The sequence below is a fragment of the Megascapheus bottae genome, chromosome 4 (assembly GCF_031878675.1).
Source record: "Megascapheus bottae isolate mThoBot1 chromosome 4, mThoBot2.hap1, whole genome shotgun sequence".
In the NCBI taxonomy this organism is placed as follows: domain Eukaryota; kingdom Metazoa; phylum Chordata; class Mammalia; order Rodentia; family Geomyidae; genus Megascapheus; species Megascapheus bottae.
Window position 1 is genome coordinate 26926066 of NC_143512.1, and position 72089 is coordinate 26998154.

General features: G+C 38.3%; 1 protein-coding gene across 1 annotated transcript; it reads left to right on the forward strand.

Annotated features, from left to right (window-relative positions):
* The first annotated feature begins 7789 nt into the window (after positions 1 to 7789).
* Pcsk1 (proprotein convertase subtilisin/kexin type 1) lies at positions 7790 to 49274 on the forward strand. Its single transcript, XM_090331601.1, has 14 exons — positions 7790 to 8128; positions 11597 to 11701; positions 15671 to 15781; positions 17081 to 17227; positions 18524 to 18600; positions 23083 to 23171; positions 26326 to 26498; positions 28123 to 28335; positions 30614 to 30714; positions 37016 to 37249; positions 38712 to 38869; positions 40412 to 40545; positions 42808 to 42969; positions 44740 to 49274. The coding sequence occupies exons 1-14, from the start codon at positions 7949 to 7951 to the stop codon at positions 45109 to 45111; spliced, it is 2256 nt and encodes a 751-aa protein (XP_090187727.1). The 5' UTR covers positions 7790 to 7948; the 3' UTR covers positions 45112 to 49274.
* The last annotated feature ends 22815 nt before the right edge of the window (positions 49275 to 72089 follow it).

Below are 72089 nucleotides of genomic sequence, written 5' to 3' on the forward strand. Positions count from 1 at the left end.
ATATGTCTATTTGTTTATTTGAAATAGGGAAGGGAGGGGGAAAAACAAGATGATTGGGAGGGTGGGAGGGAGGGAAAGGGGGACAAAAACATGAGAAGGGGTATCAAAGTTAGAGAAGTAATGTACCTATTACCTGACAAATGTAACTGTAACCCCTCTGTACATTATCCTGACAATAAACTACAATAAAAGGGCCGGAAGTTTGGCCTAGTGGTAGAGTGCTTGCCTATCATGCTAGAAGACCTGGGTTCAATTCCTCAGTACCACATACGTAGAAAAAAGCTGGAAGTGGTGCTGAGGCTCAAGTGGTAGAGCTCTAGCCTTGAGAAAGCCCAAGGACAGGGTTCATGCGCTGAGCTCAAACCCAGGACTGGCAAATAAAATAAAATAAAATAAAAATAAATATATCAAAAATGCCAATCTGCTGTTATTTTTAATGTACGGTATGAAGTAGTTTTTCCCTCTGTCCCCTGCTGCCCCCCGCTTTGGTTTTTCCCTTTTAGTCACTGCTTTTATTCTAGTATCCTGTGCTTTGTATATATGCTTTTCTAATTTGCAGAAGGGGGATGGAATAACAAGATGGTGAAATAAAGGAGAAAGGATGAACCAATGCAACAGCAGCACTCAAAAGATGGTAGGCTGGAAATGAAGTTTACAATGTGAGGTGGGGAGAAATGTGGGGAGAAAAACGAAGTAACAATGTTCGACAAGAAATGTACTTATTACCTTACTTATGTAATTGTAACACCTCTGTACATCACCTCAACCACAAAATATAATTAAATTTAAAATACACCAGAAGTCATGTACTCCATCCTGTAAAAGCATCGAAACAATGAGAGGAACAAAAGTATAGACATTGTGAAAGAGATGAAAGAAAGAAAGGAGAGAGAGAGAGAGAGAGAGAGAGAGAGAGAGAGAGAGAGAGAGAGAGAGAGAGAGAGAGAGAGAGAGAGAGAGAGAGAGAGAGAGCAAAGAGGGGTAAAGAATTCATTAATGTTACTGAAGTCTGTGACTTCAGTCTCCTTGGTTAGATCTATATTTCTTTGATCACAGGATAATTTCCACAATGCAATTATGTGAGCAAATGCATTCTCCTTCTCTTGCTTAAGTAGGTTTAGTTAGGATTTAGATTTAGGTCTTTGGCAATCAAAACTATTTTGACTCAACAAAGATGATTTTGTTTTGATAGATGAAAACGTTGTATATCAGACAATACTATTTATACTGGCTCTTATGCCTGATTCCAAGGGAGGAGGAAGGCAATGTGGGTACATTTTAATGTAAGAATAAATTTATTCTAAAAGCCAGACACCTACAACAGCAACTGAGAACAATAAAGACTATTAAAAGATAGAATAAGGGGGGAAATTATTGAATAAGGATCAGTGCTCAAACTAGAGATGGTAAAATATTTTTACTTCCAAGAACAAAAGGAAGGTAAGTTCCATGAGCATCAGTAGATTGCTACCAATTACAGTGCCAATTACTTAAAAATTCAAATTGTATTGCTCACAGAACAAATATTGATATTTGGCACCCAGTATAATATAGCCAATTTAATGTCAGCCACTGTCAGTCCTGTATCCACTACATACCCAAACTCTTTATATCATGTGCAGGGATCTTTCTGTCAGCTGCTAAGGTAAATTAGTAACTATTTCAAAAGAATACTGATTATTAGATCAATTTTGACTTGTAGAAGATTTCCTGATAGCAACTTTTTCTCTTCTATTTTAATTTTTTATTAGTATCATAAAAGAAAACACAAGTGGGTAACTGACATTTATATATACCAACAAAAATAAGAGAAGCATCACCAGATAACAAAATCAAGATTCCTAACATCTGGAGAAGCTGACTTTCAGTAGGAAAAATATCTAATTTCACTTGAATACCTTCTCCTCATATATACATATCAAAACCATAGAATCTATGCAAGTCAGGATGGAAATGTAACTTAGTAGCATCACATATACGAATTGAGATTCTAGTGGACTATTCATTTAAGAAAAAATAAAATTATTTTAGGCTTTTGTGGCAGATAAAAAGTTTGTAAGACAGATAAAATTTCTGTTTTGATCAGCACATATTTGTTAAGCTATAAAACTACATTTTTATAGATGCCAAGGGGAAGAAACTATGTTTATTTTTTAATATTTTTATACATTTTAATTGTAATTAATAGAAGGGTTACATGATATTTTCCAGATAGAAGGTGCATTAATTCACATACATTGATACCCTTCCACCTGTTTAAAAAATCATATTCAGGCATGAGTAACCCGGCTGTAAAAGTATTAAAAAGATTATGAATGTTTAACCAAGTATAGAAAAGAGCAAGAAATAATAACCTGTGTGCAAAGTATGGAGAGCTACAGCTGTCATATAGGAAAAAGACTAAGACTTTTTGAGTGGAACTATAAGGCAATATTAGCCCACTTGATAGGTGGTAGGTAATGAGAGAAGATTTATGTCATTGCAAGGAAGGACTTTGTGACTATCTGTGCCAAGCTAAACCAAATAGTAGGTTGCTTTGTGAGAGCATGAATTACTTAACAACCTGATCGAAAAATCACACAGGAGTGCAATATCTATATCTATGTATGTCTATATGTGTGTTAGTTATATTCACCCGCATTGGGTTCTCAGCACTCCCACTGCATTTCCCAGGGAACTCCACTCTGGCCTGGAGCAGGTGGACTCACCATCTCTTTCTGCCCATCTGGTCCCTTCTCCCATCTAACCTCCTCTCCCATCTGGCTTCCCATCACTATTTCCTACCTACCCTCATGTGCACAAATGAAATCCCTTCCCCTCTATCCTGCTCTCCCTCTCCTGGAGGCAAGATGGCCCCCTTCTTAATAAACCTTTTAATTCTCCTTCTGGCCTGCCTGTGCATGGTCCTATGTGATGGTTTGGTTACAATATGTACATATATGTGTGTGTGTGTGTGTGTGTGTGTGTGTGTGTGTGTGTGTGTGTTAACTAGATCAGTGTTTCTCGAACTTTAACTGCATATCCTCCACCAGGACTCATTAACAATGCAGGGTCTAATTCAGTATTGTAGGTTGGGGATGAGAGCCTTAATTTCTAATAAGCTCCCAGAGTCATTTTTTCAATTTTCAGACCCTGTAATTCTAATAATAGAAAAATATACTTTATGAGAAAAGAAAGCAGATATGTATGAAGGTTTGTATTTTACATGAAACTGGCGGTGTGTAAGGGGCAAAGGAAAGCAAAATCAGAGTATCAACAGAGATATCCTAAAGTTCATTCTGTACATGCAAGCTCTGAAAACATTAGCCTAAAAGTTGTTAGTGAATACTTGTATATAACTAGGTATAGTGATCCATGTTCATTAGAAAAGGCAAATCAGTTCCAACAATTGGAATTCGTAGAACCTATAGTTTTCAGCTTTAATAATTCAATTCTATATTAAATTCAGAATTTTAATTACTTGTCTAGTTTATTCAGCCAAAAATCCTTCATTATTTGTTTGCTTCAGTGTCATTTTGTCTGCAAACTTTTTGTTTTGTTATTTGCTTATTTCCATTTCTATAAGCTAGAGCTTTACAACTTGGCAGTTTCTTTGCTGAACCTATTATATCTTTGTATCACTAGAGAAGTCCATGCAAGCAGCTTGATGGTGAGCTCCTGGAGCTCCTGAGTTCCTGCTTTAGCAGTCTGCTGTGAGCATGATCAATTCCACCAAGTAAGACACATCTGTGGATGGATGTAATATTTAAATGCCTAATACTAGAATTCACTTACACTTCGGTTATGGGAGATACCATAAGATGGCAAGTCAGGCACTCCTTGCAGGTATATCTTTGTGTGATGCTCTCAATAATCAGTCTTTCTAATGGACTTTCATCTACTAGTGGTAAAGTTGTATGTTACCTTCTCTACAAGAGAATGAGAGCTATGGCTCAAGTGGTAAGAGAACAGGGCCTGAGCACTATCCTTGGACTTTTTCAAGGCTAGAGCTCTACCAGTTGAGCCTCAGCACCACTTCTGGCCTTTTTCGGTGTATGTGGTACCGAGGAATCTAACCTGGGTCTTTGTGCATGCCAGGCAAGCACTCTACCACTAGGCCAAACTTCCAGCCCCTGTTATTCCTATTTCTTAATTTACCTCAAATATGTTGTTTGCTTTTGTACAACCATCATATAAAGAATATGTAGCATGGGGATGCAAGATCAAGCACTGGCAAGAAAGCCCTGAGTTCAAGCCCCAGGTACAAAGAAAGAGAGAGAGAGAGTGACAGAGACAGAGAGAGACACAGACAGACAGACAGACATACAGACAGAGAGACAGACAGACAGAGACAAAGACAAAATAAGGGGGGATGTGGAAGAGGAGAGAGAGGGGAGGGGAGTGGGAATGGAAAAGGAAGAGGAAAAGGAAGTTGGAGAGAGAGGAAAGGAGAAGAAAATAGAAACAGGAAAAGAAAGGGAACAGAAGGGGAAGAGGAGGGGGAAAGTGAGGGGAAGGAGGAGGAAGAGAGGGAAGGGGATGGGAGAGAAAGAAAATAGATTCAACAAGTCCCATACACCAAGTACAAGGTTCCCAAATTTCTTCCAATTTATCTCAGTGTTTCATACATTTTTTTATTTTGACAGGCATTTTGTGAAATTACTGTTAAAGGTAATTTTGTTACTGTAATATGTTACCAAATACCTTCTAGTTACTCTGATTACACAATAGTAGGTAAGTCTACCTTAGAACTAGGAAATGACACACCTTTTTGCTAATACTTTCCTTTTATTTTGATATGGATTCTAATATGTTGTTCAAGCTGAGCTACCTACCATCTGGTACTTGAACATACTACATGTCTACTTCTTGACTCTTCTTTGAAAATCTTAAAACCTCATTATGTATGTCAGGATATGTCCTTTTCCTTAACCTAAAGGTTGACATGTTCATTTTCCAAAAAAATCATTAAGAATATTGTTTAGTGGCTCAACCTGTAATCCTAACTACTCAGAAGACTGAGATCTGAGGATTGAGTTTCAGAGCCAGTTCAGGCACTAAAAAGCCCGTGAGATTCTTATCTCCAATCAATCACCAGAAAACAGGACGAAGCACTGTGGCTCAAGGAGTAGGGCAGTAGCCTTGAGCTGAAGAGCTCAGGGACAAGGCCCTGGCCCAGAGTTCAAGTCCCACAAAAAAGTCCCATGACCCCCACAAAAAAAATGTACCTACTACCTTGTGAATGTAACTGTAAACTCTCTATACATTATCCCCAACAATAAAAAAGAATATTGTTTAGTGTACGTGGAGGTTCTTATTACATTTTACAATAACAAAAGGCTTAAACATTTGCTAAGCCTAAAGGGAATGGTGATCTATAAGAACATATTCTTGCTTTGTTTTCATAGTAGCCTTGCTCTTGCTTCTTTCCAAGTAAATGATTAACTGCCTCACTGTGATGCCAGAACAAATTATAAAAGGCCTACTGCTCAATAATTCATAATACATACAAGTTTTTTTGTTTCTGAATTGTATTATTTATTATATAAATTTATAAAATCAAAGAAATCTTGTGAAAAGCAACTTAAAATTTATCATCGGTTTTTCTAATTCCTGATGTAAAATATAAATTGGAAGGGCCTTGAATCTGCAAATCTGAACAGAATTAGCCATTGCTATGAATAAACTAATATGGATCCTAAATACGTTGATACCCCAAGCCTTGAAAAAAAATCCATCTCTTCTCTATCTTATAGAAATGATTTTAAGGTCTATTGGCAAAAATCCAAACAATTTCAGAACAAACTATGAATAATATTGTGTAAAGGAATATTATCTTTTTCTCTAACAATTAATATCCAGTAAATAGATCAACTGTTTATTGTAGGCTTGTATGGCACTTCACTTAAGAAAATGTCTCATTAATGAGACACTGACCTCATGGTCAACGCTCTGCTAATCTGATTTCCTTGAACAAGCAATAAGAAAAGAATAAACATTCCTGCTCTGACGATATTTTCCCTTCATTCAATATTTGCCACAGGCTTCTTTTGCTTTGCTAGTGCACTGCTAATATCTATCTGCTGTCAAAATGTAACACCCTCCAGAGTCTGAGGCTACAACTCAGGTAAGACATAGAGAAAAAGAAAACAGCTCACTGGATTATTAACACTCACCTATGTGGACTTACAGAGCAGAGGGTACAGCTATCCATCTGGGCCCATTCCACAGCATCACATTTGAGAATTACATTACTGTAAAACACTCACACCAAGTGTCTTATAAATCTGGCATTTGTTTTTGTAAAGATGTCTTTAAAGTGTCAGAATATTTCTTGTTCTCTCCCTCTCCCCCCCTCCCCACCCTAGTTTAGATTACTGCCCAGGCACTTGGAACTACAAAAATAAAGACATTTCCCCCAGTCAGAGGAAATTCTCCTCCCTGCAATTTTACTTTTCAGCTGCATCCAACTCATTCCAGAGAACAAGATACGAATAGTCACAATCATGAAACTAACTGCACACCCCCTTCCAGCCAGTTTCCCATTTTGCTGTTCAAAGGAGAGGATCTACACAGGTCAAATGTGAAAGAGCTTGAAGTTGGCCAGCTGCTGAAGAGCCCAGCTTTTTGGTGCTCAAAAGAGAGAGCAAACACACAGCAGCAGTGGCGCTCGTGGCGCTGTCCACACGCCGGTGCTGAATCTTACAGGCTGAGGGTGTCTCCTGCCAGGTTCAAGCCCTTTCAGCTTTGGAAGATGTTTGGGTCATGGTAGAGAGAATGCAATTCTCCTCGGGAATAGGGACGGACGGGGTAAGGAATTCACTTGTTTTCTTTTCATCAGGACAGTCCTCTACTATGGTATGGCATGGCAGTGGCACAGTTTCTATTAAGCACAAAAATGAAAAGCCCTAAGGGATAAACATTGGAAAGTTCAGGGCTAATGGAACCTGATGTGTGTTCCCTCAATACAATAGACTTTAGGACCCTAGATCCTACTGTCAATTAAACATAATATCCTGTTTTGAACAACCATGGGATTAATCATTGTTCTGATGAAGCACAATAATGGTGGTGATACTGGGTTCTTTGCTCTTTGGAACAGATTTTTTTAAGGTTTTATTAGGGTTTAGAAACAGGAGAGAAGGACTTGTGAACTAAGGTAACTTGAGTTGTAAAAGATGCATTCTAAGAAGTATTGTGTTCACATTGTTCACATTGTCTTGGAGAAAGGCTCATTTTCTTGCGTGATTTCAAGCCGAATTGGGGTAGTAACCTCTCTTTGCCCGTCCGCACTCTCTCCCATCTGAAAGCCCTAACAGCCTTCTTATTTTTTAAGAGCAGTTGCTGATCCGTACCTAAAGGGACATGAGAACAATCCTACACCCATGCCTCGCCCCCCTACGCTGGAGATAGCGTGAAGAAAATGGATGGGAAACACAGAAAGTGCTTCCCTTCCAGCCTTTCGTTCTTAATAGTTGCATTCACATGCAAGCACTAGTCTTTGAGAAGTGAAGATGTTTCTCATAGCGACAGTATTCATGGGCAGACAGCAGCTTTCACTGATCCCAGCAAACAGTTCCTTGCTTTTCTTAATCCCTCGCTGCTTATTTTAGCCGCTTCTCCTCCCCGCTGGGAATGCCATCCAGATCTTAGTCCAGGTAGATCTGACGTCAAGAGATGGCTTTCGTCGATTTGACGTGTAAACACTCATTTCCATTCCGGCTGGGAAGGGCTGGGGCTCCACTCAGCCGCGAGACCGCAGCGCTCCAGCGAGCGCTCGCCGCCGCCCAGCCTCGCCTCGCCTCGCCTCTCCTCGCGCGCCTCCTAGCTCTTCTCCGAGCAATCAATCAGGGAGCTAGGAGTGGTTCCCAGCCCCGGGCTGGCTGACAAGGTCCGGTCTGCCTGGCTTCTCTCCTCTGGTTGCTTCTTTTCCTTCTCTCTTCCTGACTTGGGCGCGAGAGGCTGAGCCATGGAGGGCAGAGCCTGGTCGCTGCAGTGCGCGGCTCTCGCCTTCTTTTGCGCTGGCTGTGCCCTGAGCGGTGTCACAGCCCGGCGGCAGTTTGTGAATGAATGGGCGGCGGAGGTCCCTGGGGGGCCTGATGCCGCCGCAGCCATCGCCGAGGAACTGGGCTATGACCTTTTGGGTCAGGTAAGAGTTTTCACTTGCGAGAAACTTTCTGGGGCCGGAAGGAACGGGCGAGATGGGTCCACGGTGTGGCCAGCGGAGTCCGAGGTCATGCTGTCCTGCACCATGTGGCAGTGTGGCCGGGTAGCTTTTTTGAACGGGAGAGGGCTGGCGAGATGTGCTGGTGTCTGTGTAAGCCAGGCAGAGGGAAGCGGCTGCAGCTGGGGAGAGCTTATGCTTACTAGTTATTGTCCGCTCCACCATTGCAATTCATTCTGGCGCGGCTGAGAAGAAGAAAGAAGAGGAAAACATCCATCCAGGCTGTTTCGGGGAACTTGAGAAGCGTGGGGCTCCAGGCGCCTCTGGATGAGGCGGGGAGCCCAGGACTCGGTGCGCTGCGTCAGGAGCGGGTCGTTCCATTCTTTTCAATATGGCAGCATCCGATGCAAGTCCTGATGTGAGGGGCCAGGCAGGCTTGGGGTTGCCCGCCCTCACTGTGTGTGTGTGTGTGTGTGTGTGTGTGTGTGTGTGTGTGTGTGTGTGTGTGTGTGTGTGTGTGTGTGGCGTGGAGGGGGATCTCCCAGAGCCTGGGGAGAGTCCCAGCTGCTGGAACTCGCGAGTGGGAAATTGGAAGGCAGAGGAGTGTCTGAGGAAGCTGGCGGGAAACGAGGGGGGACTGGAAGACGCGGGAGCCTCTCCTTTGCCTCTCAGGGAGCCCAGGATTTTCCCTGTGAACTTGTGAAGTCGCAGCTTCCTAACTTTGTGTGGCCAGTGTCCCTGCAAGGGTGAGCTGTGAAGTGACCAGGGTAGGGAGAGTGGGGGGGGGGGGGGGGTCGCAGGATCTGTGTGCTTCTTGTTCCTAGGTTTGTGCGTAATCGTTTCCTTTGAGGGTCCAGATTCAGAGAGAAACTGTTGCCAGTCCAAGTGGGGCCGCGTTAATAGCTGTCGTGGGGAGTCGGAGGGTGTTTGATGAGCGAGCCTGCTTGTTGGAGCGATTCTTCGGGGATTCCAGGGAGGGTGAATTCTAATCTGGATCTTTCCTTTTCCTTCATGCTTAATCAAGGACCCCCCCCCAACCTCCCCCTCCTCCTTCCCCCACCCCGTCTTGAAAGTTGGTCTTCCTTGAAGCTGGGGAGGAGGGAGTTGTAAAACATTTTGGCGCGTTTTCTTTTCTGGAGGTGGTGATTTTGCTGCTGAAGTCATGGATGAGTAATCTGCAGAGGCGGAGGCGATTCCGCAGATCGAATCCGCCGGGAATACGCCTTCTCTTGCTAGCGGCTTAGTTCTCCAACTTTGTGAGCCAAGCTGTCTTTAAAAAGCCAGGCAGGAAAGTCAATACCCAGACTGATTTTTTTTTTTCCAGCGCCTCAGTAGCAGACCTGGCCCTTGCTCTATGCACTTCCCTGTGTTAGGAAGAAAAGAAACTCTTTCAAGGAATCCAAACATCTTGAAGAGACTGGCTTAGACATCATTACTTATAACTAAATGTCATTTGTGTTGTAAAAGAAGCTGTGCTTGGAATCTCAATGCAGAATTTTTTTTTTTTTTGACGGAAGGAAAGAAGGTAGAAGGGAATTTGAGAGCAATGAAAGAAGGATGCCCAAAGAGGAGACATCTGTACGGTGTTAGGAAAAAAGAAGCAGAGGTTGCCAGGAGAGAATGATGAGATTGGAGGAGGCACTCTAGTTATAATAGAAAGCAGAAGGGGGTGGGGTAGGTGAGAAAGAACAGAGATACCTATGATAGATACCTGATACCCCAGGTTCTGAGTTTGGTGGCTATGCAATTACTGGAAGTTTGGGGTCCAAAAGACAAAGTGAGTAGTAGACAGAACTCTATTAGTGGTAGGACAAGCATCATGGATAGCCTGTATATCTTATAAGGATAAAAATGTAAAATTTAGCCCTTGTACAGCTTAGTAAATTTAGAGAAGGAGATTGGGAGAGAAAGATAAAATAAATCTCTTTCTCACTTATTAGCCACAGACACATGTTCAAATCCAGACCATTCGATATGAGAATTCCTTTTCAAAATAAATAAGCCTGAATCCAGTAATAAAATTAGTAAGTCAGCTTTGCCGATATAATCTTTGAGATAGAATGGCATAGTCGTGATAATAGTTTAAAATCATTCACCATCTATGCGTAGCATATGATTTGCAAGGCTGCTGTCTTTGTAGTTATTTCAAGTAAAATAGTATTATTAACAAAGATTTTAAAAATATAATTATATGCAAAAGACTGAATTTATGTTTCTGTTTTCCCTTTTGGTTTAGCAGTGCTAAAATGATACTAGTTTAGTCTTGCTATCCTAAAATATTTGATCTCAAGATAAAACTAATATTAAGATAGTGACAAGAAGCAAAATCAACTGGCAAATGAAACAGAGCTAAGCAATCTTTACCTTCAGTGATGGCTTTTGATCTCTCTCCTCAGCTCCATTTACAGCTCATGTCAGGTTCACTGCCTAAGGTCAGTCTTAGAGCTGGGCCTACTCATCCCTATCAAAAAATTCTCCAGGTGATGCAAACCAGGAATCTAAAGACCATACTTCTTTAGAAATGAAGTGCCAGGTTTTCCTTTTTCTCTTAATTTGAAATATGCAGGGCATCTATAGCATGTGGCAGCTTCAAATTTAGTACTGTTTTGTGTAAAGGGACATTAGCTTAAAAGAATAATTATCACATTTATACATGAACTATAGGTGTTAATGGCCATCCAGAGAAATACTTGCAATCTAAGGTAGAATACCTTTCCTAAACATAGCATTCTGTTTTGTGAAATCCTTGAACTACAGGAAAATCAAAAGAAAACCAATAGACTAGGACTGTGGCCTAATGGTAGAGTACTTGCCTAGCCCTGGGTTTGATTCCTTAGTACACACACACACACACACACACACACACACACACACACAGAAAAGTTGGAAGTGATGCTGTGGCTCAAGTAGTAGAGCACTAGTCTTGAGAAAGCTCAAAGACAGTGACCAGGCCCTGAATTCAAGCCCCAGGATAGGCAAAAAAATAAATAAATAAAAACACCATAATAGCCGATAATATTTATTTTGATGGATTCAATAACTTTAATTTGTACAATGATTGTTTTAGCTAAATGATTGTTTAGTTAGCTGTAGTAAAGCCAACTACAGATAGTATCAAAGGAGTTTGCTTGCTTTTCACAAATGTATGGACAAAATACAGTTGATTTCATATATATTTTTGGGAAAATGTGTTTAAATAGAATGATTTCACAGACACGCGTATTTATCAAAGTTAGTTCTAAAATGTGTGAATCAGATACATCATCAGTTTCCATATATACTGTGAGCCCAAGCAATAATATCTTTAAGGTCATGTCAAAACTTATAACACTGTTGAATTTAAGAAACTGAGAATGGGCTGAATAACAGTTTCCTGTCTCTGTTACTTGGTTTTGAAATTGTCTGCATATAGTTGTTTGGAAAAACAGGTTTTGATTTTGATTGTTTTCATAGATTGGATCACTTGAAAATCACTACTTATTCAAACATAAAAACCATCCCCGAAGGTCTCGAAGAAGTGCTGTTCATATCACAAAGAGATTAGCTGATGATGATCGTGTAAGTGTTGCGCATTTTCCTCAACCCAATAACTTAATAATAACATGCTTTCTTTATGATTTCCAGTATGACAAAAAATCATGTCGAAAACAAATGGGATTCTTTTTATTGTAATCATAATTCTTCATCTATACTGTTTCTAGTTTCTTTCCATAGGTTATAATTGCATATTAGTAATAAGTTAGATTGAGCCAACCAAAGTTAATATGTATGAACTTTACATACAATCTGTCATGTACTTTTATAAACTTTTAGTTTTTGAATACTGAAAATCAAGTAGCAGTACTAGTGGAAATTTTTGACAATTTACAACAAATCAACAGCCTTTTATTGCATACATGGTAAGTATAAGGAACTTGAAACCAATGCAATGCTTGTAAAGAAACACATGACCTTTGTTTTCAACACTTCAGTGTAGAAATTCACAAGTAGAAAAATAGGTGGAAATGTTGAGAATAAATGAAAATCAGTAGAGTGGAGAAAATTTGAATTCATTTTTGATACACTTTTGTTACATTTTTGATTTTGGAAGTCTAACTTCTTTTTTTGCCAGTCCTGGGCTTGAGCTCAGGGCCTGAGCACTGTCGTTGGACTTTCTCAAGGCTAGAGCTCTACCACTTGAGCCTCAGCACCATTTCCAGCTTTTTTCTATGTATGTGGCACCAAGGAATTGAACCTGGGTCTTCGTGCATGCTAGGCAAGCACTCTACCACTAGGCCAAACTCCCAGCTCTGGAAGTCTATCTATAAATAGAAAATGTTGACTCTATTAGGAATGTTGAAACTTATTTACACTAAGTTGTCATTTCTCAAGATTGTGCCATATTGGAAGAAATTTTGTCTTGATAAAATTATACATTATTTCTGTTGCCTAGGTCACATTAGCAAATTATGGCAAGAGAAACAATATATTCTCTTGACTTCCTGCTTGGGGAAAAAAAGATCTGATAGAAAGGTGATAGATTAGTTGATACCATACGGAATTCATGAGGCCTGTAAAATAAAATTTCTGCTTTATTTGTCCCCAAACCAATTGATTTTAGATAATAAAAAGATAAAATATAATGATAGCAAATTATTGGACTGTGATCACCAGAATTCAAATTTCCAAGAACTACCACCAAGCTCATTACAATGGACAGCAAACCTGTAGCTCTTATACACCTATTGCTAGTTTTCTTATTTGATTTAAAAACAAAACAAAACAAAAATTGTATTATAAAGGTGATGTACAGACAGGTTGCAGTTGCATAAGTCAGGAATGAGAACATTTCTTTATGAACAATGTCACTCCTTCTCTTTCTCTCCCCCAGTTTTTCCCTCCCACCCCCACCCACAAATTGTATAGTTCATTTTCAACATAATATCTAGTAAGTACCACTGCTGCATTTGTTCCCTCTTTGGCCCACCATTTCTGCATGCCCTTTTACTCACTCCAAACAGATAAACTTGCATACAAAGTAAAAAGAAAAGAAAAGAAACGTGACAAAGGAGAAAAAAATATGACAAAAAATCTCATTTTCATTTCGATAAACATTATTTTATATGATCCTATGAACATAACTATTGAGCCTTCGTGATCCTCTCAATTCCACTCTTGGGCATTTATACAATAGAAAACAAACAAGGCCTCACTAAAGCTACTAGCACAACTACGTTCATTGCTCTATTGTTTATCATCGCCAAGATATGGAATCAACCCAGGTGCCCCTCAGTAGATGATTGGATCAAGAAGATGTGGTATTTATACACAATGGAATTCTATGCAGCCATGAGAAAGAATGACATCACCCCATTCATAAGGAAATGGAAAAAGTTGGGAAAAAGCCAGGCATAAAGGAGCATAAGCTCCATGGTGTCCCTCACTTGTAATAACTAGTACACCTCAAGGATTCTCCTAGCAAAGGATCACAATACCTCAAGACCTATGTACATAAGGTCATACAGGATGAGACTAAATGAAATGAACTCTAGGATATGGAAACAAGAGGTTTATCTTTGTGATTGCTGTTCTTAATGTACTATGTGAAGTTATTTCTTTTCTCTTTTTTCTCCACTTATGGTTAATCTCATGTAGTTACTGTATCTGACTTTGTTACCTGGTATACTGTATATACACTTATTTGTTTATTTGAAATAGGGAAGGGAAGGGGGAAAGCAAGATGACTGGGAGCTGGAGGGTGGGAAAGGGGGACAAAAACATGAGAAGGGGTATCAATTTTCGAGAACTAATGTGCCCACTACCTGATGAATGTAACTGTAACCTCTCTATACACTATCCTGACAACAAAATACAAAAAAGTATTATTTACAATTAAGTGCCCAATACCTTTTATACTCCTAATAACAAAGCACTGGGATTTTTTTCCCATTCAATTTAGTCTTCTCTTCTCATGATTAATATGCAATTCCAGGTTAATGACATTAATCACAATTGTAAGAAATCTTACAATTGAATGTTTACCAGATCAGATAACAGAGTGCCTCTTCTCATATTCTATTTTTAAAAATTGCTCTTGGTTTTCATTGATTGCTCTTTTTTTAAATTTATTTATTTATTTTTTATTGTAGTTAGTAAAAGGAAAGACTTAGAAAAAATCATATTAAATGAAGTAAGCCAGACTCAAAGGAACTTAGGCTCAATGGTTTCCCTCATTCGTCATAATCAGTAGAAACCTTGGGCTCTACTAGCAGAGATCTGCAATAGAGCAAAATCTTGATTGCTCTTTTTAATGGGGCAATAATATTCTTTTAGATCACCCCTTTGAAAGACTGTCTTCATAGACTAATAGATCTCCTACACTAAATGATCTTCAAGCACAAAGATGAGTACTTGTTCCCTAGCAGCAAGCTTCCAAAGACCAACTTAGATAGCAGGCAGTGAATTCCAAGCACTGTGATATTTTAAGCTAAAACAATTAAGCCTGAAAACACAAGCACTTTAAAAATAAATTATAGTGACTAATTTCTAGCTCTCAAGTCTCTTACTGTGTTTCTAATGTGCATGCAGTTTACTTTCTAAATGACAATTTAGGACAGAATTAGTGGATAGCTTTATCCTTAAGCTGTAAATTATTTTTCATTTTTATTTGTGGATATGACTCATGAACACTTTAACATTAACAGTATCTCAACTTACACTGGATTATCACCATGTATACATAAAAAAGCCATGTTTAGGGTAGGAATAGTAATCTTGCTCAGCAGATTAAGAATATAACACTAATATAATGATTACAACTACAAAAAATCCCCACATTCTCTCACAGCTTTGACTAGAATATAATTATGCTATAAGTGAGGGCTAGGTAATTTTTATAATGTCATATCTCTCTGCATAATATGTGAGACTAAATTAATGCTGTGTGCCTAGTCAAAATGTTCACTCATCACCTCTGTCTGTCTGTCTGTCTGTCTGTCTGTCTGTCTGTCTGTCTGTCTCTCTCTAACATATTCAATGCTCTAAGGCAAGAGAGGTTCAAGCACAAGGAAGCCAGAGTTTCAAATTTGCTTCTGTAATTTCTACCTTTCATATGTGTAGTGGAATTACGATGCAAGAGCACTGTAACAACAGTCTCTGTAGGCTCTTGTTGAGTCATTCCATGAAAATGGTCAAATTTTCAGCTATCCTGCAACTTAGTATAAAGATGGATATTAAGTCCCATTTTCTGATGAAAGCAGGAAGCAGGTGAAACTTTTACTTCCGCTACAATTGCAGTGTAAATAATTTGTGGGAATCATCCCTTCACTGACTGCTTCTCCTCCCCTTAGAGATATACTTTACTGTAATAGAATGTTTGCCTTCTCAGTGGGCAATCTCTTCATCTCACCAGGCTACCCATTTGATATGTGGTCAAGCAAAACCACTGTGGAATTGCCTGAATCTTGACTGGAAGAATTCTAGAGACAGAGGTGATTGCACAGAGTGGTTGATTTCCCTTTGATTTTCTTGGCATAAAAATCCTTGCAGGTGATATGGGCCGAACAACAGTATGAAAAAGAGAGAAGCAAACGTTCAACTTTAAGAGACTCTGCTCTGAATCTTTTCAATGACCCAATGTGGAATCAGCAGTGGTATTTGGTAAGTATTCACACAAAAATTGTGTGAGACTTGAGCTCTTTATGTTGTTAAATCATCTACAGTCATCTATTTGACCTATCTACCTATCCATCTGTGTATATGTATCTTATCTATCTATGCATTTATCCATGTATCATATCAATCTTTTTTATCATCTCTATCCTCTATTCTACTTTGATCTCTTAATTCAGTAGTGGTCTAACTTATATAGACATAAATGCTGATGGGACTTTCCTTACATATTTCTTCCAGTTTGCTTGGTGAGATGTCTAAAACAAACATTTCTTTCATTATGATTTGTCTTAAGTTTATCTGGGACTTGTGAGGAAGAATCATGTATTACTTGGTTAGAGGTTTCAAAAACAATATTTATCTTAAAATCACCTTTACCTAAATTTATTCTTAAGCACTCCCAGTCACTCACTGAATACAGTTAACACAATTGTGTGTGTATTGTGTGTGTGTGTGTGTGTGTGTGTGTATAAACACACCCACCTTATTGATTTAGGTGAGAGTCTTGCTAACTTTTTTCTTAGGCAGGCCTCAAACTATGATCCTTCCTAACGCTACCTCTTGAGTGTCTGGGATCTGATAGGTACTAACACACCTGTCCCAATATTTTTTTAATCAACTCACTCACTGGGTACCTGGTACTGTTTAATTGCATCTCTCATGTACTTTGAAATTTGCTTATTTCTGTGTCATCTTGTTGTCTAGCTTTTCTCCCATTGAGGCACATATTTTGAGCATCAGGAAAATGACTATAAAGGAAATAGTAACGATAAAGGAAAACTTACTCCTGAGTTACCCACTCTTGGAAACTGACAATTCATTTGCAATTCCTAATGGACTCACCATCTGTTGAGCATGCCAGATTCTGATATTCTTTTGAAAGCAAAGTGCTATATCATGCACGAATGGTGTGTATCTTATAATATGATGAGAATTCATTGTGGTAATGAAGGCTCAGAACTTCGGGAAAGAAGGAAATCTCAAATAAAGCCTCAGTGGATGAAAAGCTGAGTATGTGCTTACAAATGAAAGCAAATTCTTTAAATCATGGAGTTCAAAGAGAAGGGGGTCTAAGACAAGTCATTCATTGAAATGATTTTCCACTGGGGCAACTGGGAGAAGGACTACATTCTGACGATTCATTTTGTCTCTTCATTCTACCTAGTCATTCACAAATAGAGTGACCTATGGAAATGGAAAGATGTTTCCAGATCAGAGCCTATGTTCTCATTCTGTGGCAAGTAAGTTATGATTTTTTAATGCTTTTCTTTCTTTTTTTTAAATCAGCAAGATACCAGGATGACTGCGGCCCTGCCCAAACTCGATCTTCATGTGATACCTGTTTGGCAAAAGGGCATTACAGGCAAAGGAGTTGTTATCACTGTATTGGATGATGGCTTGGAGTGGAATCATACAGACATTTATCCCAATTACGTAAGTCTGGGACATTCTGTAACCATGATTTAGGTGCTATCTATGCATGCATACAGTGCTTTCCTTCCTTTCAGAGGACTGCTGCTCGGGTATCAGCTCCTGGGATGGTGAACCAAGCTTTTACTCCTTCCTTCATTCTTCTATAAGACCACCACATGAGCTTGTTAACTTTTTTTTTTATCAGTAGACATTGGAAGAATGCAGTGGTGTGAGGGCCATGTATGTTGGGAAAAATTAAATGACACCAATTAAATTATTAAGAGCAACTCAACTGTGAACCACTCAAAATTTAGAGCAATGAAGCAATCAACTCAAACTTCATGTCTGAGATCATTCCTCTTACATCCCTCATGGCTCAGTACACATGACAGTGAAGTTACGTGAGTGTGAGTCTTTCCATGCAAGTTCACTGAATACTACATAGGGAAAAAGTGCCACAGTGAGAAAGGAACAGTTAATTAGAGAAGAGAAAACATATACAGTTGAGAATGGTGTGCTTAATTGTTTATGGAGTTCATAACATAACACGAATTCTTACTATGTCATCAATCCTTATATTAGGGTGGTATGTGTTTCATCTGTAAGATGGCCCGTTGTCTTTTTCTTATTCCTTTTGCTCACCTAGAATTTCACAGCGATAACTCAAAGCTAAAGAGAAAAGGCAAAGGCAAGGATGAAAAGAGGTAAAAAAACGATTAGTACATGAGAACATATGGAGAAATTAAGGATTATTAGAGAAACAGAAAATACTGAGAAATATAGTGATGATACATTTCTAATTGGAAAAGTGGGTCAGATGTGGAAACATCTCTTCATTTGAAGCAATTAAACTGCATGAATTTTAAGCTATATCTGGCAAGTCTGAAGGAAACACTGACCTGAGTAGACCTGAGCCCTATCCTATAGCCATTTCTGCATCTGTGATCATAGTGGAGATCAGTGCAAAAACAACACTTATTCATTCTACAGTCTTAGTAAAGTTATTCAGCTTCTCTGGGCCTCTCTAGTCTCAGAAGAACAGAAAGCCATTGAAATTATTAAACTCTGACTTCTTCCAGCTCTGTGAGCATCTATGAGTAATGGAATTTGGCCAAACTCACTTATAATTAGATGCATGCTCACTTTGCTCATCATTGCTGCTTGATTTGTAGGCATAATAAATGCTCAGAGTATAAATGAGAAACTGGAATGTAGGCTCTTGAGAGATCTTTCAGGATGCAAAGAGGCAGTGGTAGAAAGCTCAGGAAGTGGTGCCTTAAAAATTGTACTGCAGTATTGTTTTTGTTGTCTTTTTAGGATCCAGAGGCTAGTTATGATTTTAACGATAATGATCATGATCCATTTCCTCGATATGATCCCACAAATGAGAACAAGTGAGTAAATGTGCATTTGGGAAGGGGATGGAATTAAAGGGCTTCAAAAATGCTTTTGGCTGGGTGCCTGTAATCCTAACTACTCAGGAGGCTGAGATCTGCGGATTACAATGCAAAGCCAGCCCAGAAGGGAAAGTCCTTGGGACTCTTGTCTCCAATTAACCACCAAAAATGCCAGAAGTGGAGTTGTGGCTCCAGTGGTAGAGTACTAGCCTGAAGCAAAAAAAGCTCAGGGACACTACTCAGGCACTGAATTCAAGCCCCAGGAATAGCACCTGCACCTGCACATTCGCACGTCCGCTAACACACACACACACACACACACACACACACACACACACAAACACACACACAAATGGTTTCAATTTGTTAGGGAAATATAAATTTTTCCAAACTTCAGCTCTCAAAAATATATCGATGCCAGACACTCGTGCTGCAATGTGCTGGTACTTTTAATGCAGAAAATGAAAATTCTGCTGGTTTAAAGAACTGTATTTAAATACGTATCTTACTATTAAATTCTCCCTATATTATGAAAGTATTCCACGGAGTGTTACTGAATACTTTATGTAGTTGCAAAAACATGTTTAGGGGATTGTGATAAAAAATACTTTGAGGCCTAGCCTATCCTCTTCTTACTACCATCTCCCCCCCCCCAAATTCTCCATGAATCATTGACTATTAGCAAGACTGTCAATATTAGTCATTTTAAAAATATTAAGAAATACCCATGAAAAAATTCCCACAATTTTCTAAAGTGGTTGCAGTCACAAACCAGTACCTCTAACAAAACAATCCAGACAACAGTCAAGATAGGGCAACTGGGCTAAGCCTCTGAGTCCAACCCATTCTGCATGATGTTGAAGCAGTCAGTAAGTTTTTTTTCAGTTCTTACTGGATACAAAGACAAGAAAAGGAAAAAGAAGACATTATCTTACTACCAGATTATCACGATTCCATTGTAGTCTTAGGGATGCCAGAACACATGGTTTTTGTGCTGACATTTTGCATGGACTTCAATCACACACTTAAACATTCCTCTTTATTTTTTTCCACCCAGAAGACATTTGTGCCAAAACAGATTAAATCCAAGACAAAATTATGCCTTGTTTATTGTAAGTAGGGATGGAAAGAACAAAACAGACAAAAAAACTCTTCGTACATGAAACATGAAATGCTTCTCTAATAATCTCTTGCACCATCAACTAAATTGAGTCAGTCACATTTCTTCCCCTAGCGGCCAGTCTCTGGAATCTCAGACTTTTGGGGAATAATAAATATTATCTGACGTTTTAGGAACTTTCTGAACTTGAAAAAATGTAGCTATTATAATGGTGCTATAAATTTCTTCCCTATTTGGAGGTTTATTCGAAATATCCTCTAAAGACCCATGTCGTCCTCAGCTTGGCACTACCGTGAAGAAGTAGACCCTAATGAGAACTTTTAGGTTATTGGTGGCCTGCCAGTCCCTTCTAAGAGTCCTAGTGGGACCTGGGTCTTTTCTGTCTTTGCCACATAAGATACACACTTCCTGTCATGCTGTACTGTCAAAAGTCAAAAAGCAACATGACTCATTGGCTATAGACTAAAATATTCCAAACCATGTCATTTAGCATGGAGGCTATACCTCAAAAGATAAGGACAGACTTTCAAGGCAAACTTGGATGGAATCTTAGACCTTCTACTTATTTTAAAGTGACTTTGAACAATTTATTTAAGAATCATGTGCTATTGTTTTAATAGTTCATAAAGGAAAGTCAACAGCATGTTTATTATGGGGATTACATGCGTTTTCATACACATGTGTCATTTGTAATGGACACTGCTTGATACATTAAAAGGTTAAATGTATACTGGGGAGATAATGATTATGATAATGAGAATAACCAGGGTGATAATGAAGATCAACTGAGTAGCAACCAGAGACCTTATTTCAGTGAGAAATCGGCATAACAAGAACAGTAGCTTTTGAGAGGAGAAGAAGGAACAAGGAACAAATCCATTTTCTCAGTTCATTCATAGTCCTCTGTACGATCAGCCTTAAAGATAGCGCCCCTATCATTTATCAGAAGATACAATAATGAAGAGTTGCTCAGACACAAATCCCCTAAGTCTGGCAAAAGAATGGTCCCATTTTGTTTATAGCAATTTGAGCCCTATTACCTCCCAATTCCAAGTACATTATCTCCCCAAATTATCTCTATTTCCACTGTCCTTTATTACTATGTAAATGAAACTAATAGGAGCCACATTTGAGTGTTTCTCTGCAAATCAAGAGAAGAATCATTAAATAATAAGATCATAGAACTTACTACTAAACAAGCATGAGTCTTTATTCAAAATTTTAACGCCAATTACTGATTACTTTATGCTCAATAACATGTGTGATAAGGAGATTTTAAACCAGGATAATAGTAGTCTTTAAACTGTACTATGCACTAGCATTTTAAAAACTGATTTATTTAAATGCCAGTTGCCACCTTTGTTCTAAGTTAATAGAGGGCTGTTTTATTTCAGTGCCTGATGTAGGAAAGAAAAGGATCTGTGAGTCTATGAAGGATGACATCGAAACACTTTGATAAAGTCTCCCCTTTTTTTCAGTGCATGACTGTGGGAAGTGAGGATAACAGGAGGGAGAAATCAAGCTGTGTTTATAGTATGTTCTGATTATACTTTTCACTAGGAAAGTCAATCCCCAGTGTATAAACACAGATATGTAATATGTGGTGTCAATCACATATTTTGGGGGTTGACAGGAGCAGTAGTGAAGATGGTTGTCCAGGCTGTTTGTTTAAGCTGGAGATTTGAACTGGATTCTTTTGCTATCCTAGGCCCTGTTCCCATCCTGTACAAATAGAAGTACATTTCAGGGAGAGCTTGAGACGGAATTATTTGGGATAGTCCAGACAATATTATATTCTGAGCCAGATTGAATTAATAGAAGATTCTAGTAGCTAGCTGATGTTGTTAGGGAGGCAACCCTTCCTTTCTTTTTGTCTATGTCTGAATATCAAGTGAATGGATCATTTAAGTCGCTAACTGCCTTCACATCACCTGTAGGTGCTTCTATATTAGAATTAGTTCATGAAATTGATTCATATTAATATATCCTCAGCTTATTAGTTTTTCTGAGTGATGCTGGTATTGGAAAAGACAAATATTGTCCCTAGAATTGTAGAATTGATACATTAGTAATGGGATCTTGTATATTTTAGAGATAGAATTCCTCCACCAAATACTCTAATCACTCGGGCTCTTTTTGCAGTTGCAAACCAATCTCATTCAGATTTCCATGCCTTAGCCAGAGTATCAGAGTGCTCTATTTTCCAATTAGTCTACAACGTCTGGAAAAAATCTCATGCTCCTCTTGTGATCAAAGCATTCTGATAAGATTTAGTGTGATGTTTCATTAGAACAGATAACAGGGGCTTACAAGGGATTCTGTTATTCCATTTTCTGATAGGGCTGGTCAAGTGATTGTTCAAGACAGTCATTAGGGAGGAATCACTTCATATCCAATCCATAGAGTAAGAAGCATTAGTCATGTCTGTGACATGAATCATGAGAATCAATAGCTAACACTTACTGGGTAAAGTGCTCTATACAAGTATCTCATATGCAGGGTCATACCTGTAATTAGTGGCAGAAGCCAGTATTTGAAGTCACATATTCTGGCCTCAATTTATGTTTCCTTTGTCTACACAAATGTTGACCAGGCATGGTGGCTCAAAGCTGTAATCGTAGCAACTTGAAAGGTAGACACAGAAGGCTCATGATTTGTGGTGAGCCTGGACATAAAAGTTCAAAGACTCCATGTCACTCAATGGCTGTGTGAGGGGACATGTGCCTGGTACCTCAAGTACAGGAGGAGTGTGATGGCTGGGCCTGGGAGTCTATACCTATCATCATCAGCACAAGCAGGGGGCTTTCAGCCCAGGCTTAGTTGGGCATAAATTGAGAACCTATCTCCCAAAAGGCCAAGTCAACAAAAAGAGCTGGAAGTGTGCAAGGTCTTGACTTTAATCATCAGTACATACATTTTGTTTAAATCTAGTGGAATCTATTAATTTTTCATCATCCTTATTTATCAGCAATAAACAGGTGAATGGAGCCAGGCGTGGTGGCTCACACCTGTAATCCTAGCTATTCAGGAGGCTGAGATCTGAGGATCAAGGTTCAAAGCCAGCCTGGGCACAAAAGAACCTGAGACTCTTATCTCCAATTAATCACTAGAAAAATGGGAAGTGGGGCTTGGCTCAAGGGTAGGATGATAGCCTTGAGCTGAAGAGCTCAGGGATAACACCCAGGCCCAGGGGTAGGGTGGTAGCCTTGAGCTGAAAAGCTCAGGGACAGTGCCCAGGCCTAGTTCGAGCTCCATGGCCCACAAAAAAAGTGAATGGATTCACATGTAAAACTCAGGGACTCATACATACAATAAACATATATCCTCATTTATGTTCTATAATTGTTTTTAATTCTCAGACACGGGACCAGATGTGCAGGAGAAATTGCCATGCAAGCAAATAATCACAAATGTGGAGTTGGTATTGCATACAATTCCAAAGTTGGAGGTAAAGTAGAGGGTTGTGGCTGTAGTTTGCTAGTTAACTAGAAGCTGCCATCCCTGCTGTGTGTGGACCAGGGAAGAAGAAGACTTTTCTATAACCTAAGGAATAAAAGATTCCCATGTGAGTTTTGCCACAAGATTTAAAAGTGGTTTGTAAGCAAATCAGTAGCTCTGGATTCCAAGAAAATGGATAGCTGAATGTAGCCTACACATCTTTACATGGGAAATAATGGAAATGTTGACTAGCATTTGAATGAAATCTAATTTTCTATATGTTCTGATTTGTGAAGAAAAGTTTCTGAATGCTTGCTAAGAGACCAGAAGGAGGAGGTAAATTTAGACAAGACTTTCCTAGCCTCTCTTCAATAGCAGCTTTTTATTTTAATTTTTTAGTAAAGAATAACTTCACTGAGAGATTTTACATATATACCTATTATATTAAGTAGTTAAAGGTTACCTTTAATGGCCTGGATGTAGAATTTATAGTTTTATTTGTCACTATTCTTGGAGGGAAAGCCCAAATGGGTTAATTGAGAATATTTAATAAGGAAACTTTGCATGAGTTAGAGGAAACCAACAAGGAACTAATGATATTGGAAAATGTTATCACTGTTTAGGCTCAAAGGATTAAAGAGGGAAGTGGGTGGAAAGTAGAGAGATAGTTGTTGCCATAGAAAGAGCTAATGGATAGTAGTTATGGTTTTGAATAAAACAGCAGAATTGCCTCAGGACAAGAAGGACTCAGGGAAATTAAAATTCATCTGCCTCTCATCCCTTCCATCTTTCTGGTGTCTCAAGCAAGCTAAATCCAATACAAAGGCAAGAATGCCCATGGATACAGTTCATGCTCCAATGTTTAAGGATAGAGAGTAAGGAAGAGTGGAGAGTGGTTTGAAGCATGAATGGAAAAGATGAAAATGTCTCTCTTCTTTCTTGCCTCTACTTCAAGCTTTTACATTGTTCATTTTGAACTTTGATTTTTAAAATCTATATCCACAAAAGTGCATTTGTACAGCAAGTTATTACAGTAAAACTCCATTAAAGTCTATTCAGAACTAATCTGAATTTGGTTATAGATTCCTTTTCAGAAACCAAATAAATAAACCTCCTTATATATAGGTAGACGGACAGACAGGGATGGTACATAGGTTGATAGGTAGACGATAGATAGATAGACAGATAAATACATACATAAGTACATACACACATACATATATAGAAGATAACATACATCTCAGCAACATAAAAGGCTCTTAGATTTTCAGTATCATTCCTAATTTCTTTCACATTGCCATTTTCAAAGTACTGTGATAATTTAAAGAAAGTAAAAGCAGAAGCAAAATTATGTAATTGGTTAGATAAACAATTCACTTCTTAAGTTTTATGGTTTTGGTTTGTGAAGAACAGAGCAAAAAATTAAAGTAATAGAACCTACTGAGTGTAGAATTGAAGCACAAGACTTGTGATTCTAAGCCTCCTGTTTTTTTCTTTTTCTTTTATCCTTTGATGATCTGGCACCAATATAAACAACTACTTTTTTCTATTTGATACTTATTACCAACAACATATTATTGGCAGTGTAATGCAGCAGTAAGTTAGAGTGAGGTGCCAAAGTTTTAGGGTTCAAATCGGGTTTCCTGTTCCAAATAAAGTGGTCTTAGGCAAATCACAGTGAATTCCTGGCTGAGTAAAATAGAGAATTATAGCATCCATATCAAGTGTTGTAAGGATAGATAAGTTCGTATGTGTCATGCTTGTGGCATAATAGCTCTATGTAAAGTAGCTTAAATGTGTGTGCTGTTATCTACATTTATGGTTGAAGAAGCTGAGGCACAGATAAGTTAAGAGTCTTGGCCTAGATTACAAACCTATAAGGAGAGCTAGTTTTTTTCTACTCAAATGCAATTCTTTAAAAAAAAAATACAACTTTCACTAATCATGTCAAGTACAAATTCTTTCCCATTTTCTCCATAGTAAATAGTAGCATGAAAGCCTAAGGCTGTACATGCTATTTCTCTAATAGCCTGAAGCTAGGTCTAACCAGGTATCAGCCTATCCTGTCCAAATTGCTTTTCCCTTTTTGGCACTTGAATCCATGAGTCTGATATTGGGTGGCAGCATGTTGGAAAGCACAAACAGCTACCTTGTCTACCTTCTCCTGATGAAATCTGATTCCCCTTCCTGAGTGAAATCTGTGGCAATGATTTCATCTTTGAACTTATATAGAAGAAAAGGAAGCATGCTCCTTGAAAGTGTTTCTTAGCAAACACATAAAAGAATGGCCTCGGGTTCTTTTTAATCAGAGCTTAGAAACAAGAGTTCTTTCCCTATTTGTTAGTTTCCTATTATGGAATGGATCTTTTCAAGCTGCACAGTTTCCTGTCAGGGGCCTTTGTGTGCCACAGACTGGGCCATAGCCATTTATGTCATGAGCAGGTGCATTGAGGGAGGGCTGTTTGATTTTTTTCCTCTGCAAGCTTTTCTCTCATTGAGTGGGGGAGGGACGATATTTATAATTGATTGGCAAACATAGCCACTTCCTCTGACTCAAGGATACTAGTCCCTTTCAACCTCAGGGTTTTACTGAGAACAGAGCCTTGACAAACAACACACAAATGAATAAAAATAGCACAGCTGGTCCACAATGGGTGGTATCATCTCAAAAGGGCAGGTAAAGATGTTTACAAGGGTGGTGGTTTCCCTTCCCTTCTGTGCTGGGTAGCTGGGTCACAGCCATTGGAAATATCCAGAGGTTATCTTAATTTTTTTCTTTTAGTTCTCAGCATGTACTTGCTTATAAACATGTTTATCAATATCAGCTCATTGTACAATAATATTTCATCTTGACACATCCATAGATGTGTGCACTGTGTCTTGCTCAGAGTCAACTTCTCATCATTTTCCTCCCTTCCCTTCTTTCCTTTTCCAAAACCACCATCCACAAGCTTTACTGTTTTGTTTTCACCAGGTATAAGAATGTCCACCATACTCACCCTCCTTTGCCTTCTCCATTCACCTTTGCCTCTTGCCTTGCTGCCTTCATTCTGGACAGCAACTGATTTTGACTCTTTTGAGAGTTCTTTTTAAAAAGAGAGTAAGAGCAATTTTCTTTTGTGTAAGTCCACACTGATATCAACCTTTGTGTTTGTTTTGCTCAGGCATAAGAATGCTGGATGGCATTGTGACCGATGCTATTGAGGCCAGTTCAATTGGATTCAATCCTGGACATGTGGACATTTATAGTGCAAGCTGGGGCCCTAATGATGATGGGAAGACTGTAGAGGGGCCTGGTAGACTAGCCCAAAAGGCTTTTGAATACGGTGTCAAACAGGTAAAATACTTAATTCGCGTAAGAAGAAGGGGGGAAACAAAGTCAGGTTATGTTTGAAAGAAATACTGAGATCTTTTCCTTCTTTTTCATTTGAAGACTTTTGTTAGATTTCAATTAACATCAATATGCTATTCTCCCCACCAAGAGGGAAAACTCTGCATCTCTTTTCATAGTAACTTACACATAGTTCTCAGTGTTTAGTAAGTGCACAAAGGCTGGAGCATAATTCATGATAGAACTGGTTTGCCTAGTAGGCTTGAGGCTCTGACTTCAATACTCAACATTGCAAAGAGAAAGGGGGGAGGGAGGGAGACAAGAGCGGAAGGAAAGGGGAGGGAGGGAATATATTTACAGAAAAGTCTACAAAGTGTGACAATCCCCAAAGGATATATTTATCATTTGTATATTTATTTATATTTATGTTTTATACACACACATACATAGCACACAGGATTAAGCCTAGGGCTTCACAAATGCTAAGCAGCCATTGAACCATTGAGCATCAAGCTGATGAATATCTTGGCAAAATCTTCCCAATTTTAAATGCCACTGGAAAGCCAAATCATTCTTCAGAGGGATGGAAGCTCAGGGATAGAGACCTTCCTTGTTTGGGTTTCACATGGAACAGAGATTCATGGCTCTTAAGATACTTTAAGAAGACATCTATTTATGTCTTCCACCTTTCTTATTTTTCTGCTGTTTTAGGGTGTTTTGTTTTTTTTTCAGTCCTGTGGCTTAAACTCAGAGCCTTGATACTGTTCCTGAGCTTCTTTTGCTCAAGTGTTCTGTCAATTGAGCCACAGTGCCACTTCCAGCTTTTTTGGTAACTTATTGGAGATAAGTATCATGGACTGTCTTGCCTGAGCTGGCTTTGAACCTCAATCCTCAAATCTCAGCCTCCTGATTAGCTAGGATTATAGGTGGTGTCAACCATGGGTGCCCAGTTTGCTTTAGGGTTTTTATAGTAAGTGAGCCACTACCCAGACTTCTCCCCACTGTTCTAAAAGCACATTCTTTAATACAACAACGTGTCACCTTCCTCTACATGTGTCTATGGAGGACTTGGGCTCATTTTTCATTCTGTCACTTGGCTCTGCTTCATTGCTGCACAGATTCTAAGTCCTTGCATTGTGCAAGCGAAGACAAAGGTACTAACTTTGGAGGACATAAATTGAAAAATCATAGAAAGCGTGGCCTTGACGAGTTCCATTCAGTTGAAGGGTTCCTTTAATGCAGCTGCAAAGCAGTTCTGAATAATGCCTGATTTTGTCATTCTATCAGTCAGGCAGAAGACTGGAGCAGAAAGAAAAGACAGGGAGTTCAAACATTCAAGTAGAGTGTCAGAAGCCAAGGAAAGAGTGACAAAATTGTGAACAAATGCTAGAGGCTAGATTTTGAATCTGCATAATGAAAGAGCAAGTGCTTGCTCTGCCCCACCCAAGAGAGAGGAACCAGATATTCTGCCAGTTTATAATGTTCAGTATAGTGTGTTTTCTGACATGTATGTTAGAAGACCCAGGTGAAAGCTAAAGTCCTCATAATTGCAAACTTTATGTATTTAAGGGAAACTTCCTTGGATATAAAAGATGATAATAGATGTCACACATTCTGGCTTTTCCTTTAGGGGAGACAAGGGAAGGGTTCTATCTTTGTCTGGGCTTCTGGAAATGGAGGTCGCCAGGGAGATAACTGTGACTGTGATGGTTATACAGACAGCATCTATACAATCTCCATCAGCAGTGCCTCCCAGCAAGGCCTATCACCCTGGTATGCTGAGAAGTGCTCTTCTACACTGGCCACCTCCTACAGCAGCGGGGATTACACTGACCAGAGAATCGTACGTTGCTTTTGTCTAAGTTTCTCTGCCTACGTAGGAAAACATGGTTGCTTTTGTCTGTTTCTCTGCCTAAGTAGGAAAACATGGTTGGTGTTCAGAACAATCAGCAAACTAAGCTTTAGTAGAATTGATGTGCTTCAACGTGATGTCTCAGTCAGGGAGGCTCATGCTCACTGGAAAGGCTGGCGTGTATTGGGACATTTTCTCTCCAGGGATAATGACACTTCTGCCAAGATGCTCTTGCCTCTCATTTTTTAACTCAGCCCTGAAAAACCACCAAACCTGTCATTATATACAGCAGTCTTCAAATGGCTTCTCTGCTTGTCTGCTGATGCTTCTCTGGAATCAGGCTGAAAGGAGATTTCAGGGTTGGAGGGGATTTTTCACCCTTGTACTTACTGATCCTTTAATAGCAGGGACAGAAGTTGACTTGCTCTTCAGAAAATGATAAAAATACAGTATCGTCACCCGTGATGTTTTCTAAGAACAGATGAATTGAAGGGAAATAGCAGTCTCAATTTCCCCTGAGGTGAGCTTCTCAGCGTCTGGGTAGGCAGGCTCAGAGAGTGCCTGCAGCCCTCGTTGGCACTGGCCTGTGCCTGTGCCTCACTTCCGAGAGTCAGAATGCCCATGGAAATGATTAGATTTCCTTTCAAGGATATGATGATGAAAGGCCTTTCAGAGGCTCTGAGAACAAAGAGAAACGCTTCTAATTAAAAGATTCCAAAGCCTCAAAATTAACCTTAGACACAGAAAGAACCAAGTAGCTAAACTATATAGATCCTAATCTCAATAAAATAGCGGGTTCCAATCCAATTAGAAGTGCAGAAAACCCCATAATAAGTACCTTGGAACATATACACGATTCCCATTAATGGCATCTCACCATAATGCTGAGCACTAATATCTTCTTCACACAGAATCTCTGCTTTGTAACTGTGTGTGTGTTGCTGTAACTGGGTAAGTCGGCAATGCTGGCTCTCCACTTAGAAGTGCCGAGCTCCTCACAGACATACTCTATATTCAGTTACCTGAATAATCCACAGTGACATTCCACCCAAGGCTTCTTTAGAGCAGGCAGTGGCCTTTGAAAGGGGCATATCACACATCTGCCCCACTTGCGTTTGGAGCCTCTGGCTCTTTCCATTTCCCTGGGTGACCAGAGCTGCCTTCAGAAAATGGCCTGTCAAGCCTTCCAGAATCATCTTTCCACAGCTTGCCACTTACCTGCGCCACCTGACACCAGAGCAGGAGGAAGATTTTCTGCCTTTGTAAAGATCCCTTCGGAGGTAAAGCTGCTCTGAAAGAGACAGCTGGTGGATTCTATTTGAGATGGTGGCAGTCAAATCACTTTTTTTTTCTTACGCAAACGTGTTCCTAAGTACAGTCATCTCTGGGGGTTTATTTGCGTCAACAGGTAAAAAAGGCTTTGCTTCTGCAGTTCTCGGAGGAGCAAAGCCACCATAACCCGAGAAATCCAGTGACTTTAAGTGGAAAGCCAAAGGAGGTGCTAATAGAATATTTTTTTTAACGCCTTCCTCCTACACACCAAATTCCCTAGCTAAAAATGATAACAGTGGAGCCTGGGTGGATACTTGTAGACTAATGAGAAATCTTTTTTGGTTTCATTACTTCATCTCAGTAACTTCTTCCTTACCTCAGAGTTAGTCTACATAGTTCTTTATTTTCAGTAATACTGTGCAAAAATGCTTTCACACCATTTCCATCAAACTGAAAACGTGGACAACTACTAGTCCAATCTAGTGAACAGGGAATGCAAACTCTACACTAAGCAACATCTGTGTATTTCATGTGGCAAAGATCAATTTGATTCACACCTCTGTGCCACTGAGGCAGACAAATATCCATCGGAAGGCCAATGGGAATTTTGTATGAGGCAGAATTTCTAAATTTGCCAGACCAAACACAATGGACCTGATGATTAATGGGCCAGTATGATTCACAGTGATTTTGAAATAGTTCCTTTTTTTTTATAGACAGCATTTCATTTGGGAATCACAGAGGAGAAAATATTCATAGTGGGAGTATTTCATCCCCAGAAAAGGCATCTTGCTGCCAGAATTGCAGACAAGTTGCATATAGAAGAAAGTGAACTAAAATATCAGCAGATGGCAAACATCCGCTCGTGGTTTAGAGGAGGAAGTAGAGAATCGAATCAGCTTAGGTGCCTGTTCACAGCAGATGCAGGTCTTGGTATAGTTATCCTGTCACCCTCCTCACATGTCCCCACCTTTCTCTCCTACCTGATGCCATCCAGACAAGTGCTGACCTGCACAATGACTGCACTGAGACCCACACGGGCACCTCCGCCTCTGCACCCCTGGCTGCTGGCATTTTTGCTTTGGCTTTGGAAGCAAAGTAAGTCCCCGAAAGCTTGTAATAACCTTTGTACTGACACTGTTTCTTCTTTCTAGTAGCAAGCATTGCTTCCCAAATAGGTGGTTACTGGAGAATATTTGGAAAACTGCACAAAACTACACATGCTCTTTCTGCATCTTGGCAATAACCATCATTAACCTATCAATGTAGATTCAATAAATAAAAATGTGGGACCTGAATGTATATATATGTATATCATACATACATATATTTTGTAATCTTCTATTCATCTGCCTTATAAATTTTTAAAGTACTGTGTCATGTCTAAGTGAATGTTCCTTAGGCTTTAAATTTTTAGTTTCTCCCCCAGTCCTCTCCCCACTTAGTTACAAGACATCCTTCCTATCTGGCAGAAATTTGTCCAAAATAATTTCCGCTGAGTAGTATTTGCAAACATTCAGGAGAATCTAGTGTAATTCGGAGGGTTCTGGGGCTCCCTGTGGAGATGTTCAGTGTTCTGAGGCACATCAAGATGAGATGCAACACTGTGGTATTTATCATCACAGACTAGAGCCACAGAGAGATGTGAAAGGAAAGCTGTCCTTACAATTTAAAGTCTAGAGCCTTTCTTCTCTGCTCAACACCTGTGAGATGCATGAGGAGATAATGAGTCAGGGCTTGACCATCTTTGACTAGTGACAAATATCATGTAATATCTACCTGCTAGCCGAACAGTTGTAAGGTGAATTTCACATGAGAATGGAACATTTGCTGGCCATGATGCCTGAAGCCTGTAATCCTAGCTATTTGCAAAGGATTAGAGTATTGTGGTTTGAGGACAGTCTCAGCATACATGTTTATGAGTCTCCATCTCTTTCATTGGCTTGTTCCTTGGCACATACCTGTTTCTCCAGCTTCCAAGGGAAGCACAGTGGCTGATTGCAATGGTGTGTACCTATCATGCACAGTCACATGGGAGGTTCACACCCCAGGTTGACCGTGAATATCAAGTGAGACCCTATCTTGAAAGTAATCAATACAAAAAAATGGGGGCTGGAATTATGGCTCAAGTGTTAAAATGTCTACCTGAGCCTAGTATTACACACACACACACACACACACACACACACACACACACACACACACACGAATTACTCCTCTGCTTCTAAAGCTATAACCCTTTTTTTTCTATATAAGGAGAAAGTTATCAAAGCATGATATAGCTTCATTAATCTCATTATTCTCTGATGGAATCTTCCTAAAAACTGGGGCTGTGCTGCTATAAAAATATGAGTGTTATCAATGAATGGGTATTATCACTATTACCAAACGTATATACAGTCCTTTAAGATTATGGAATAGCTTGTGGGTTCTAATAGATTCATCTAGTACACATAATTTAAAAGACATTAATAATAAATGTTCAATGTATATACCATAAGAATTTAATTTTCCTCATTTTGATTTCATTCATCAGTAAGGCACAAACGATCTTTACATTTCTATCTCCCCTGACATTGTGCATAAAATTATTGAGATATCTGTTCTCAATTGTTTGCTTCTCTGAACTCTATTCAATTACCTATTCTATGACAATCATGTCAGAAAACAAAAATGACAGATTCAAGCCTTTATCCTTAGAAACTTGAGACTATGTACAAATGTGTACAGTCACTCAAAGCATAAATATGGAGATAGACTAAACTTGTCAAAAATAATGTCATTCAGTACTCACTACGTTCTTTCTGTCCACCAGACACACTGCTAATCTTTTATGTACATGGCATGTATGTAATTTTGTCCACATTCTTAAGTTATAGAAATTATTCATTGTATTTTACAAATGAAGCAATTGGGTCTTCAAGAGGGTGAGAAATGTAACCCAGGTCCCACAACTTAGTCTGTCTAACCCCACAGCTAGCGAAGCTGTACTACTAGCAGCTACGCTATACTGCCTCCTACAGTCCTAATAGGAAAAGGAAAGATGAGTGAAAACCCACCAAGATTAAAGCTGATATAAATGAACATGATCTATGAGTTCCGTTACTGTGCTTCACTGAATGTGATATAGTCAGAGGAAAGAAAGGAGGAAAGGGAAGAAGGAAGGAAAGTTTCTAGCTGAAATATGTACAGAGGAATGCTTTCTTTTATTTTTAATTTACTTTTATTGGCAAGGTGATATATAGAAGGGCTACAGTTACATGCATAAAGTAGTAAGTACATAGTTTGTTCAACACTGTTATTTCTTCCTCATTTTTCATTTTACAGTGACAGCAGGGTATAAACCAAAGTGGGAAAATGGAAAACAAAGAAATAGCTTCACACAGTGTATTAAAAACAATAACTAATCGGTGGGCTTTTTATTTATCTTGCTAGCTATGTCCTTTGCCATGCAGACGCTCAGCAGTTCAGTACAATCCCATTTGTCTAAACTTCCTATGATTTGTTGTGTTTCTGGGTCTTTATTAAGAAATTTTTGACCTGTGCCTAGGAACCTTTCTCTTATTCCTTCTTGTAATATTTTCAGGTATCTACTTTTACCGCGACATCTTTGATCCATTTGGAATTGATTCTGGTGCAGGGTGATATTAAAGGATCTAATTCTGTCAGCATCGTTTGTTGAGGGAGCTGTATTTCTTTTACCCCACAGGTCTGTGGGTTCATTTCTGGGTCTTCAGTTCTATTTCATTGGTCCTCAGGCCTGTTCTTGTGCCAGTGCCAAGCTGTTTCTATTACTATAGCTTTGTAATAGAGTTTGAGGTGTGGTATTGGTATTCCTCTAGCATTGTTCTTTCTGCTAAGGACACCTTGAATATTAGTGCATATAATTAACACTGGAGAAGTTTTGTTTTGTTTTATCATGCTTCTTCCAGTTTCTACTGCTATCAACTCAGATCCTGAAGTTTCTGGTATGTGTCCCAGGGACCCCCGTTATTCAGCCATTATCTTAGGTAGTTTAATGCCAGTATCTTTAATCAAAACTTTGAGAACGGCTATAAAATAGTACATTTTCTACAATTGTATCCAGCTGTGATTGTGAAGATAGCCATTAGTTCACTTAACAGGCAATTCCTGGAGAGAAATAAAACTAAGAGAAAGAAATTCTTTTCAGAAATGCCTGTGGCACCATCATTAGTATGTAGTGAATACATCTAAGAAAGCTGGCAGACAATAGCTTCAGTCTTCAGAGGCAAGATCAAAAGCATCAGAATAATTTTTAATAAAGGAGAAAAATTCTGAAGTGAACCATAGAATCCCTTCATATCTTTAGAGCTGTTAAGCAAACAGATGACCCTAGCTTAGATTTTTATTAAAGTCTGGAGAATAAGAAATGAACTTTCAATGTTTCATGAAGCCTTTTGGGGAAAATTACAACAAAAATTCATACAGGTTATGAAATGTGGAAAAGACAAAAGTTAGTTCATCTTCCACCTTTGCACTTACCTAAATGGAATTAAACACCAAACTAGAACATTCCCAAGAACTTCCACTGTAGAATTTTGTCTCCAGACTACTTACATCACTTCTAATTATAAACAAAACTTACCTTCCATGTTTAATTCCACTAAACTGATTTTCTATGAACATATTTTTGATTAGCAGTGTAACACAGTTGAACATTTTTTTAATTATTATGGATGCAATGGCACACTAATGAACGAGGGAAGGCTGTCAGAAATGAGTTGAAACATTGCAAGCAGTGCCGTCACATCTCTGTGATGCAAGAACATAAATGAAAAAAAACCCAGCTAGGAAAGTAATTTAATTTTCCTCATTGTGTGACAATGGTGCTCCTTAAATATTATTCCAAGACTAGATAAAAAATTAACTTTATAGGAACTGCATCTAAATATAAAATAAAGTGTCTACTATAGAAATAGAGAAAGCCAATATGTTGCACACAATTACTATAATTAGAAGCATCCAAGCATGTGTCCTCTGAGTACCCTTCCTCACCTCCAGCCTTCGTATACATTTCTACCCACGCTGGTGATTCCAATGGAAAACTTGATTGTTGATCACATTGAGAGGAAATTTCTATTCAGAACACCTCTAAAAAAATTTGGATAGAAACATGCATTTCAATAAAAATGCTTCATGGACAGAATTAGTGTCTACCTTGAGAAAAAAAACATCAATTTTGCTCAACTAGCTAACGATCACTGAAGGTGGAATCCTTGACAAAGGAACTAGAACTACAAAGAGGTATTTGTATTATTGGACAGATAGAAGATACTGGAATCTTAGGAATTCTGGGAATTTTCATATTCAACACAAGGCTTTCACCTGAAAGGGCTAGAGATGTATATACAAAGAGCACTACAGGCCTGAGGGCATGTGATCTTGAATTAAACTCCCTTCAAAGACTGGGCTACTAAATCTGGTACTAGCTGGCAGCTTTAGTCACTAGTCAAGTGGCAGGCCACGTGACTAGTAGTAAGATAGAAACCAAAAGGAATAAGCTCTAGGGCATTATAGTTAAATAATGCTTGAGGGAAATAATGTAGGTCTCAAAACGAAGGAGAAGCTTAAGATCTGGAAACAATCCAGTTTCTTGTAGTAATAACATTTGAAATTATATCAGGCAGTTTAATGTAGACATGTTCCTTTGATCATTCAAACTAACCAAGTTTTACTGAGTATACACTCTTGTGCCTAGCATTTCTTCTGAGTACCTGGCACATATCAGAGAACATAAGAGATACACATCTCACACCTTTTCACATTAAATTCTAGGGAAAGTAATGCAGACTGTATACAAAACAAGGGGAATTGCCCAGTCCATGATTATGCAGTAGAAAAGTCTACAGAGAAATTGAGATCAGTCTATAAAAAAATCCAACAATCTTTTGCATTTCCAATTTATTTACATCATTTCCCAACCAATCTTCTGATTTTACCATATCCTTGCTCAGATAGCCTCAAACACTCTCTGTACCCATTTGGGGGCATTTCCTCTTGTGGTCCTCATTGCTCTGGTTCAGTATGGATTCCTTATTGCCTCTTTCCTGCTCCAGCCAAGCAGACTGTGGTCCAGCCTCACCCTCTTCTGTTCCACTTTGGGCATTTGGGATTCTGCTATAGTTGCCTCCTTTCTTCCTCTGGATGTTCTACTAACCTTTATAAAGTTCAGCTCAACCATTCACCCTCTCCTCCCACAAAAGCCTTCCTGGGCCATTTCATTCTGCATGTTCTCTTTCCCTACACTCTCACATTATCTCAAGTTATGAACACAAAATTCCACAAATATAATCACTAAAATATGTTTTAGCTGGATTGTAATCATCTCTAGTAGAAGGAAGGAACAATACGTAGCATAGTGCCTTGTAAACAAATTCATGTAGTCCCTTTGTGTGCACCCTCCTGCATTGCATCTGTGCTTGTACTCAGGACCTGGGTGCTAGCCTTTACCTGTTTTGCTTAACTCTGTTGCTGTACCAGTGCCACTTCCAGCATCTTGCTACTTAATTGGAGATAAGAGGTCCACAGACTTTACTCTTTATTTTGGCTTCAAACAACAAACCTCAAATCTCACTCCACTGATAGTTAGATTACAGGTGTGAACTACCAGCACCCAACTTCTTATTTTGTTGTTGTTTTTAATATATGATCAGCCTTCAACATCTTCCAAGACTCAATTCCAGGACATTCTGAAGGAATAAAAATCTGTGGATGTTGAAATCTCATATAATGGAGTAGTTTTTGTAAACAATTTCTGTGCATCCTCCCAGCATTTAAATTATTTGTAGACAACTTATAATAGCTAAGACAATGTGAATGCTATGTTATATTGTGTTGTTTAGGGAATCATGACATGAAAAATGTTCGGTATAGATGCAATACTTTGTTTTCCAATATTTTTGACCCATAGTGGATGTGGGACACATGTATGTAAATAGTTGAGATTACAGAGAAAGAAGATGAAATGTGCAGTTTGCTAGCCTCTTCCTTTCAAATCTGATTATGAAAAAGTCAAGGAATCATCTTGTGAGTGTATAACATTGAATGTACTAAGCCAAGGATAGCGTAAGTCTGAGAGATGCCATAATAAAGTAAATGATACCATTTTTTCCAATTAAATGTAAATACTTAAAAATCATATGCAAAGGGTTATGCTTCTACAAAGCTAATAATTGGGTTGCACTGATAGTTTATTTACATATTATGAGTGGGCATTTATCATGTTGTATTTTGATTTCTAAATTTTTTTAAAAATGTACCAGTAGGCATTAGAACAAGCACAGTTACAAGAAAGCATTTCATAATCCCTGAGTTGAAATGCTTAATTTTAGTGCTTGCTTTTAGAAGGAAATGACATGTTGTTCTTTTCCCCCTGCAGCCCAAACCTCACCTGGCGAGATATGCAGCACTTGGTTGTCTGGACCTCTGAGTATGACCCATTGGCCAATAATCCTGGCTGGAAAAAGAATGGAGCAGGCTTGATGGTGAATAGTCGATTCGGGTTTGGCTTGCTAAATGCCAAAGCTCTTGTGGATTTAGCTGATCCCAGGACTTGGAACAGTGTTCCTGAGAAGAAAGAATGCGTTGTAAAAGACAATGACTTTGAGCCCAGGTATGTACTTCCAAGAGTTTTAGGTGGGTATGTGTCCATGAGGTCATTTGATTCAGATTCCTGTTACTCTATAATTATCTTTTACACATTTACCCTTATTTTAAATAAGTGGAGATGCACTTTTCCAGCATCCTCTGTGGCTCTCTGTGAAGATCATGGAAAGACCAAAGAGCAATACATTCTGTTATTATGTTTCCATGTTCTTCTTACAGACCATCTACCACAAAATATTAAGAATACACCATATTTTACGTACCACTTAGAAAAATCATTGCCCAACCGTCAGTTTTAAGATTCATTCTCAGCTTACTGTTGTTACACTATTTTTCAGTCTTAGGACTGATGAAATTTAGCTCTTGCCAACCAGTTCGCCTACATTCAAAACATTTAGTTCTATGTGATTCATGACTTTTTTTTTTTGCCAGCCCTGGGCTTGAGCTCAGGGCCTGAGCACTGTCCTTGGACTTTCTCAAGGCTAGAGCTGTACCATTTGAGCCTCAGCACCACTTCTGGCTTTTTTCTATGTATGTGGTACCGAGGAATCGAACCCGGGTCTTCATGCATGCTAGGCAAGCACTCTACCACTAGGCCAAACTCCCGGCCCATGACTGTTTACCTCTCTAAGTTCCTTTGGCATACTCATTTTATATAGACTACCTCTGATTCAACATATCTGACCATATAAACGGAATATGCTATGAATATTTTGTTTCAGTTGAGGCAGTCATATAACTCTGAAAGTCCACTCACACAAAGTAACCAAGCCTGGAAAGATTTGGAAGCCTCTCTCTCCCTCTCCCTCTCCCTCTCCCTCTCCCTCTCCCTCTCCCTCTCCCTCTCCCTCTCCCTCTCCCTCTCCCTCTCCCTCTCCCTCTCCCTCTCCCTCTCCCTCTCCCTCTCCCTCTCCCTCTCCCTCCCTCTCTCTCTCTCTCTCTCTCTCTCTCTCTCTCTCTCTCTCTCTCTCTCTCTCTCTCTCTCTCTCTCTCTCTCTCTCTCTCTCTGTCCTGGGGCTGGAATTCAGGGCCCGGGCACTATCCATGAGCTTTCTTAAGGCTAGTGCTTTATCACTGAGCCACAGCACCACTTCTGCCTTTTTCTGTCTATCTGGTACCAAGGATTGGAATCCAGGGCTTCGTGCATGCTAGGCAAACACTTTACCACTAGACTACACTCCTGGCTCATTGGGAGCAAGCCTTTATAGGTAAAATTAGTTTTTCTTCAGAGACTCTTTTTGTTATTGCAATTATGGACCACTTCCTCCTAAACTGGATTCTCTAGCTAGAAACATCACATTTAAATGTTTGTGATTCTTGCCATTTTATTATGTATTTGATTGATGTACAGTTCATCTTCAACAGAATTCTACTCACAACAGGGAGTGACAACCTGAGTATGTAGTGAAGACTGATGTGGATGTCTTTGCATACACTTTATTCAAAGTTGGTTCTTTCATGGTATTTAGAGCCCTGAAAGCTAATGGAGAAGTTATCATTGAAATTCCAACAAGAGCTTGTGAAGGCCAAGAAAACAGTATCAAGTCCCTGGAGCACGTGCAATTTGAAGCAACAATTGAATATTCCCGTAGAGGAGACCTTCATGTCACACTCACTTCAGCTGCTGGTAAAAAAAAAAAAATCAATCAAACAAAATTATTCTAAACTATTTAAGCTGTGAAATCAATGATTTCAAATCTGTGATTGCACTTGTTTATACGTAGAACTGGATCTCCTAATAGGATTGCTCAAATATTAAAAAAAACATGCTGATTTGTCTGGATATTAGCTTTTGTTTGACCTGCTCATTCCTGTGGACTCTTCAAGAGCAAAGGATGTGGCCTATTCATATTGGTTAACTTTTTAGAAATCTTGTATTTTCAAATGATACTTAATTACCTAGATTACTGATCCATTTTTCATTTTTATATCTCTCAGGTAACGTCTTAGTTGAGTCTCATAATTAATGAACAAAACTTATAGACAGATGTAAGATATGAAAAGAATCCATTGAAACATTCAGAATTTTGCTTGATAAAAGAAGGTAGAGAGACTAATAAAATCTCCATGATAGTATGAATAAGGCTATACAATGTCTTATATGAACATTTGCCCTTTTCTTCATCGGGTCTTAAATAAGAGAGAGCTGGTAATCCAGAGTCCAACCAGGCATTGTCCTAATGCAGTTTCAAATTTTGATAGGATTCAGTGGACTAAATTCAATGTCTATAGGTAAAAAGATGAGGAAAACTGAGCTCTATGATCCCTTTCCTATGAATTGAGTCTGAAATAAGTTCTGTTAATTTTAGAGTTATGCACTCTAGATCTCTTAGACTTGGCCTGCTATCCAAATGAGATGCTTTATTATATTTTGTTTGTGAATGGATCTGTAATTTGCTTGATCTTGTAATATAATGTATAATTTATTGATATATAGATGACATAGACTTGAAAAATTAATAGTTTTTATATGAGATGAATAACTGTATTTCAGTGAATGGATGAAATTAACAGTATTTAAGAAATAAATAGTAAGTTATTTAAATAAGTTAATTCTTATGTCTTCATTAGTGTTAGACTCAAATTTCCAATATTTTCTTTTTTTTTTTTTTGCCAGTCCTGGGCTTGAGCTCAGGGCCTGAGCCCTGTCCTTGGACTTTCTCAAGGCTAGAGCTCTACCACTTGAGCCTCAGCACCACTTCCGGCTTTTCTATGTATGTGGTACCGAGGAATCGAACCCGGGTCTTCATGCATGCTAGGCAAGCACTTTAACCACTAGGCCAAACTCCCGGCCCCTCCAATATTTTCTTTTATATTTTAAAATGATGTCTATTAAGATGCATTTCACATCTTTGGATCCATTCTTCAATCTTAGTCATAAATGTAGTTCTCAGTTCTTAATTGAATAAATCTTAGCATGTTCACTATTTTTTTCTACAATATCTCTTGAAGGCTTATTATTGCAAGATAGCATGCTAAATGCTAGCGACCCAAACATTTTCATTTCTCTTGTGAATGCCTCTATCATGGTCTTGTTACTAAAAGGGAAAAATTGAAGGACTGATCTCACCAAGCTTTCCTTTCCAGTTATTAGATGCTAGAGGCATCCTACTATCAGAGTAGTTCGGACCATGATTAATTGGTGTTTTTTTTTTTTGTATGAAAACAGGAACTAGCACTGTCCTGTTGGCTGAAAGAGAGCGGGACACATCCCCTAATGGCTTTAAGAATTGGGATTTCATGTCTGTGCACACATGGGGAGAGAATCCTATAGGCACATGGACTTTGAGAATTACTGATATGGTAAGTATGAATAAAAGATTTAAGAAATATGAGCTCACTTTTACACATGGTAAAGCATTTTTAACATTGGTATTATCATTAATCAGGACCCTAGAGAATTTGACTACTCATTAGTTTAAAAAAAAAAAAAGCGGGCCGGGAGTTTGGCCTAGTGGTTAAAGTGCTTGCCTAGCATGCATGAAGACCCGGGTTCAATTCCTTGGTACCACATACATAGAAAAAAGCCAGAAGTGGTGCTGAGGCTCAAGGGGTAGAGCTCTAGCCTTGAGAAAGTCCAAGGACAGTGCTCAGGCCCTGAGCTCAAGCCCAGGACTGGCAAAAAAAAAAAAAAAAAAGCATAATGTTCAAACCCTGTTCACTTAGTAAATCTGTGAATCAAGTGGTAGAGTGAAAGCTTTGTGCACAAAAGCTAAGGAGCAGCACCCAGGCCCTGAGGTTAAGCCCCACTACCAGCACTTCAAAAACAGTAGTTTAATATTATGAAAAGTATCTTTTAAAATATGAGTTTTTTCATTTTCATTCATGAAAAAAACCTCAAGTGTTTCTTAAATATTCCAGAATTTTAAAAAATGGATTAGAAATGCTCAGTTTGCATAAATATCCTAAATTAAGAACAACTTGGAATTTTGAAATACTTATAGTTCCAAATAAATAAATAAAATATCCTCTACCTACACTAATACTCTTTGATATTGTTTTATAATTTTAAAACAGTCACAATAATGAAAGAACAGAACCAGAATATCTAAAAAAGATAAATATCACTGGATTATTTATTTTTGCATAATTTCTCCAACACTTGTATTCTCGCTAGGTGAGGAATGTAAATGAACATTATTTTACTTCTGAATTCTTCTAAATAAAATTGTAATAAGTACCTGCAGAGTATATTTCAGTGCCTCGATAACTTTTTAAAAGAAATTGCTTTAATTTCTAAAAGATGTCAGAAAATTCTACAGTCATGTTAACCTGATTTTTAAAATGAGAACAGCTTTGTTTTCATCAAAAGGTTCGTCAACTTGTTTAGAAATAAAAATCGCTCAACAGTGAGAGCAAGAAAATGTTCCTACTTGGTGGTACTATTTTTGAACTTATCTTCAATTCTTTCATTCAGTTTCACTGTCAGGAAACTAAGGGAATCTACCCAAATGGGCTTGCTTTATGTAATATCTATAAAGTCAGACTCTATGAATTTATGTTTTTCTTTCTTAGATATCTGCTTCAGATTTCAGAGACAGCCAACTTTCCAAGGACACAATCAGTAGAATAAACAGCAAACGGATTTACTCAGCTCAATTTTTTTTTTGCTAAATGATAGGTTATGAAAAAATTGAATGGTAAATCCCTGAATTTATAAAGTGACTGTTTTTTCCTTTTGCTTTTTACTTTATTTGGCAAAGAAGCACTGATAAACTGTGCAGAAACTAGCACACAACTTACACAGCATGTTAGATTCATATACATTATCAGCAGCAAACTAGAAACAGAAAAAACGACTAAGCCTAAGTCTCCTGTCATTTTTAGAGAAAGGAAAAACTATGTCAATTATGTCTAATCTGAACAGTGAAGTATTTATAGGACATCAACTGACATCTGCTTAAGTTTCAATATTTACAAACTCCTAGTTTTAAGGTAACAAAGCCGCAGACTGTATCTACAACATGTCATTCTATGACACCACATCAAAAGCTTTAAAGGGAAAGCTCATCTCTAGTTTCTTAGTAACATCTAACCGACATCCAAGTATCAAGAATCTTAACTTGTGAGTGATAATTGTTATCTGATGCACAAAAGAAATTAAAGTGGCTTTTTATAGGAAGAAAATTTAGTGGTTTCTTTTTTTTAAAAGCTCTGGTTGTTGTTAATGTACTATGTTATTTCTCATCTTTGTTGTTGTCCCTTGGTTATTCTCATATTGTTACAGTATCTCACCTTGTTATTTGGTATACTGTATATTTGATTATTCATTTATTTGAAATAGGAAAGGGAGGGGGAAAACAAGATGAGGGGAGAGTGTGGGGGGAGGGAAATAGGGACCAAAACATGAGAAGTGGTATCAATGTGTGTGAAGTAATGCACCTTTGATCTGGTGAATATAATGTAACCCTTCTATTAATTACAATAAAAACACATTTTTTTAAAAAAAGCTCTGAACATAGAATACACTTTAAGATTAGATGCTAACTATGATATTATCTCCTTTGATAAATTTGGATGAATTTGTTAAAATAAACTATAAAATATGTGTTGTTTATTCACTAGTCTGGAAGAGTGCAGAATGAAGGAAGAATTGTGAACTGGAAGCTGATTTTACATGGCACCTCTTCCCAGCCAGAACACATGAAGCAGCCTCGTGTGTACACATCTTACAACACGGTTCAGAATGACAGGCGAGGTGTGGAGAAGATGGTGGATATAGGAGAGGTCTGTGTGGCTCTGCTCTTGCATGCTCGCTATTGAACTCTCCAAGTCAAGGTGTGAGGGTGCATTCCAATTTCTGGCAGGAAGGACTGAGATACTCATGTGGAAGAAGGATGAGCTAGGGGTAAACTGTTTCCCCAGTGGATGAAACCTTCTTCCTGGTGTTCTTTAATCCAGAATTTATTACTTGTAGTTGATAAATTGAAAACCATTAATTACCTAACATGAATTTAATCCTCTTATGACACAGCAAATTCTAAACATGATAACATATACCTAATATATGTATGGCACTTAAATTTAAGCATTTTCCACATTGTCTCAGGAACCTTAACAAGCTTATGAGGATACTTGAAACCTAGGAAGAATAGACATTAATGTGCCCATTGTACAGAAAGAATACCAAAGCTTAGGCAATCAAACCATGTAGGCTTCTCCTTAATGATTTTTGTTTAACAATTGGCATTTAACTGACACATGTTGACACCTCTAAAAAGAGCTGTGGAATCATTAGTCGCCCACTCCTCCCATCCTAGATACTCACGCCGCAGAGATCTGATGATCAGGACTCAAAGCCAAAGTCCACTGGAATCTCTTAGAGAGTTTTAGAGACGATCATAAGCCACTCACACTCTTGAGTCTTAGAATCTACTACTTTCTCATCTATCTGTGAGTAGATAAAACCTACAAGAAATCTTTCTGTATCCCCAATATCAAGCACTGTGCCTCAGATCCACCCTCTCTGGTTTTCAAAATAATAAGTTTTCAGAACAGGTTGCTGGATGTTTTAGAAGGTACAGAAACATAGCCATTGTTCTTTTTTGTTTTTAGACGAAAACCAACCCTGGATTTTGGCCAAATTTTTGTTCTGACCAAATCTACATTCTGTTAATCTGCTTTGCTCCTGAACCTAAATCCGAAGGGCTTCTGCTTCACAGCGCTATAAGTGGGTTGATCTTTTGAAGATTTCTCCCTGTTTCATTTCTTCAAAGGAATTAATAGGAACTTTTACATTATTAAAATACTGAAATGCAGTCAGCCCTTCATATTCATGTGTTCTCTATTTAAATTTAACCAGGTACAGATAAAAACATTTGGGGAAAAAAAGTGTGTCTGTACTGAACATGTGTAAGCTTCTTCTTTCCTATTATTATGCTATTATTTCCTATTATTACAACTACTTCCCTTACATTAGGCATTGTAGGAAATCTAGTGATGATTACATTATATGAGGAAATGTGGATAAAACATACAGATAAGAGCTTCTCAGATCTCACCAGTTCCCTCCCTCCTAGCCCAGCACCTCAGTCTCTCTCCTAGGCCCTTCTTAGCATTCAGTAGCTTCTCACAGAGTAGTGCATTCTCTAGGAAGCTGCAATACCCAGCCACTAGCTGGTGCATTGCAAACGAGTTGTTAATTATTGAATAACATCTTCCCAAAACAGATTCCACCCATAGCAGTGAAGGAAACCAGTATACACTGAGCACTTACATGGACTCAATGAACCTTCAAAACAACCACAAATGGAGGCATTCTCACTCCTATTTAGCAGGAACTTTACAAGGATGTTGAAATGGTTACCAGAGGTACAACAGAAAATGGAAAAACTGAGAATTGAAACAAGCCATGGGTGACTCCAGGCCTTGTGCTTTTGGGGTGCCTCTGCTCCCAAGGTTGGCTTGTTCCAGTGGGCTTGTTCCAGGGACACAACTGGCTTGCCTGGCTGTAAATAATGAGCTTTAACCCTTTTTTGGCAACATTCTGTATTTTAGGAGAAACCCACAGAAAAGAACCAAGAGAACACACTGGCTTCCAAAAGCCCCAGCAGCAGTGTGGGAGACACCAGAGATGGGCCGGCAGAGGTGGCTCCTTCCGAGGCCATGCTGCGACTTCTCCAAAGTGCATTTAGCAAAACCTCACCACCAAAGCAATTGCCAAAGAAGACTCCAAGTGCAAAGCTGAATATCCCGTATGAAAATTTTTATGAAGCTCTGGAAAAGCTGAACAAACCTTCCCAGCTTAAAGATGCTGAAGACAGTCTGTACAATGACTACGTGGATGTTTTCTATAACACAAAACCTTATAAGCACAGAGATGACCGACTGCTGCAAGCATTAGTGGACATTCTGAGTGAGGAAAATTAAAATAAGTGGATGGTCCCAAGTTGGAAATATTCACACACCTTCCTTTTCCTTAGATTTTTGCCTAAATCTGGCGTGGTTGTGTGGTGTTGGTATTGAGTCCCATACATATAGACATCTTTTGTGCTGCTCTTTCTTTTCCTTTGCATACTGTACTTTGGAAATGAATGAACTCCAATGGAAAATCCACCTTCCACAATTGATCCCAGCTTTTTAAAAACACGTCTTCCCTGCCTGCACACGTGAGTTGTTTTGTTCTTTTTGTAGTCACCTTTGATATGTCCCGTTAGAATGACTTCCTGAATCCACATTTCTTTCCTCACAAGAAATGGCAAAACCTAAAAATGTAGTTTACAAAAATGGAGGAAGAAAATGCTATAGCTTGTTTCCTCTTTGCCATGTTTTTTTCCTTGAATAATGATGCCAAAGAAATACTTGCAATGCATCTAATGTCCAAGTTCACTAATAGTCCCATTCCCTAGGCATTTCTACTCCAAAGTATTATGCACTGGAGAAGTGACCATCTGATCATTAGAGAAAAAGCCTGCATACAGTTCTTGAAATCCGTCTAACTGGTTAGAAACCTCTGAGGATCTAAAGGTAGCTATGATTCACACTGTTTGCTCTGGTCTTCCTCTATTTCCCCCTTCTTCCTTGTTTGGCTTCTTAGGTACAAACTCAATATTGAGATAACTGATTCATAGCACTAACTTAGAAAACAAATACTTATACTCAGGCTCAGAAATTCCTAGACATAAATTTGTTTAGCTACCTTAATCATTAGAACCAATGTAACAAGAGAAACATGTTCCTAATGGCAAGAAACAGTGCCAGTTACGTTTTCTTCATTGTATTCAGAAGAACAGATTGTTCTGGATATTTCTAACTGAATATTAATCCTTGGGCACGACAAGATCTTCTCTTATTTTGTAGTTGATAGCATCCAAATTTTTACTAAATTGCTTCCATGTTTCAAATCACAAAACAGACTGTAGAAGCCCATTGACTTTATTTGTTCTTCGCATAGGTTTTATTTTGTTTAAAGTATGCTTTTAAGATGGAGAGTTAGGGATTATTGAAAACATGAGGTGCCACATATAACTTGCTTCCCAGAACTCTCTTCCCTCATGGCAATAGCTGGCTAGAGCTGAGAAACAAGTGCCAAGCTGGATTTGAAGTCCGGTCCTTCGGCCTACTCCACAGTATGTACAATGCCCACTGCATTCATTCCTAGTCTGTATGAACAGGCATTTGCTTTTGTCCTCTCCGGCACTAAATTAATATGTACAAAATGTAAATAGATTAGGTAAGACTATCCTAAACTTCCTTCATGCAGGCTCTATCCTTAATTATGAGTTTGCTATGATTAAATAATTTATCTTTATAGGCAAAAACATATTTTAGATGCTGAGAATACCTTTAAGATGATTCACCTGATCTTATCTCACCTGGATGTTCACCTGTTATTTATTAACTGCCAACCCCTTTCTTTTTTCAATATACTAATAAAGTCTCCAGTTACCAATAAAACTGGCATCTCCAAGTGAATCAGTGATTTCAAATCTTCTATGAAATCTCAATATGATAAGTCTACCCCAACACTGAACAAGTTCAGAAATATGGGTTTTTCTTATTTCAAGTGTAACTCCATCCTTGAATTTGTGCAGAACCAGGATTATTTTCCAGAGAAATGCCCAGAGAGCCTAGAATACTTACAGTAACACTTCGTCCTGGTTTCCTATATTATTTGATATACAGTGTTAGATCAAAAAGTATTAAAGCTGAAAAGGACCCAAGAGTTATTAAATTTCAATGAAAACCTTTTACCCAGAGGCCAATGAGTGGTGATAAATGACAGTTGGAGTGAAAAATCTCATCCCTTTCCCATTCCTAATCTTCTGACTATAGGGAGCTTGCTTTTAATCTTTTCTGTCTTTTCATGTTTAAACCTAAACCATCTCATTGGATTATAGCCAAAGGTTCATTCTAGAGAAGCTTTAATATTTAGATAAAAATTATGTTTGAATGTTTCCAACCTGAGGTATATTGTTCAGTCAAAATATTTTTGTCAGTCTTTCTTAGTGCCTGTGTGGATTTTTGTGGAAATGTTAAAGCAGAAGCTTATATTATAGTTCCCTTGGGATTTTAAGCTCTATTTTCTTTACAGGCATTTATAATGTACCAATGCTTTTATCAAACAATTTTGAAAAGCATAATAAATTCTATTAAAGAACTAAATGTTTTCGTGAGAGTAAGAAAGTTTCAGCCAATAAAATATTTTTCAAAAGGCATGTTCCTCTGTCAATGAAAATACTATATATATATATGTATATGCTATGATATTAAAAATGATGTTTGTCTGATAACCTAATACAATTAGTGACTGAGCTTGCCATGTGTGATCCTAGAATTTATAAGGAAATTCCTGATATCCTTGATGGATTAATTAGATGATGTAAAGTATGCTTACAACTCAGAAGAATAAATGTTTTCTCACTAACACAAAAAGGAAAAACATTCATGTCTCCAACAAAAATAGGATTTGCCTTCTTACTGTGCTCCCCAAATGGATAATTAAAAAAAGAAAGTAGAATTTGCATTTAAAAAGCTGATTATATATCTTTCAGGAAAATAGGCTTTCCAGGAGGCAAATTATGAATCTATATGAATAAGGCATGTTTCATTTTTCCTTCCTAGCCAGGCTTTCACTTAGCAACACAAAAAAAGCTCTGTGACTGAGCCTTAACTGAAGTGTTAAGCAGTTGGGGAAAGGAACCAAATTAAAGGGACTTACAGCCTGTAAGAGAAATCATTTGCCACAGTTCAGTAAACATTAGGTTTGTAAGCCAAAGTAAAGCAGCCAAGCATTAAATTCTTCCCAGAGGTTCTTGCATCACAACCCCTAAGGCCTTGCTTTGATTTCTGTCTTCAAGCTGCTCTTCTCTCCTGTACCAACCCCCCATCCCTGAAATGTCTTCCCACTATCAGAATCCCTACAAGAGTCTTACCTTTCTACCTGTGCCCAGTCAATTCTTCCCCAGAATCCATTCATTTATCCCAAGTTAGAGTCATTCAGGTGTAATAGAATAATATTTTATTCCATGTGCTGTTTCCATCACTTCGAATGCCCTCCAGTTTCATTATGTTGTTTGCAAAGGGAAAAATCTCCTCTTGGTGTTTCTAAAATTGAGCAATAGTTTGCTATGTACAGGCATACATTCACACATATATCTAAATATACCGTGTTATTATATACATGCATACTACACTCACATTTTTGTGTGTATGAATGTGTATGTGTTTAAAAGTATTGAGGCTTGAATTCCAGGCTTCATGCTCTCATTAGGTGTTTTCACTCACAGCTGGCACACTGCCACTTGAGCTATACCTCCACTTCTGTATTTTTGCTGGTTAATTAAAGATGAGTTTTTCTCCTCTCTCTCTCTCTCTCTCTCTCTCTCTCTCTCTCTCTCTCTCTCTCTCTCTCTCTCTCTCTCTCTCTCTCTCTCTCTCTCTCTCTCTCTCTCCAGGCTACCTTCAAAGTTCAATCCACAGATCTGTCATCTAATTAGCTAGGGTTACAGGTGACCCAGTATCTCACATTCTTTCATTCATTCCTCCATGCGTGTTCTTTGCTTCCTTTTCAATGTGCTTTTGATAACTATTGGATTGTGTATAGACTGAGTATAACCAAATATACACAAATCCCAAGCAAGGATAAGTTTTTACCTTTGAATGCAAAATTATGCTAACTCCCTGTTTTATAATTTGCAAGGCTATCCCATTATTAGACATGATAGACTGCATTATGCATTGTGTTCATTTTAACTTGTGGAAAAAGTATATTTTCCCTAAATAACTGATGATTTGCTTTGGCCCATAAAATATTGGTAGACATGAACCCACAGAGCCTTTAGCTGCGCTGTTACAGTTAGGATTTGCTCTTACCTTGAAGCAACTCAGTGCTGCTAGCTACTGGTCATTCGGCCTACCTTCCAGAACAAATGTAAATGGAGTAGACCTAAACCAAGTCCACGGGACAGAACCATAGAATGTCAGCCAATCCATAAAATGCCAGCATGAAACAAAGATGCCATGATTACTACAGGATAATCTAATTTTTTTTCCTTGTCAAGTTGTGAGTATATGAATAAATACCTGCTGTAAGCCACTGAGTCTTTGTGGTGGTTTGTGGAATAAAGCTAATAAAATATAATTGAATTTGTCATTTTATCATCAATATAAAACCCCTTCAAGCTGTGTCTTCATGACCTCAGATGTTCTGAGACAACTTAGTTTCCACAGAGTGAGTACCAGCCGCCCCACCCTTCTTGCAAGGTCCCAAGACACCAAGGAGTAAGAGGCAGATAGATGTAGGATTGTGCAAAGGGTTCATTATTAGGGGACTTTTGGTCCTGGGTAGAAGCAAGTCTAGTTGAATCTCCACAGTTTGGGTGAAGAAGAGGAATAGACACATGAGGGAAAAAAGTGACATCATCCTAAATGGAATGTTCTTGGTTTATTTTAGACTAAAATGAAAGAATTAGGTAGATCCTGGAGTAAGAGTATAGTTGTAAAGTACCGCATATAATTATTTCTAGTTTGCTGGGAAACTTTATGGGAAAAATTATCTCTCTCCCTGGCTTGAACTCAGGCCTGAGCATTGTCCTTGGACTTTCTCAATGCTAGAGCTCTATATTTTGAGCCACATCACCACTTCTGGCTTTTTTTATGTACCAAGGAATCGAACCTGGGTCTTCGTGCATGCTAGGCAAGCACTCTACCATTAAGCCAAATCCCTGGCCCCTTACGTGTCCCTTAATATGAGCCCATAAGTAAACAGAGATTCCACCTGGGTCTTCGTGCATACTAGGCAAGCACTCTACCACTAGGCCAAACCCTTGGCCCCCTACGTATCCCTTAATATGATCCCATAAGCAAACAGAGATTCCACCAAACATTGAAACTCTCATTTTTAAAAACCTGCCCTAGCTGCATTAAAATCCTGAAAGTATAACTATGATAATGACTTACATATTTTGGAGGCAATATCAAAAAGGAACTAATTTAGATCCATAAAGTAACCCAGAAATGATGATCAGTGTTAGTAAATGCATTTAACACCCAGAAAAGTGGAATGGATATTTCAGCTGATACTAGCATTTGTAGAATATAACTCAGAAAAACCTATGTCCTCTCCTCCCACACCCATGTCCACGCTTCCTCTATCCAGTGCCCTGACACTTCTAGCTATGTCAAACCCTTGGTGTAATCTTAGGACAAGAGCAAAGCATGAGTGACAAAGATCAAGTTCTTGTCTTACAAAGACAACTCTTAACAAGGAGACTTAACAAGTACTTTCTGCTCACTTGGGGATTGGGCTTGCCATGTGTATGCATTGCTTATCTGTTGCTACTTTGTAAGCATCATTCTGCCATCAATGTAGTGACAAGGAAATGACAGTAGTCACTATACATCCATCATTTTATGCTATTTTCTTCCAGAGGAGCAGTGACTACTCTCCTCATTCCTCTATCATGTGTGTAATGTGCAGTAAATTTGCATGGATTGCTATAGTACACATTAGTCCCTTCCATCTGTGTAACTTCATTGAATCTTTACTTGAAAAAATTTCTCCAGTGCAAAAGGAGTGCTTATGTGCTCAAGGGAGCATTGCAAAATGTTTTCACAGATCTGTCTCACTGTGTCTATCTCAAGTATTACCTTCAGTTACTCTATCCCTGCCCCTAGTATCCCAATGAAGATGGTTTATGCATTAGGTATGAGCCTGCAACTGCCAGCAAGCTGGTTCTGCCCCAATAGTTTACAGTTACTTCTTGCACCATCACTTTTTCTTTTCCATCCTAAAACTCACTCTTGGGGAGAATACAGGGTTTACACTATTTCATGCATAATTTTCACTTCACAGTCACTTGATGTCTTACTGTAACAGGGCCTGGATGCTGGGACTGGATGCTGTTCCTGAGCTCTTCAGCTCAATGCTAGAGCTCTACCACATGAGCCACAGCACCACTTCTGGTTTCCTGGTAGATGGAGATAAGAGACTCACAGATTTTCCTGCCCAGGATAGCCGTGAACCATGATCCTCAGCTCCCAGCCTCCCAAGCAGCTAGGATTACAGGCATGAGCTACCGGTGCACAGGGACTAGTCCTTTCTATGTAGTTAACCTTTTGAACGGAAACTTGAGAAGATCAGCAATTTATACTTTATAAAATAAGCATTTGAGTTCTTTCAAATTCTCTTACCAGAGAAATCCAGAAAGAAGAGAGCTCATATATAAGCCTCTATCCCTCCATCAAGCTGTTCAAACGTACCTTGCTTATCTGCATGTTTGTTCCAGATCGATGCTCCACATCTGGATGTCTCCACATCTGGTCATCTCCACATCCAGACCTGGCACCTGTCACTCTTTACTGACACTTTCTAAGCTCTTCTAATTTAAAAGATATCCCCAAACTTGTCAGTGTCATGTTATGGCACTATTTTCTTCTTAAAGAAAAAAGTTTTTTAAAAAAACTGTTATATTTTTACATTGATTGCTATAAATTATACTGTTCTACCTATAAAAGTATACAAAAAGTCTGAAAATAAAGCAAAAATACAGAGTGGCTAGAGATGTTCACTTCTGAGTCACTCATACATGAATCTGAGGTCTTCAGCTCAAAACTACCACCCTACCCCTTGGCCTGGGAGTTGTCTCTGAGCTCTTCAGCTCAATGCTATTACCCTATCCCTTGAGCCACAGTGCCACTTCCGGTTTTCTGATGGTTAATAGGAGATAAGAGTCTTATGTTCTTTAGTACCTGGACTGGCTTTGAATCCTCAGATCTAAGCCTTCTGAGTAGCTAGGAACTACAGGTGTGAGTCACTGTGCCCAGCTACTTTTCGTGTTTTAACAAGGATTATAGAATGATTCCTGGAAAAAAAAATAAGATAGGTTGTTTCTAATACTTGCATCAGCTTGCAAGTAAAATGTTTTTGCAAACATGGAAACTGAAAGATGGTCCATCTAAAGCCATCTTTTCACTGTTTCACTCTGAACAGTAAAAATCTTGGAGCTTTATTTGCAAATACCATCTCCACAGGCATTCTTGTTATTTTAAGTATACATAGATTGACTTTATTTCAACTTTTGGAAATTCTAACAAATTGAAACTTGAAAGAAACCTTTGTTCTTAGCAGTCGTTACTTGGGGACTTATCATTAAAGGAACCAGAGTCTTATCAAAGTGACAAGTGAATCCAATAGGCATTCCTTGCATAAAGACAATCCTATATGAAAGTATGTAATGTAATCCAGACTCAGAGCTGCCAACTCACATGGAAAATTACATTGACTCTAAACTGATTCCACTATTTTTGGCCGCTTGATTTCTCATCCCATTCTTTGGTCTTTCTATTTTGATATTATGGTTCTTAAATGTTTTCAAAGTACACTCTTCAGCATATTTATCAGTGGTCACTACTGTATGTGTGTTATGTTTAACCATTTAAAAGGATTCCCTGGTCTTATAACTTACTGGAAAAGCCTAAAGGTATTTGTTTGTCTCTTTCCATATTTCTTCATTGCAGGATTTTCTTTGTTGGGTCATAAGGCTTAAACTCAGGGCCTGAGACCTGTCCCTCAGTTCTTTTGCCCACGTCCAGTTTTATGGTGGTTTCTTGGAGACACAGGTCTAAAGCCTTTCCTATCTGGGCTGCCTTTGAACTGTGATCCTCATATCTCAGCCTCCTGAGTAGCTAGGATGCTAGGAGTCACTAGCATCCAGCCATTGTAGTGCATTTTTAGGATATATTTATTTAGTATCATTTACTGATGTATACCATCAACCTTAAGATGGATGTGCATGTCTCAGGATTCCCCCAGACAGAATCTCTTATTACTAGAAGACATGCAGGTTGACCAGTATTCTCTCATCTCCCTGAAATGAACATTATCTTCCAGCCAGTTATCTCCAGTTAATAATTTCCCAGCTTGATTCTGAGTTCTAAAGAGTGAATAAGGCTTACAATCACCACATGTCTGATTATTTCTGGGACCTGTGGCTCATGTCTGCTCATTGCCTCCTCATTGCCTCAGTAAGAAATGTTGCAGCGCCAGCCAGCTGACAGAAAACAGGAACCAACTGTGGTCAGTAAAAAGCAATGAGTCAGAGTTGACAAGAAGCAAAATGAAAGGAAAGACAGAATTTTTCTTCCTGAGAGAAGAAAACTCATATATGGGGATAAAGATAGGGAATCCAGTCTATTGTCATGTCCATACTAGAGTGGATATTACCCAGATTTGATGACAGCTGCCACAATTTATCTTGCCTCAGAGTGATAAGAATTTCATGAATTATAACTGCTTCCTATTACAAGTTTGTGTTGCTTTTTTTGTCTTACAGCTGAATACACACTACCTAAACTGTTTCAGCCACACTACAATCCTTAAGTTTCTGAATTGGGAAGGATTGCTGTGTAGTGGTGGCTCCTGCCTATAATCTTATTTAAGAGGATAAGGTCTAAGGATCACATTTTGAAGCCAAATCTGGGGAGACAAATCTCTACAAGTCTTCTTCAATTAACCAGCGAAAGACTGGAAGGACTGGCATGGCTCTGTGAGGGAGCACCAGATGTGAGCTAGCCCTGAGTTCAAACCTCAATTCTGTATGAGAGGAATTTTTTTTAAATACGGCATTTAATTTAGAAAGAGCTTCCCAATTCTGTGTGTCAGGCCCCATGAAACTTAGATCTTCCTCCCATTTATCTCATTGTTTTTGGTCCTGGAATCTGTGAACTTTCTCTTTCCTAAGTATCTTTCAAGTTTCAGCTTCTCTACCACCAGGGGTAACATCTTGGACCCCATTGCCACTTTCTTTCACATGAACACTAACTTACCTTATCACATCACTCTCTTCTTGAAAATCCACTGTACTTGAGACCCAAATGTTAATCTGAGTGGAAACGTCTGGAGAAATTAGCTCTACAATAGTTCTACAGTTTCATGTCACATTACTGCCCCACTTGCTCTTTTGAGTTTTGACCACTTATCTTCTAGTTACTTTAATCACCCAAGTTGTTCCTGGAGAAACACTATTCTGTTAGATACAGTCTTCCACCATTTCTTTTTAGTTACTTCTTATCTGCTTTACCTCCTGAGTGTGGTTCACTAATCTCTTCCTCAGGGAATTCTTTGTGACCATTGTGTTGGATTAGGACAGACCTGCAGCTATCTGCTGTTGTATTTATCACAGCTGTTAACCCCCCAACACACACACACACACACACACACACACACACACACACACACACACACACACACATTCAACTGTTTTAGGTTTGATTTCTTGAATGGAATGTAAATTTCACTATCACCTCTCATGTTAACTATTGCATTCCAAAAGGTAAGCACAATTTTATTTTGCAAACAAGGTAGGTTCTTGATAAATAGAGAATACTTTTTTTAATCAAGCCATTGATCTATCTGCAAGACCATGTAATACCTGGGGGATTAAGAAGTTAAAGTAACTCTTCTCAAGTAGTGTTAGTTCTAGGGATGGAACATGGATAGTGGGTCTGAGCATGAACTCCATAGACAGGCTGAGTAGATTTTGATGACAATTCTGTAAGTCTCAGTTTCATCACCAGTAAAATGGCAAAAGTAATTATACTTCTTTCATAATATTAGTTACTTAGTTTATTCATACACAATTATTAAGTACCTACTATGTGTCAAATACTCTGACAGAGGCTTGAACTAGAGTAATACACTTCATAGATTACCTTCACTTTTCATGAACTTTCTGTTCATCTTGCTATCACAATACCTGGTAAATAACATTTCTTAAGCATATGATTGCTGAACTATCTAATGTAGATCTTTATTTTATCACTGAGGGAATGTATAAAGGATATGAAAGTACTAAACTGTAGAAGTAAAGAAGAATCACAGCAGATATACATGGAAGATTCAGAAGCTGTTGGGAAGAATGCTAAGCCCTTATGTGAATTGTTTCACTCATCTTCAATCATGGATTTGTATCCACTTACTATAGTTCCCATTTTCAAAGAGGGAAGCTGTTAACACCCTCAGTTGATGTCACCAGTAGGTGTCAAGACACACATGTGTGGATAACTTCGCTACCACAGCATCATTAAATTCTACCACACTCTAGCTGAGAGTCCAGAGTTCCAAGAAGAGAGAAAATGAGGAGAGAAATTCAAGGCTCAGACAAGGGAAATACCAACATCAGGAAACCAGCAGGGAAATATCTTTCTTTCTCTTGTAATTTTGATCCAGCTGCTTGGTTATTCATGGGGTCTGCTCATTTTTTTTCTTTTTTTCTCTCAGGTAATAATAGATTTAACTATGCCCGGCTGTATAGTTTTATTCAACTCTACATTATATGTCACCAGTTGAAGCACTGACTCATAAAAATACCATATAATTTTATATACTTTGATGAAGAAATGCACTTGTAGTCTGAGCCTTTGTCCTCAGACTGATTTCAAAGTAGTCTAATAAAGCAACATAATAAAAGGTAAATAAGGAAGCTCTATGTCAGATGTTTTAGACACAAAGAAGCCAGATTGAAACTAGAATCTTAGATGAGAAAACATATGAGATACAATCTAGTAAATAGCTTCTCTAGGAGACCAAGAAGTGCTACATTTGCCTTCAAAGGTCACCAACCCATTCTAGGCCCAAATGCCTATGATCAAAGCATACAAGTTTAAAGCTTTTCTTTTCTTTTTCACATCCCTTAAATCAAGTATCTGTGTAACTGCTATTGTTTATGACACCTGACTTTACATTCAAATCATTCTAATTTAGTGCTGAATATAGTAGTTTGCTTAGTGTAATGTGTCATTAATAAGAAAAGTTCTCCTCTCCAAAAATTACTCTGTAGGCCAGGTCCTGGTGGCTCATGCCTGTAACTGGCTACTCAGGAAGCTGAGAGCTGAGGCTCACTGTTCAAAGCTAGCCTGGGTACTAAAGTCTGAGAGACTCTTATCTCTAGTTAACCACCATAAATCTGGAAGTGACACTGTGGCTCAAGTGATAGAGCACTAGCCTTGAGTTGAAGAGCTCAGGGACAGCTCCCAGGTCCAGAGTTCAAGCCAATAAAAAAAATTACTTCATGGGATAATACTGCGCAATATTTTTGGTATCAAGTTTCCTTTACATTCAACATTATTATTATGAGAACCTTAAAAAGCTTTTTTCCATGTGGGTTAAAATTAGAAATAGAAAAAAAATTAAAATAGAAACTATTGAACATCTATTTTATAACTGATTTCAGTTATATTCTCATTATATATCAAGATAAATAACATTAACAGTAAGTTTATTTGGGCTTGGAGTTTGGCCTAGTGCTAGAGTGATTGCCTAACATGTACAAAGACATGGATTCGATTACTTGATACCACATACATAGAAAAAGCCGGAAGTGGTGGTGTGGCTCAACTGGTAGAGCTCTAGCCTTGAGAAAACCCAAGGACAGTGCTCAGGCCCTGAGTTCAAGCCCTGGTACTGGCAAAAAATTAATAATAAGTACATTCAACAAACAAAACATTGAGAAGTATTGTCTTATGCTTTTGCAAATCTCTTTATGAGAGATTTCGGTTTAGCTTATAAGACACAAGCTGGGTTTTGATAGCTTGTTTAACCTTCACTTGGTCACAATGTGCTATGTTGGTTGATGTGTACAGAGAAAATGTAGCTCATTTTATAGATACAATTGAACCAGGAAGAAATGTAGTTTTGTATATTCTTTGACAATACATTAATTCTAGAGTAGTTTCTTTTCCTTTTGTTTTAAGCCAAAATGACCTCTTTAAAAAAAAAAATATATATATATATATATATATATTGTAAATGTGATATGCAGAGGGTGACTGTCACATAAACGGGGTCATGAGTACATTTATTTTTGAGTAGTATCACCTCTTCCCTCCTTTGCTCCCTCCAGACCCCCTCATAAGCTATATAGTTCATTTTCAACATAGTGTCTAGTGAGTATCACTGCTACATTTGTTTACCCTTTTGTCCCAGCATTTTTGTGTTCTCCTTTACATCTCTTTTGTATTTACAAGACAAAAGGGATGGAAATAAAAAATAAAAAAATACAGAGACAAAGGAGGAAATCAAGACAAAAAGCAAAATAATCAAAAAACCTCTTGCTTTCATTTCTTGGAATTCATTTTGATCACTGTCATTTTATATGATCCTATGTTCATAGCTGATGAACTTTTCAGATCCTCTCCTAAGGATCTACTCCTTCAGTTTTACTGTGTAACTGTTTAGTCTTGTTAAATTTATCATGACCGGGCCGGGAGTTTGGCCTAGTGGTTAAAGTGCTTGCCTAGCATGCATGAAGACCCGGGTTCGATTCCTTGGTACCACATACACAGAAAAAAGCCGGAAGTGGTGCTGAGGCTCAAGTGGTAGAGCTCTAGCCTTGAGAAAGTCCAAGGACAGTGCTCAGGCCCTGAGCTCAAGCCCAGGACTGGCAAAAAAAAAATTATCATGACCAAGTGCAATTTTTTGTCTTTTACCATCCATTGAACTACTTGTAAATGAGGGAAACCATGAAATTTAGGCTTCTTTCAGTCTGGCCTACTTTGCTTAACATAATTTTTCCATGTCTTTCCATTTTCTTATGAATGATGCAATATTATTCTTTCTGATGGAAGCATAGAATTCCACTCTGTGTGTGTGTTTGTGTGTGTGTGTGTGTGTGTGTGTGTGTGTGCGTGTGTGTATGTATCATGTTTTCTTGATTCATTCAACCACTGAGGGGCATATGGGTTGATTCCAAACCTTGGGTATAGTAAACAATGCTGCAATGAACATGTTGGTGCTTGTAGCTTTTGTGTGGCCTTATTTGTGGTCTATTGAATAAGTTCCCCAGTTACCATGTAGATATTACAGGAAGTAATAGGGGAAACAATAGGGCTCATAGGCAGGGGTTCAGAATCACAAAAAATCAAAGAAAGGCTAGATAAATGGAATTACATCAAACTGAAGAGCTTCTGCATGTCAAAAACATAGGTAAGCAAGATAAATAGAAAGCCAACAGAACGGGAGAAGATATTTACTAGCTATGTCTAAAATAAAATTAGAGCTAAAAAGAGTAACCCCTCCAAAACAAATCCTCAAGGAAATAACAATCCAATTAATAAATGGGCTAGAGACTTAAAGAGAGATTTCTCTGAAGAAGAAATAAGCATAGCCAATAGACATATGAAGAAATGATCAACATGTCTAGTTATTAAAAATGCAAATCAAGGGTCGGGAGTTTGGCCTAGTGGTAGAGTGCTGTGTAGCATGCACAAAGACCTAGGTTCAATTCCTCAGTATCACATACATAGAAAAAAAATCCAGAAGTGGTGGTGAGGCTCAAGTGGTAGAGCTTCAGCCTTGAGAAAGTCCAAGGACAATGCTCAGTCCCTAAGCTCAAGCCCAGGACTGGCAAAAAAAAAAAAAAAAAAAAAAGAAAATCAAAACCATATTGAGATTTCACCTCATCCCAGTGAGCATGGACACTATTAAGAAAACTAACAATGACAGGTACGGGTGGGATATGGCCAAAAGGGAGGGCCACTACACTGTTGATGGGAATGTAAACTTGTTCAACCACCTCTGGAAAGCAGTGTGGAGGTTCCTTAAGAGACTAAACACAGAACTTCCCTATGACTCAAGGAGGTTCTTAAAAGATAAAGAATAGACTCTTTATCCTATAGATACACATGTTGTAGCCCCAAATAAAATCCATTTGCCTATCTTGAAACTTGAACAGAGCATTTCTCCATACTTAATTCTGCAACATCATACATTATTTTTTGGAAAATACTGGTTCATTAAGTTTTATAGATGTTCCAAATGTTCACATGTTTTGCACCAATATTTTCAACAGTAATTTTGGTTTATGTCATTACCAGTTTTCCAAGAAACATCTTCAGGTATTAAGAATCTCTCAAGATCATGTTAATAGACACATTTTCAATAGCTTATTTCACTAGGAAGCTCAAACTGTATTATTGGCAATAAATAGCTTCAATTGTTTTCTTTGAAGTGATAGGCTCATTTTATTCATTTTCAAGAACATTTCTGGCAAATAACCAGGTCAGAATGACCATAGTTTGTTCATAACTTGTTTTAAAAATAAAAGTAGCATATCATCAAGAAAAACAAGTAGCTAATTTGGCTTATGTAAACCTCCTATTTTATTCAATTTAAAGGGCACATGTTCAAGGGGCACTTTTACTGTGTCACCAAAAGTGTTCTGGGTATGTTTTTACCTATCAGAGCACAATGGTCACTAGTCCAGGCTAGTGTTAATGCCTTGATTCATGCTAATGTATCACTATAGGTTTTGTATAATCAATTCCAAAGTCAACAAATTAAGAAAGGTTAAAATGATGTCATGATGGGGCCAGGAGTTTGGCCTAGTGATTAAGTGCTTGCCTGGCATGCAAGAAGACTCAGGTTCGATTCATCTGTATCACATACATAGAAAAAAAAAGCCAGAAGTGGTGCTGTGGCTCAAGTGGTAGAGCTCTAGCCTTGAGAAAGCCCAAGGACCGTGCTCAGACCCTGAGGTCAAGCCCAGGAATGGCAAAAAAAAAAAAAAAGATGTCATGATAGTAATGAAAGTATGGTCTTTTCAGACATTGTTCAGTGGTACTGGGAATTCCATGGATGGGGTACTGCACACCTAGAATTGCTTTGTCAGTATTGACATTGGTCCCTTAAGATAAGCCATGTTAGCCATGTTTGGGGGGCGGTGCTCTTTTTTGTTGTTGTTGGTATGATAAAGGTGATGTACAGAGGGGTTACAGTTACATAAGTCAGGTAAAGGGGTGACACTTCAGCCCTTCCCTTGCTCTCCTCCGATCCATGTGGCTTTTAAGTGGAGATCAAGAGAAGGCGGTAAAACAGAAACGATCCCATTCAACAACTACGATATACACTCCTGAGATCAAGCTGTTGTTTGCCTGACCTCTCCAATCCTGACATGCAGTGGGTGCTGCCCTCTGCCAGCAGCGCTAACTCAAATATTCTGATCTTTAGCTAAAATATTGAAAGGGTTAGTTGAAAACAATTGAACTCATGCCATAAAATTTAACATGTAAATATAAAATTCATTATAGTAATCTTTAAATTCTGAAATCAAAACAGAGCAAGTACTACCTTCTGTGGCTCTTTTATTAACTCCAAATCCTTTTGCATGTGGGAGCTTATCTGTGAGGTAGGATCTAGCAGTTCTTTTATTCCTAAAGAATTTTTTAAGTCCTAACTGGTGATGTGGCTTTCTCTATTAATCTGTCCCCACAGTGTCAATAACAAATAATAGTGAAATTATTTTTACCAGTAACACTGAAGGGACTTCACAAAAGGTGTGTGTGTGTGTGTGTGTGTGTGTGTGTGTGTGTGTGTGTGTATGTGTGTGTGTGTCTAATGCCTGTGTTGCAATAGTAATCCATAATATCATAAATAGCTGTGTGGCAATTCTAATCCATCACATTTTTTTCCTAATTTTTAAAAGTAATAGTCTAGTCTAGTTTAGTCAGTGTATAATAAAATGACCACTCATTCTTAATGAAAACATTCACTGATAGCAAGAGTTGACAAAAGTTCTTTCAAATGGCTACTTGTCCTTTGTGTCTTTCCTTATACAGCTATGGGAGGGTAGGGGGAAATGTTTTTCTTCACTTCAACAAGAAAAGAATTTCCTGGATACCTCCTGGAGTTTTTTATTCATGAGCTTTCCAATCTTCCATTTTCATTGCAGTTAAACTGACTCTCTGTTACTGTTTTTTGTTTCTGTTCTTCTAATTAATACTCCTAGTGACAAATTGCAAATTATTCTGCAAGTTGCAAGTTGCAGAAGAATTCCTCATTTAAGCAAATTTAGATTTATTAGTATTGCAGGAACTTTGTCAGATTTTCAAGGAGAGTAAAAGTCAGAGACTTAAATTGGGAAAAAACAATTCCCTTTCTCATCTCTATCTCACAGAGCTGAGAAAGAGAATGGGGAAATGAATGAGTGGGGAAAGCTCGCCCATGCTGGTACATCAAACATCCAGTAATTACTATACAATAGTTGTACCATAAAACTATTGTATGTCTCAGATCAAGACAGAAGAGACTATTCTCAAAAGATGTTGAACAGTCCAAAGTATTTACTGTACACGTGGGTTGATGAGCCTATAGTAGAGAGGAGAGTAAGCCACAAAGAAGCTCCAAACAGTGTCCTCATAGTCTATCATTCTTCCCTTCTCACACTGAGCCTGCACAAAGGCAGTCAGAAATTATTATAGCCCAGAGAGAAGTAGTTTGTTCACATATATAATCCTAATCATTTCATGGACTGATGTCAACCCGGCTATGGGTCCAGCCAAGCCAGAATAGTCTGTAAAACTCATCCTCAACAGAAAAAAGTGGTTGTGGCAGTACATTCCTGTGTCTCAGCTACAGACGGAAGTGAATTCACACAATTGCCTGGGCAAGAAGTGAGATGCAATCTCAAAAAGAACCAATACAAAAAAATAAAAAACAAAACAAACAAAAAGTAAAAACAAAAGGTTGAAGGTATGGCTCAGTGGAAGAGTAATCTGGCTGGCAAACAGGAAACCATGAGTGCAAACATCAGTACTGTTAAGAGAAAAAAAAAAACCCTCAAATCTGAGGAAGAATTTTACTAAAACTTCTCTATGTAATGGACGAAGAGACCATATATTCATGGGTATAACAATGTTTTGTTACATTCTTTTTTTCTGGAATGCCATTTTCTAAAGAAATTGTTGTTTTCTGGAACTGGCTCTGCATTATATGATCTGAAATATGTTCTGCTGTTTTCTTACTTATCATATCAGAAAGAATGAGATAAAATAAACAGTAGAGTGGGGAATGAGATTAGGTTAAAAAAACAACATGAATTTGGATTTGAAACATATGGTTCAAGCAGACATTGTTTTGATGCTATGGAAACTCATATTTTCTCCACCAAGCATATTTATGTGGCTGGCCATTATCCAATTTGGACTGAAATGGAACAGGTTTTCAACATAGTATACCCAATCTTAATGTTTTAAATACATGTTTTCTACCAATGCCACATGCTAAATGGAACAATAAATCCCACTGCCCACACTTAAAGGAGGAAAACCATGAGCTCTTTCAGCAAAAACAACCATTTTCTGAAGAAGCTAAAGTTTTCTAGAATCGTGGGAGAAAGAGATTTCTAAAGCAATCTTCTTCCTACCGAGCAAGCACATTGTAAACCAATGCGTTGACAATCCTTCCAGTGATCTAAAAAAACAAGATTTGGTTCTACCAATATGAAATTCCACACCCTGTGCTCAGCTCAGCCAGCTCCACAGTTTACCCAATGACCTATGTGCTATTTTTACACATCGCAATCCTATTCTTAGATGTAAAATCAGGCATAAGTCTGTCTTATGGAGTAGCTGCTTTTATTCCCCTGTGGAACTCTGATGCTTCCAAGGCATGAAACAGTTTTCCAAATCCACCACACCTTAGTGACAAGATAAACTGGTTGTTTCTAATAAAAGAAAAATGACTATATTCTCTGTGGAATATATTTGGCAAACACAGAGATTAAGTTGATTCACCAGAGTTAAGAGAGTTCTATTGGATTTGTCTATTTTGGCAGAGGAAAAAAAAAACATTGTTACAGAACCTAAAATATTTCATGTCCCACCCTGTGCTTCACACACAGAGTCCATTATATTTTCTAAATAGTCTCTTCTTGCTGTCTGTTCTCTCCTTTCCAGCTCCCAAGTTGAAATGATTCTGAAGCCTTAATTGCTTTTCATAGGTCACCATCACTGTCATCTAGTGCTCTTTGAGGAGCAAAACACAACATAGCAGATAGCATAATCAGCTGTCAGTGCTCAGCTTTTCCTTGTAAGATAATCCTGCCTGTCAAATGAGAAAAAGTATTATGGCAGAGCAAAATACCAGTCTGAATTCAATCAGATTCCAGAGATGATTTTCTGTGAAACAAAACAAAGAAAATGAAGGAATAGGTCAAAAGAGAGAGTGTGACATGTATCCTAATTAGCAATTTCCTTTCTTAGCTCTGCTGGACCTGATGCTACAGAAACTCAAAACAAAATGCCAAAGTCATTGAGGAAAGTTGCCATTGAGCTTGGGAGCCTGTCTGTGAAGAACAAAGAGAAGGATGTAATCCTGGGCTTAGAGTGGGTAGGTTTTCTGTAATGGTGATTGACAGAGTTGTTGTCAGCTGTCAGAGAGCATCTGCATTCTTGTTCCCCAAGGGTGGCCAAACCCTAAGATTGTAAGGACATTTATGAGGTTCTGTTTCACTGAGTTGTGTCAATTAATGTAAGAGACATCTCTGAGATGATCTCCTAAGAAGATACAGAAGGTATTCTCCTTAGCCTGCACTGACAGTGGCTTAGGAGCCTGTCCATACATCAGGGAAAGAGAGAGAGTGGTTGCCAAGATGGAGCCTCAGAAAAGACAGAAACCTGGCAAGCATGAGTCAGGAGGGTATAAGGAGAAAGACAGCAAGGTTTATTTGTTTTGTATAGACAGAGACAAAATTTGGATTTGGAATAGAGAGGTATACTTAGCTAGACCCTCCTTTAACATTAGACTTGTGTGAGAAAAGCATCTTTTGTATCAAGTAGTTTGCTTCTTTCAATTTTGAGAGAATTTTCTGAAGGGTTCCTGCTTTGGCCAAGTGGTTAGGCCCTTGTTAATTACACTTTAGTTACAGACATCCTTTTTCTGAGTAATAATTAAGACATAAGGTTAGAGACTCCTTAAAATTTAATGACATCTTGTTAATCAAGCCACATCCTTTGTCAGATTGAGAACGTGAGCTCAGTCACTGTGAGCAGCAGGGCAGGGCCTGTGTGTTAGGGATAAAGAGGGAGCAGCTTACCTGCTGTGTGCTTGATTGCCAGGTTTTTGGGTGATGGCACACCCTTCTGCAGAAGTAAACTTTGTTTTGTGGAGTTCCTTTCAAGTTGATGTCCTTACTCCTGGGTGACATCCCAATGTCTCAAGCTATTTCTAACACTCACCCATCTTCTGCCCACTTCCCATAGTTTCCACATTTACTGACACCCCCCTAATGGATTCTAGTTCTTTAAAAATACCCAGAATTTTTTTTTGATATTTTTATTGTAATTAATAAAAGGGTTACATGATATTTGCCAGATAGAAGGTGCATTAATTCACATACATTGATACCCTTTCACATGTCTTGGTCTCCATTACCCTCTCCCCACCCCCCATCCTGTTTTCCCCAGTACCCAGAAATTTCTTTGGTTTAATCCTCCTCTACAGGTTCTCATGGCTTCAAAGACCAGCTACCACACTACCTATTGGCTGCAGGAGCTAACCCTGACCCAATTCTGAAGATCATGGCACCACTAACATTTCATAAAAATCCCTGAGCAGAGGGATGATGATGATGATGATGATGATGATGATGATGATGACAACGATGACGACGACAACGACAATAGTGGTGGCAACGATGATGATGAAGATAATAGTAAATTGAAGACATAGGAAAGGAAGGGAGGAAAACAAGACGATTGGAAGGGGGAGGGGGAGGGAAATGGGGACAAAACCACGAGAAGTGGTTCAATGTGTGAGAAGTAATGCACCTACTATCTGGCAAATGTAACTATAACCCCTCTATACACTACCTCGACAATAAAAAAATTAAAAAAAAAAAAAACAGAAAATGAGGGCCAGGCCTAGTGGTAGAGTGGTTGCCTAGCATGCACGAAGACCAGGGTTTGATTTCTCGGTACCACATACACAGAAAAAGCCAAAAGTGGTACTGAGGCTCAAGTGGTAGAGCTCTAGCCTTGAGAAAGTCCAAGGACAGTGCTCAGGCCCTGAGCTCAAGCCCGGGACTGGCCAAAAACACAAACAAATATAAAAGCCAACCAACAGTAAGTCCACCTCCTCTCCACCCACTAAAGCCCACAGGTTAGGTAGGTTACCTAGACAACAGCCTGCACTTATCTTCCCATGTGTGTGTATGTGAGGAGTCTGCCGGTCCCGTTCCACCCAGCATTAAACTTCTTCCTTTGTTTCCTGTACCTGGACCCCTGCATGGTTCGTGGCACAGTCAGCATAATATCTAACCCTTTCTTTGATCGATTATTGAGTTTTTAAGGCAGTCAAATATACTTTGTATTAAAATAAAAAGTGGTTTTAATATTTTTATATTGCTTTATAGTAATTATAAACCTTATCATTTCTATTTTTTCTTCTTTTGCCTTATGTTTTTAGTATCTTTTCAGCTATATATTTAGCATGTTCCTTAAGGGTTATATAAATTGGCCAATTAGGCTCATTATCAATACCTCACAATTTTTATGTCATTTATTAAAACTTTCAATCAACAGGTATTTATTGAAGCATACTATCTGCTAGATTCTGTAATAGGCAATGAGAACCCAATATCAGAATGATTCCTTCCACAACTCAGTTGAAGAAGTGAAAGCAACACAGAATTGCCTGCTGAAATGAAATGGAAGAGTACTATGTAAAGCCTTGAAAGTCTAGCCACCTTATAAAATACTTCATCCCCACAGATCACTGGCTATAAATGTGTCTGGCAGAAGGAAGGATTGAGTGTGCTATCAGAAAGTAAAATAAATGTGAAGACGTTACCAAGTTTCCTCATCTTTCTTATTGACCTTTGACAATAATCTAGGCAAATCTACCCTCCCGCTCAGGTGCTGTCTGCAGGAGGTGAGGAGCCTACAGACCAGCCTGGTCAATCTATCATGGGCCTTTCCAGGAATCCTTGCCAGAACCTCGGAGTCCCCTGGTGAGATCAATCATACTTTATCAGCTTTTCTACATAACAACCTATGGAAATGAGCCAACTAGGAATAAATGACCCCATTTACTCAGCTCTGGGCTACAGATGGCCTAGTGAGCATTGTGAGCTAATGGAAAACTAACTCGTGCTCACCCCAAGTCCACAGCTGCTTCTACTATAGCTCTGGCCTACAAGATACAGGTATAGTTCAAAGGTCTGTATGTAGACTGCCATCTGCTCAGGGCTGGGTGTGGGGGGTGTTCTTTATTTCCTGTAAAGACAGCACCAGGAACTGAAAGTGTGATTGTGTTATGGATATGAATGTGGCTTCCTTTAGGTGGGTATGGTTTAAGAGACTGTAGTTGTGTGTAACAGAAATACTGGTTTTATGATCTGAGCCCCACTAGCTCATGTCTGTAACTCTAGCTATTTGGGAGGTTGCCATTGGGAAGATCACAGTTTAAGGCCAGCCCAGGCAAAAAGTTTTCAAGACAACTTCTCAGTGGACAACTGTGTACTCTGGCATTGTACCTGTTATCCTAGCTATAATGGAAAGTATAGCACAGGCATGTTGTGCCCATATACACATATGAGAAGGGAGTAAGATTTTAATTTACAAAAAAAAAACCAATACCCACCATCACCAAAGAAATACCAAACCCTAAGGCCGGAGTTCAAACCCAGGCACTATCAAAACAAGAAAAAGGTCTCTGTACCCCTTGGAAACAGCTGTATGATTCACTGCTAGTGAATAATATTTTATCCAGTTTCTTGGGCCTTAAATGTGCACACACACACACACACACACACACACACACACACTAACCACCACCACCACTACCAAAGCAATTAAACATAAAAATTTGGTGATTTAAATAAAGCAACTTTCACTTAATGTGTTCCAGGCAAGGCCCTAATTACATCCTCTTATCAGACTTTTCCATGCACAATGGACATGACCATTTACCCATGAAGAACACTCCAAGATCAACAAAGAAAGTTCTCTCAAGCATTTTGGAGAAAGAGTTTCAGGAACTTCTTTCTTGAGTTTCAGTCAGTCTTTGGTCATGACATTTTACTACTGGTGGATGGTAGGTGAATCTGATAGATCTTTCCAGTAATCCTAGTGGCACTTAACACCATCATCTGGATAATTCCAGAAGAAGAATACTGAAAATAGGTGAATTCTGATTCATTTGCTCTTCTCTTGAACCTTTTAGAAAATCTGGAGAACTTCTTTACACATTTTTAATTTTTTACTTACAACTTTGGTCATTTTTATAGCGCCATTTAATTAAATATAAATAAGCAAATGGGTTTTTTAATCTATTCTAGTGACATTACTTTCCCCCTAATATTTATCTTTTATGAATAGCTTTGAATATATATTGGTATACAGTAGATAAATGTAGACTTTATCAATCAGGAGGGGTTGATTTGATCATATTGTCCTAACAGCCTCACGTCTCAAGTGAGTTAAAGAAACCAAAGTTTATTTCCTGTTCATAATATATTTCCCTCCTGTGCTAGTTGAGGGATACACTTTGTTTCCTTTTGGTCTTTAACCAGGGACCTAAAAGAGCTTGAGAGAATAGCTTTGCCGTGGTCTGCATTGCCAGTTGTCAGGACACACGTTGGAGACAGCATAAAAATAAAACTAAGAAAACAAAAACAGTGGTTCTTAAACTACCACTGAAAAGATATGCATTTGTATTTCCTTATCATATGTTTCTGGCCATTTTAAATCACCAGATAAAGTAAAAATATATTTATACATAACCAAATACAGCTATAATATCTTGGCTTTGTTCTCAACATCCATATTGTAAATGAAGAACTTTGTCTTTATTATACCTACATTTTGTTTAGAAAAACATCTAAATTCTGAGATTTAAAGTCCCAAGCTACTGTCTCAGCCTCACTCTGTATGTTTGGTTAACATCTAATGGTGTCACCTTTTGTAGATAAATAAAGGTCATCATCTTATTAAATGAATATGTTTCAGACCACAGGAAAATGTGTGACATGGTTACCAAGGTTCTTTGCTTATAATGAAGGTCTGAAAATGTAACCCCGGGAAACCAAGAGCCAATTTCAGGCTGGAAGAATCCATTCCAATTATGATTGTGCAATAGCCATTGCAAGTGTTTATCATCCTTCTCTAGCTAGATAGGTGGCAAGAATGTGTGCTATACCTTTTCAAAAAAATTCTACATTGCTCACAAAAGCTATGAGGGCATACAGAAAGGAACAAAGTTGGAATAAAAATAGTGAAAATTCATTAAAACCGGAATTACAAACTTTCTAGTCTTATTTTACAAATCAAGCAAATTAATCTGCTGTCAATCAGTTGTGGGCTATATGTTCTCTAGCACCATCTTTCTAGTCCTGATCATTTATATGGATAAAGCTCATTTCATTTCTCACCTAGATGAATCCACTGCTTCTTTCCTTTCTTTTTATTCCCAGTTATCTATTGCCACTCACAACTTCCTTAGCAGTCAATGTTATCATACTTCTAGGAATAAGTATAAACTTACATATATAAAAAGTATTTAACTTACATTACCAGAAAGGCCTGTCCTGGTTTCCTAGCTTAAAGAATTAAATCTAGTTCATAAATACAACCTTCCCTGAACATTCCAAACTGCTCTTTACTTTTTGATTATCCTATGTATCTCTTCAGGTTTAATGAAATGTGTAGTTGACCTAAGGGGACACTTCTTAGCTTGACCATGTTTCTAGTTTTGAAGAGATTGATTGGCCTACTCTTCCCCATACATTCACGTATGTCTTTCTGACCCCAAAGGACCATTGATAGAGTCAAGATAATGGTTAAGCCTCCTGATAGAAACAATAAATAAAAAATAACAGGGCTTGAACATGGGTTGTATTTAGAAGCAAAAAGTAGACCTTTTAAAACTTAAAACATTCAGTTATGTCACAGTGATGTCTAAGAAAGAGATGATCAAGTTGTTATAATTACATAAAAAAGACATGAAATTTAGTAGTCCCCAAACATGAATTAACCCTACTTTAGACCAAAGAAAGCAACCAACGTCAATTACTTTTGATTAAATTGAACTCAACTTTATAAATAACCCAACTCACATATGTTGTACAAGAAGGGTTTATACTAACAACTGGTTGAAAAATGGTGCCTCCTCTAGAGAAAAAAAAAAAAGAAAGAGCAAGAATTCAGTGTTTTGTTTGCAGTATATTCTATGTTGGCTCCTTCCTGACCTAAACCCTGCACCAGTTCTTGCACCCCAAATCTTTCTTTTACTCTCCAGAATTCCCAGCTTTGGGATAAACAATTCTACATTCTCAAACTTACTGCACATACTTTTAAATTCAAGCCTTTTCTAATCCCAATTGTAATTTTCCAAATGTCTAAGTACCTGATAGTTGTATAGGCCAATGCATTACAAAACTCTTTCAAAACTAAAACAAAATTTCTTTTCCACCCTCTGTAAGTCTTGAATCTGTTTGGCTTTTACTCTTCTTAGTCTTCATTCTTACCTTCCCATCTTCTGTCCACTCTCTATTTTTTCTGTTTTCAAATACTATCCATAAACACTTAGCAAAGGACCTCAATTTCTATTCAGGAAATCAAATCGCGTAATTCAACCTCAATTCTCACAACTAAAGCCCTAAAGTATTCTTTCATTCTTCTTTCCATTCCATTGGAAAAATAGTGCTTCATAACCAAAACTAGTCTCAGTCTATTATTGTTCCAAGAGAGACTAAAACGTCTTGGAGACCCAGCTGACATGCCAGTTAAGAGATGCTTCCTTATGAGGCTGGCTGCTGCGTTAAGATGTGGTATGTACCCATGATCACCGTATCTTTCTTTGTATCCAGTAGTAGCTTATTGAAATCCAGGATCCAACAGCCAGAATAGGAAAGAGTCCATCCACTTCATTGTCAGAGACCCATTTGCCCTTTCAAGAATTCATGCTTCTGGGAAACCAGATCTAAGGCAGGATTGAATTACCAACTACTATGCTGACAGATTCCAAATCTTCCATCAGAACCACAACTTTCCTTTGTATTCCAAGTCTTAATATCTAATCAGCTTTATGATATCAAAATTAGGGATCTCATAGTCATGTGAAACCTCTCCCATACCATATTAGATACTGTAAATGAATAGGAATCATGTTCTCAAAAGCACAGCCTGAAATTTAAAGTCTTTCATAGGAATTGCTTATTCCGTTGTTCACCATATCAAGTTTATGAACCAATTTTAAAAATTCTCTTCTAAGCAGGCTATTTTCCAGCAGGAGGAATCTTATTAATGTTTCTGTCTAATCTTCCTGCCGCCACCAACTTCAAACTCCATCATTTATCCATTAGGTTACTACAAGAGCCTCCAGAATAAACATCTCTCATATGGTGTCCAGTGAGCCTCATCTTCTGATATATCTTCTTTTTCTCCCTGTAAGTCAAATGAATAGGTTGTTACTCCTAAAATAGGTTACAGAAACTCCACAGTTTTCATGTTGTACTCTGTCTCATGTCTTAATTTACTTGTTCCAAGGGAAGCCAGGTGCTATGGGTGAGTTGTTCTACATAGTAATGGAAGGAAGACAGAAGCCAGTAAGAACTAAAGTTTTCAGTCTAACTGTCCATAGGGACACAGCCCACAGCCCACAGCCATGTGAGTGAGTGTGGGATTAAGAGCTTCCATGAACTGACCCTTCACATGAGATAACTGATTTGGAGAACTGCAGCCTTGTGAGTTAAAGCTGTGCATGGACTCTTGACCTTCAGAAAATGTGAAGTGTTGGTTGTAAGCCACTAAGTTTGGGAGTATTGAATTATACAGTAATAGATTTTGAATATAGCACCCTAAATAGTCTTATTTGTGTATTCATTATTTTTTCCAACCAATCTCACAGAAGCTGAGGTCTTATTTCAAAAACGAAAATATGATTTTCATCATTTCCTATCTAGAATGTTTAAATTGTCCCCGCTTCCTATCGCAATTAAATCTAGACTCTCTACTCTGGCTTCTGAAGTTCCTATTATCCGGTCTCATTTCCCACCAACCATCCTCTCATTCACTCTGCTCTAATCCACATGGGCTTTCTTCCAAATTTGTGTTCAAATTTATTTTTAATACACCATGTTCCTAGCTTATACACACATCCCTGGTGTGCGCCCTCCCCAACCCCCTCGCCCTCCATCTGACTCATTGTTAGCCTTTTTTTTAAAACTTCCCATGTCAACTTTCATGACAGTAAAACTCTTCCACAAAAGAAACACTCCTAGATTAGTAGATAGAATCCACTAAGATCAGTCAGGAATTCTGTTTAATGAATAGAATTCCCTACAGATTATTTTAACTAACATGTTTTAGTCAGAATTTTGCTGATTGTTAACTGTTTTCATTGCCTCGTTTCCTTGCCATGGGTGTTGCTATTTCATTCTACAAAAGAAAAATCTTAAAAAGTCAACTGGGCCATACCTAGCGCAAAAACCCTTTCTCTCTACACAGGTCCATTCTGCTTTCTGCTCATGTGGCAAATGTAAATTCTAGGAAACCTATCCTAGATGTAGTGAGCCTACTCGATACACAATACTAACCATGAACTGAAATTGAAAAGGCTAGCGAGGGGCACATGTACACATACTTTTACTAAATAAAATACATCCTGTTGATTGAAAACAATTCTTGTTAGAGTTTTTAAACTTCCATTTCCTGTATGGGAAGCTGAAAATATTTTTCTCATTTTCTATTTCTCCCTACTTTAACCTTGTTACAAAACAATAAACTCTTGCTCAAATGGAAAATATCTTCCTTGTTTTCTTTTCTATTATTGAGCCAAAATAATGATCAAAGCAGGAAAATTAAGTTAAAAATGCTTGAAATAATGTCATATGAGGAGATCAGTCATCTGGTTAGTTCACTAAACAGCTTTGATCAAGTGCCTTCTTTTTTCTTTGCCTCATGTTGGTAATTTATAAGATAGAATTCTTCTGGCTTAAAATTTCTATTTGTGTCAATATTCACAGAGAAAAAGACCCTAGATTCTCTTCATGGATTCAATTTTCATGAGAGTTTAAAGGATTTTGCAAATACAGAGTAACTATGATATAGCAGTTTCTCCCTTGTTATTTGCC

Bases quoted from the DNA above. Each gene is read 5' to 3' on its own strand.
- Pcsk1 (XM_090331601.1), top strand. From the start codon at position 7,949: ATGGAGGGCAGAGCCTGGTCGCTGCAGTGCGCGGCTCTCGCCTTCTTT. The intron at 17,228-18,523 runs GTAAGTCTGGGA...TTGTCTTTTTAG, and splicing joins CAGACATTTATCCCAATTAC to GATCCAGAGGCTAGTTATGA. The intron at 42,970-44,739 runs GTCTGTGTGGCT...TCTGTATTTTAG, and splicing joins AGATGGTGGATATAGGAGAG to GAGAAACCCACAGAAAAGAA.